The following is a 72,089-nucleotide window of genomic DNA, read 5'->3' as shown; positions in this document are numbered from 1 at the left end:
AAGTATAATTTAAATAAAAAATGAGAGGACTGAGGATTAAACCCTGTGGTACACCACAAAAACTTATTTTATAATGATTACAACAGTATCTACATCAACCACATGAGCCCCTTATTGAAATTGTAATTGGTAAATATCTCATTTAAATATAATATATTGACAAACTATAAGACATGATATGATTACCATACATTTTAGGTATACTAGTTATTTAAGATAAGATATTTAAGAGCTGAAGCTCTATTACATGTTTTAGATTTTGTTCTTCCACTCCATCATGACAAAACATTTTACATATATTATCCCACAACTCCTCATCATGATCAGAACTGTTGCTGTATGGAAAAACACTTCAATTCTGTATTTAGTATTTAGAGCTTCATTTTCTCTTGTTTTACCTCCTCTAGAAAGACTCTACTCTGTATCATTGCAAACTATTTTAACAGTTAAACAGTGTGTGACTCCCTCTAGTTGATGATGTGGAGTATTGTGTTGTCTTTTCTCCAAAGGTTTTTGTACAGAGTTTTGGTGTTTCCTGTCACTGTGGGCTGCAGAGCACAGTAGTACACAGCAGAGTCAGACAGCTGAAGCTTCTGGATCTTTAGAGGAACTGATGTCTTGTTGATTGTAGCATCAAATCTGTCTTTCTGGAACTCTGGAGCTTTATATATTTTGTTGAATGCAAACTTCAGCATGTACTTCTTGTTTGTACCAAAACGAATAGGGACTTGTGTCAGTTGTATGAAAAGTACAGTCAAGTGTAACTGTCTCTCCTTCAGTAGCGATGACATCTTCTGCTGGCTTGATCACCTTGTCTTCTCCTTTACACTCTGGGGAAGAAGAGAACATGCAGAGGAAGAGATGAATCAATAAAGACGATTGATTAAAGGAGAACAATCAGTAAATATTTAGAAATTGTAACTTGATGCTGTTTGTATCTTACCAAAGAAAAGAGCAACAAGAATAATCCACAGCCAATGTTCCATCTCTACAACAAGGTTTAAATCAACAGGAGAAACTAGCTGATGTTCAACATTCAGTCTGAGAATTGTTCTCTTCACAGCAGCACTTATTATTGACTGAATGGTTGAACACAGTGCAGAAGTAGTGCACCGCCTACTTGATAATGTGGCCCTCTAGTGGAGGTAAAACCTTCAGTATGTAGCAGGATGATGCCTGCTGCAGTGGCCTTCTTCTTTAACTACCTGGCTCTCAGCAGCCAATCATTGCCAGGAGTCTTCTATCACTTCCGGTTGTCTTGTTCCTACCGGCTGCAGGTATGGTGGCGGTCGCCACATTGTGTCTGTCTAAATGTGTTTCTCGCTGTTTTTACAAAGACGGTTGCGTCATAGGCTTGCTCCGGTGCTGGTCCCGCAGCGGCACTTTCCGGCCGCAACAGTCGTCCCGGTGGCTCCGGTCGCACTGGCTCGCTCGCTCGGTCTCTCTCTCTTTGTGATCTCCTCCCGTGCGGCGCACGCACTGATTCGGCCTGATCGGTAGGTGGACGCTCACATCGCTTTCTCTTCCTGTCATGAGGTTTGATCAGTCAGTAAAGTGTGTGTATTTATTGCAGGGCCTCGGTGTAATACTATGGGGAGCGGTGGCTACTAACATTAGCCCTTGCAGAAAACACTGCTGCTTTGCTTCTACCAGTTTTGCTTCCACCGGCTTTGCCTCTACTGCTTGCTCTACTGTTTGCCTCTGCGGTTTTGGCCGCCGATTGTTTTGCCTCCTTCTGCTGTCCACGCTTTGCCCAACTCCTACTTGCCACCAGTTGCTGCATTGTGGACTTATAAAAAATACTAACTCTCCTACCTTTTTAAAGTGGGCAGTCTTAATATTGTTGTGTGGCGCAAGGGGTTATTTTCCTTTTTGTTGTTTGTTTGATTAATCTTTGTTCCCCTATTTTTCAGTACTGTTGTTTGATTAGTTTGTTTATTTGTTTGTTTAATTACCTTACTTCTCATATTGTGTTTGACCACTTAATTTATTTAAGTTGTCATTTGGTTTGATTTGTTAACGACTATACTTCTTATTTCAGTTTTGTCTGTCGTTAACTACCTCAGTGATATTTGATTTAATTACCTTATCCTTTTTTTGTATTTGGTTGATGAATCATTTCTTCTAATTGATTGATTTATTTTCATTGAAGTTATTTTTGGTTGATTAGCTTATTACTGTATTTCTTTTCTAACAGTTAAGTTATTTTGTGTAGTTTAGGTTATTTTGATTTTAAGTATATTGTGTACCCAATATGGTGTTTTGTCAATTAAGTTCCTTTGTGATTTTGTAGTTTATTTGAATTTCCTTTAGTAATTCAAATATTGTTTTTGTTTTGAGAGTTCTCCCCCTAATTTTCGTTTCTTGTCTCAGCAGCTGAAGGCCGAAGGTGGTGGGATGGGTGACGTCGGTGGTGGGGACCCCCTTCTTGTGTGCTGTGCTGTTCACCCCCTCTGGTTTGATTTTTGCACTGACGTGAGTGTGTGCGTGTTTGTGTGTGCTTTGCGTCACGTGTGAGTGGGGTGACTCTTCCCGGGCTCCCTGGCTTTCCGTGCGGCCCATTCCCCCCTGGTAAGCCTCAGCTCTGAGTTGGCCCCTTTTTCCCTTATGCCAGTATTACGTATTTTTAAAAGTGATTTTGAATCTTAAACTTGTGAAATAAAAATAATATTTTTGTACCTGGAACACTGTCTGTTGGTTTGTGTATTGAACTCTGTTGAATATAGAAGTTCCTCTCTCTTCTATAGTTCCATCTCCTCTTAGATCTGTATTTTTTCTTCTCTCAGTTACACTTCCTCCTGGTAAACAGACTGGTAGCAGCATTTTGGACCAGCTGGATATGATCATTGGTCACTCAGCTGATGAAAAGGTCTGGTGAGTTTCTCATAATACGATTTACATACAGGGTTTAATTGGTGCTCTTTTAATATATCAGATAATATTCTGACAATCCCTCACAACACTCTCTGTTGAGTAAAACACTGTCCTTCAGTCTGTTTTATAAAAGTTCTTCATTTTCTGTTATTATCTCCTCCACAACAAAATTTACAATGTATCATCAGCTATTGTTGAAGTGTGTCACTCCCTCTAGTGGATGTTGTGGAGTATTGTGTTGTCTTTGCTCCATAGGTTTTTGTACAGAGTTGTGGTGTTTCCTGTCACTGTGGGCTGCAGAGCACAGTAGTACACAGCAGAGTCTGTCACTGCAGCAGAGGAGATCTGCAGATGAAACTCCTTTCTCATTCTGTCATGTGTAAAAGACAACCCTGCTGTTTTCTCTGAATATTCCGTGATGAGAAGCTGTGGAGATGATCTGGGCTTCTGTTGATACCAGTAGAGGTTGTTGACAGAGCCTGAATAGTTGCAGGAGAGAGTCACTCTCTCTCCTTCCAAAGCCAGCATTGCATCTTTAAGTGGTTTCAATAAATCCTCAGAGGATCCTGAAAAGATCGCCGATATATTTCACCATGAGATCTGTATTCATTTAAATCGACTTTAATGGTCAGAAAGCATTCATGAATTCTCCAAACCGGAAACATTTCTTAAATCATATCTGACATCTTTTGTTAAAGTTGACTTACCAACATGAAACATGAACATCATCATCCAAACTGCAATAGATTGCATTATTTTTACTTGTTGTGAATGAACAATAGCAGGAACACAGCAGCTCTTCATCTCCAGCATGAAGTCTTTCATATTCAGTTGTGTAGCTCCTCCTCTTGCTGTGGTCTCTTTATATTCAGGTGATGGAAGCTTTAGAAATGAGGCTGATGCTGCAGTCATCAAGATCATCCAAGAAGCTCAGACTGAAGGAGGAATCTGCAGAAAACTCAGCAGAGTTAATCTGTAGAGAAGCAGCTTTAGAAAGAGTTCAAACATCATCATCATGAGGATCATCTCCGGTTCGTCACCTGTGGTTCATGTGGAAGGAAAGAATATAAAGATGAGGAAACCTGAGTGAACACACTGAAAACCTGCACCTGATGCATTATGTTTGTGATTTGAACTGAATCAGTAAGTTTATAAAGGGGTTTTGTGTTTGAACCATCATACAGTTGGTTTGTCCTTGATGTGGAAAAAACTTAACTTAAAAAACTTCAGTGACTTTGCAGAAGAGTGCTCAAGGAACATTTAAAGTTTAGATCCCCTATTGAACTGCAGGTCAAGGGGGCACATCCTTCCCTCATCCTGAGCAAGGCTCACTTCTTCTATTTGGCTATGGGTTAAGAGACCACATCGTGCCCTCTCATTGAACCTTTTACTCTTGATGGTCCCCCGGACCCTTTTAAAACGCGAGGTGACTGCTCTTCCAGGCCAGTGCCCCTCTGGAATGCACTTCCACTGACCTTACGCAGCATAGAGTCCACTGCCAGTTTTAAGAGAGAACTTACAACATATCCCTTTAGGCAGGCTTTCCCCTGATGTTGATGTTTCCTGGGCATCTGTGAAGTTACCTGTTGTTGTACTATTGTGTGTTTTTCTGTTAACTCTATATTTTACTGCATATTATCCCTGATGTAAAGCACTTTGTGATTGTATCTATGAAAAGTGCTCTACAAATACATTTTACTTATTTTACTTACTTACTTACTTACTTTCCTGAAATCCGGTTAGAACTAGGTCAGGTTGCAGCTATTTCAGTAAGAAACATTTACAAACATACATGCATGACACCATAGTTTGAAAAGACATAAACCACAAGGTGACCCGTATGGGTTGGCTACTGCCAACACCATCCTAAATTGACAATCACAAAAAAGTCAATCTATTGTCGGGGTCCCACACCCAGAAGAAAACTGTGAATTGAGGAACTTGTTGGTTCTGACTGGTGATCCCAGCATGGACACAGCAGAGTCCAGCGCTGCTCATTGCATTTAGCTATTATTGTTCCAATTAATGGTAAACTGTATTCAGTTGTTTTGGTCTTTTGTAAAAACCAAGTCTAGAACAAAAGAACCGGGGCAGAGTGCGGGAGAAATTAAGAGCCCCAGCTCTAACACTACTCATGTGAATCCTCCCACAGTGTTTCATTAGCAGCTGTAACCACAGTGACTCTGATAAAACAGGAATAATCCGAAACCATCTGATATGAAGCTGTGGTTTGGATACCACTTCCCTCCTCTTTGAAGAGGAGTCTCATATCTGTGCTCAGGTTTTTGTACAGCCTCTTCTACACTTTGTATCACTGTGTCTCTAGAGCACAGTAGTAGAGACCTGTGTCTGCCAGGGTTAGCTTTTTAATGGTCAGTTCAGTTGACTTGTCAGATGTTTGAGATTTATATAGCTGATTATGAGGATTATATTCAGTTGTTGAACCTTTTGATCTTTTCCAGAGTATAAACTGAGGTGCCTGAAGGTCAGAATGATGTCTGTACCAGTGAAGATCAGGATTACCAGATGCTTCATAATCACATGTGAGTGTAACAGACTCTCCTTCTCTTTTACTGACTTCATCTTGTCGAGGAGAGATTTTGTCTCCAGCTATTAGTCCTGGAAAAAGTGTAGAAAATGAATCCATTAGACGAACATTGTTCATGAGGCTTAGAGGAGAAGACAGTGAAAAAAGTCAACTGTACAGTGTTACTCTGTGGACAACAGTTTAACTGTTCAGAGAATTTCTGCTCTGAACTCCAGTTTCATATAAATCTTTAGAAAAAAATAAAAACATGTTGCTGTTTGTAGCTTACCAAAGAAAAGAGCAGCAAGAATAATCCACAGCCAATGTTCCATCTCTACAACAAGGTTTAAATCAACAGGAGAAACTAGCTGATGTTCAACATTCAGTCTGAGAATTGTTCTCTTCACAGCAGCACTTATTATTGACTGAATTGTTGAACACAGTGCAGAAGTAGTGCACCGCCTACTTGATAATGTGGCCCTCTAGTGGAGGTAAAACCTTCAGTAGAACAGTGTGGAGAAAAGGCTTCCAGCAGCTTGTCAGTGTGTCAGCTTGTGTTTTTGTACAGAGTTTTGGTGTTTCCTGTCACTGTGGGCTTCACAGCACAGTAGTACACAGCAGAGTCTGTCACTGCAGCAGAGGAGATCTGCAGATCCAGATGGGTTTTATCCTTCCTCACGCTAACAGACAGTCCAGACTTGATTTCATTCTTTGTCCCAAAGTGAAAGATAAGGAACTCTGGTGGGTTTCCTGGATATTGTCGATACCAGAAGAAATAATCGCTCCCAGTTGCTTCTTTGGAGTATCTGTAGGACAGAGTAACAGTGCTGCCTTCTAAACTGGACTCTTCTGTGTTCAGTGGAGTGAGTTCTTCACAGCTGACACCTAAAGGGAAAGTTGAATTTGTTATACTATTTTGTAAAAGTCTGAAAAGATTCAGACACGAGAAACATTGCATTCAGTAATTATTTTCTCTTTAATTTAACATACCTGTTAGAATGGATAGAACCAGCAGAGAAAACACACAGTGCTGCAGTGACAGCATGTTGAATAAAGATAATGTTGATGGTTTGTGTAGTGAACTCTGTTGAATATAGAAGTTCCTCTCTCTTCTATAGTTCAGTCATAGTTTAGCTCCTCCCTGAATCTGTCCATCTCCTCTTAGATCTGTATTTTCTCTTGTTGTTCACTCAGCTGCAGAAAGGTCTGGAACACCAGTAATAAACCAGCTGCAATAAGAATTGGGTTTTAATGAAACAGGTATTTATTCACTGTCAGAAAAACAAATGAAACCTGATGTGTTTACAGATCCATTAGTCCACTGAAAACATCTAAACAGAAAGTAAGAGGAACTATGATTGAACCATGTGGCACACCACAAGAAATCAGACTGACATAACAACAAAGCTGTTTTATAAAAACAAAGATTAAAAAACCCCCAACATTTACAAATCTTCAGTCTGTGACATCAAATAATTTATATATATATATATATATATATGTGTGTGTATATATATATATATATATGATGCACTGTCTTTTTTCATACATTATTTTGGTTGCAGTCGTGATGACAGTTTGTCACAACAAAACAGTTATTCTACAGATTAGATGTTACCTTTCATGGGGCTTCCAATATGCAAATAAAAGGGCGTTATCATGAATGCTATCCCTCCCATAAAGCTATAAAATATGTAATGATGAACCTGAGCAACACTTTTGTGGCTCTCACATTTCAAAACTGTGGTTAGATGGCTATCAGAATCATTCAAAATTATCATAAATAATATAAATGATCTGACTTGATTTACTCTAATCACCTCGAATAGGGGCACCGCTCTTTAAAACAGAGAAAAATATAGCCTATAATTTGGAACACTGATTAATAATTAATGATAATCAAATCACCATATTTATATTTAGTAATGGTTGAAGGAATTTGGAATTATTTTTCATAGAAGAGGTTGACATATTGTTCACAGTGTACAACATTAAATAGACAACATGTGTGTTCAAAAAGGTATTTATACTAAATAAACAAGTAAAAGCAAAGAAAAGCACACATCTATAGAGTATAGAGCTACAAGGTCTAATCTAAGGTTATCTACAGTGTAGGCTTACAAAAGAGAGAAAGGTGTGTTTGTGTTTGTGTGTGTGTGTCTCAAGACAAAGCGCCGTAAATCCCATGCTGTGATTGGAGGGAGAAATGGCCTTTCCTGTCTTGGAGGACACTGGCCATGTGCTGCTGGGTGAGTTGCTACCAACTGTGTTTGTTTAAAGCCAAGGGAAAGTATATTTTATTTAAATCAGTGTGTCAAATTAAAGAAGTTAGTTGAGTTAGTTTGCATGTACGTCTGTGTAAAGCAAGGTTAACATACAACTTCAAATGATTTAGCTATACCAATATCACAACAATTATACTTAAAACCCATATATAAACCAAATCATTGATTGCAGGTCAAATCCTTTGTACTTAAAGTCCTTGCTGATTTTCTTATCGAAGGCAAGTTACATTTGTCACAGTTCAGTTGAGAAAAGGGGAGAAATCCTTTTCGGTAGAGGGCATTGAGGAAAGTTTGATCCAGGTTTCTTTTTCTTTTTTTAATTGTTTTTTTTTAATGTTTTGCTTGGGTCCGGCCTTTATTTGTTCATATAAACACTCCAATCACAATCACTCCAATCACTCCAAACACAATCCTATTTATTGGGGAAATACGGTAACTAACCATCACAATTAATGATGCAACGTTAAATAAAACCAACATAGCAGAAACCTGGACAAGGATATGATCAGAAAGTCTTTCAATGTTTGTGGAAGTCTGTCTAAGAAGACTAACGTAAATTAAGGCGACTGCTTCAGAGAGACAGCCTGCACCGCCGGACTGCAATTCTCTGCTCCGTGTCACAGCAAACCCATGGATCTAACACTTTTAACTACTGTATGATCATTTGTATGATGTCCATTGTAAAAGGCATATAAAACAGTGTCTGTTTTAATTTAAAATTTATTATATATTCTAATCCATACTAGGCTATTAGTAGTAGGAGTAGTATTTACACAACAATTTAACTGAATAGAAACAAGAAACAGCACTTTTTAACCTTTTTATTACCAGTGATGAAGCGGAGAGTTGTTGTTGTTGTTGTCGTTGTTTACATGATGCCGCTGCTAGAAAACTGAAAAGGCACCCACGTGGAGGGCTGGAAAATGACTATTCATAAGAGGGCCAGGGTCAGCCTTGGTCCCCGACCCCAATGTGTCAAAAGTCCTTGCTTCAAGCGAGCAGAGCTCCACCGAGACTGAGCACAGAGGAGAGAGAGACCGAGAGCTGGAGCGCGAGAGCAAAAGCTGGATCGAGCCAGCATGCGTTCAAGGTAGCTCCACAGTGTTTTTTGTGTGTGTTGCTGTCGTTTTTTACTTGCTTGCGCCTGCCTCTGCTTCACTCAGTTGCTGAATATGTGCATGAAGATCAAACAAGTGCGTGCGGCAGTTGAAATCTGCGAGCGTGATACGGAATAATTTAAACGTGCAGATGTGTTATCGCTCGCGTGACTTGTGACTCAAATATGAAGCCATAAAGGGGGGGGGGGGGGGGGGGGGGGGGTGTTCTGGTCTCTGGGGACGCAGACCTCTGTTCCCTCCTGTGGCCAGTGGAGAAAGACAGAGCTCAGAGGTGGAGATCTGGTCTTTACAGTGGACCACCTGCGGTGTCAACGGTCACTTGACCAATGAGGTGGTCTGTAGGTGTCATGAACACAAGGCATCCTGGGAGAGAGGCATCTCTCTGTTCCATGTCAGATGCCCAAAATGGAGGGGAGATCTCTGGCTGTTTCTTATCAGAGAACCAAAATGGAGGTGGATGGAAATGCTGCTGCATTTAATCCACATTAGTTCAAATTCACAAATGAACCCAAGATTCACCTGTGACACGATCACAACAGTTTCATTAAATTATGATAAGCTATTGTTCATATGAATCATATGTGTATGTATGTAGATTGTACCATTACACACTATACAAGTTTATCAGTGTGTGACTCCCTCTAGTGGATGTTGTTGAGTATTGTGTTGTCTTTGTTCCAAAGGTTTTTGTACAGCGTTTTGGTGTTTCCTGTCACTGTGGGCTTCAGTGCACAGTAGTACACAGCAGAGTCTGTCTCTTTAGCTGAGATGATCTCCAGATCAACACGTTTATCTGCTTTGTTAATGTGAGCTGAGAAATCAGAAACAGTTGGATGAATCGATCCTCCCTCTGTGATGTAGAGCAGGAACTCTGGTCTGGATCTCTGGTATTTTCGGTACCACTGGATATTGTAAATAGTACCATCATATTTACAGGTCAGTTTGATGTTTCTGCCCTCTGCAACATGTTCTTCAGTACGTTCTGGATTTATGCTGTCCATGGAACCCAGAGCTGCAAAATGATGATTATTCATGTCAGTTAGTGTGCGAGAAATTCTAACATCAAGAGATTTAAGAGATAAAATACAACAAAATGCCTTTTTCATATAAATTGTTACCTTTCACAGATAAACATCTAAATATGAAATATCTGGTTCATACAGCTGGTTAATGAGACGTTTATCTCTGTTCTAACACTCACCTATGAAGACAGAGAAAAGTAAAAAGAGGTAAATCAACATGTCTTTGAAGTTGTAAAAGCCAAACATGTTCTTCCACTTGAGTAGAATGAAAAAACTAAACTCTGAGCTGCACAGCCCTTCTCCTCGACATCTAGCTGACTGTGCTTTTACTTCCTCAAACATTTCTGCTCTGGAGATAGAAATGATATCATTGCTTCAGGTAAATGTCAGTGGGCAGGGCCAGATAATCACCTTTTGGTGTTTTTAAACTTTCACTGTTCAGGTCACTAAAATTATTTGTTCGTCCAGAAAATGTGTGCTTCTGTGTTATTGATCAAATTAAAGTGTAATGCACTGTTATCATTTTAGTCCACACTTTAACATGTAAGTCTACCTTAGAAACCCTTTAACTAGCCCACCAAGGAAAGAGCAATTGAAAAATCATTTGTTTGCATTTCTTATTCCCTTTGGTCAATAATAAAAACAATGGTAAATGAACCTGCACTTATATAGTGCTTTTCTAGTCGATTCACGACCACTCAAAGTGCTTTACACTACAGACTGCGCTCATTCACCCTTTCACACACACATTCATACTGGTGGCAGAGGCTACCCTAAACGGTCCCACCTGCCACCATTGGGAACTCACTCTTTTTTTTCTTTTCTGGCACAGACAAGCCACTATATAACACAGGAAAAAAAACAACACACAGCCCAAAACCGGGCGCTATGTTAGAACCGGACTCACGGTACCAATGCAATGATAAAGCACAGACGATGCAGTTGCGTGAAGAGTCACCAGTCCCACGCTAAGCTCGCGACGTCACCACGGAGACGAACAGACCCCGGCGATCGGCACCACAGCAGTCAGGAACGGGTCACGGCACCATTGTAGCGGCTTAGTACTCTTTCTGCGTTGTGTTAGTTATTGAGACCAGGACATCTAGTTGGCATCCAGCCATTTATTCTGAAAACTGATGACATAAAACAAGTGCATCCCTCGTTACACCACAAGGTCCGAATGCCCGACAATAAACACAAAATACAAAAATCATACACAAAATACAAAAATCATACCTGATGACATAAAACAAGTGCATCCCTCTGAAAAATATAAAATTAAAAGACACGTTAAGTTTCTACTAAAATAAAGTGAAATTAAATTAATATATTAAAGAAAAAAGACGGAGCTCATAGCCCGTAACCTTACCGTTACACCACAAGGTCCGAATGCAGCTGCCCCCGGGGTGCACGACACTAACCCCCAGGGGTGCTGCGTTCAATACCTGTGGTTATTTAAAGATGGCAAGTGGAATCACTTATTACCTGATTAACTATGTTACACTCACTGGGCCTCATTCATGAAACGTTAGTAGATTTGTGCGTAGATTTGCACATAAAAGCCTACGCTACTAAAAACCTACTCCGGATTCATGAACGCCGCGGGAAACTCAGATCTGATCGTAAACACGTGTGTATGATCATGAATGCCAATCCATCGTAAGGTGGCAGCGCGCTCCCGATAATCAGCAATTAGCATGAACCCCGCCCATGAATTGCTAATGACCACCATATAAGGAGGTGTGTAGAGGCATCCTGTCGACCTGTCAGTCATGGCACAAAGAAAAAAAGAACGAGAAAGAAAAAAGAATTTTTCCGATGCGGAGATTGAAGTTATTTTGGGAGAAGTGGAGTCCAAAAAAAAAAATTTATTTTCATCTGTTAGTAGTGGTGTGACAGGGACAGGCAAAGCGAAAGCGTGGAGGGAGGTGACAGACGCAGTAAATGTGGTTTCTGTAGTGCAAAGAACTACGTCCGAGGTTAAACGTAAATGGTTTGACATTAAACTTGACGAAAAGAAACGCATTAGCGCACACAAAAAAAGTACATCTGCCACAGGAGGAGGACGCTCAGAGTCCAAATACCCCGTTGGTGCGCTCTACAACGGCCCGAGTAGCCGCGTGCGCCTCATTGTATGCTCCTGTGGTGTCTGCGGGCTGGCCAGTGGGGTCATAAGCCACGGCGTCAGTGGGTAACCCCTATCCCCTATGGATATAGAAAGGTAAGTCCATATATAACACACACATGTGATTATGCAGGCTATATTCTTACCAATGAGCCAGCCGTCTCTCACAGCTCCATCCTCCAAACGCGTGCCAACTGCGCAATTACGCAGGATGAATGCGTCATGCGTCCCACCGGGCCACCGTGCCACAACGTTTAACAACACAGTGCTAAGTGTCTGCTCGCACTGAGTTAACACTCAGTGCGAGTAGAAATCATTAGTGGCGCATTGATATTAATGATCATGTGAAATTTCACAGCGGCGCACGTAATTCATTCAGCAGAAATTTCACATGTAGGTGTAGGTGTTAAATGTAGGGGAAACACTGGGGTTTTTTTAAACAGAGAAGGTGAAATGTCCGTTTTTGGAAATACCCGGCAACGTGTAAAGATCAATGGGACGCAATGCGGGTCTTATTTATTTTTGCTAACCTGCTCTATTTTTTTCTCTTAGGCGGGAGGAAAAAATGCTTGGGCGCCTGGAGTATTGTGTTGTCTTTGCTGCAAAGGTTTTTGTACAGAGTTTTGGTGTTTCTGTCACTGTGGGCTTCACAGCACAGTAGTACACAGCACAGTCTGTCAGTACAGCAGAGGAGATCTGCAGATCCAGATGGGTTTAATCCTTCCTCATGTTAACAGACAGTCCAGACTTTGTTTCATTTTGCGTTCCAAAGTGAAAGATGAGGAACTCTCCAAGAATTGATCAGTTACTGCTGCTTGTTTGGAGTATCTGTAGGACAGAGTAACAGTGCTTCCTTCTAAACTGGACTCTTCTGTCTTCAGTGGAGTGAGTTCTTGACAAGCGGCAAGCTCCGGTCCGGAGCTGTGAAGCCTATGCGGAAGTACCAAAAACTGCAATTCCTCGACACGCCGCTTGAGGCAGGCTGCAGAAGGGAGCAAGTTAGATTGACTCTCATGTTAAAATGTCCGATTTCACACTAGAAATAAACATGTTTACAGCCTGGTTCAAACGATGCCTCTACTCTCGAAAGCTGATTTCCGCTTCCATGACAACTCTGAGGGGGGTGAATTATTTTATATCTCACTCGTTTAAGTTTAGAAAATTCTGCATAATGAAGCAGTCCCCACTCTGACTGACAGGTGACGTAGCTGACGGCGCTAGCCGCTAGCTGTGTGTAGAGTACAGGCAAACATCGGACTAATAACACCACCTGCTGTGTGGTGAGCTGTACCACTGCTCCACAAGAAGCCCAGGCTCCAGTTGTTGGTGAGTATTATACTCGTTTTATTTTATTTATAAATGATCATTTATTAGCATTTACAGTAGTATGTTAGCCAGCTAATGCTGCCTTCGATGCTAACGGGAGTGGAGTATAAGATATTATTAAACCGGTATGGTGATTGAAGTCATAACAAGTAATACAGAAGTGTTATAATTTATTTTTATAATACTTGGAATCAAACACAGCGTCTGTGTGTTTGAAAAATAAAGCTTCACCATGTTAGTATGGCAACATTTTGCAATGTTATGAAATGATGACTAAATTTACCATTACATCAAGGTAACGCTACACTCGGCCCAATTTAACATGTTCATCTGTGTGTAATTACAATAATGTCTGTGTAATTAAAAAGCATCATATTTAAGCATGGTTCAGAAATAACGTAGTTTGTTATTAAGACTCAGACTGTGAAATATTCGGTAACGTAAAATTTGACGGCGCAGGACCCCAGACTTTATCTTTTTTATTTAATATCATTATCAAAGCAGGCATTTCAATATTGAAACACTCCAGAAACCGACTGATTGTGATTGACTTTAGTTGACACGTAATGTTAAGTCTGAATTTCAGGAGGAACTGTGCAAAGTATGATAACGTTTACTAACAGGCTATATTGAGAGTAGTCAATAGTTCAAACAACAATCAGTATATTAAAACTGAAATGAAAATGAAGGCTGTCCGTTGTAACACATATTTTACTTACATCTCTATTTGTCTGTGTAAAGTTTTCCTCTGCAGGTGATGCAGACAAGGTGGACCCCATCTACGCCGTCTGAGCAAGACGCCCCGGCGTGCCTACGCGCCCCGTTTTCGCCTCTGTTTGGCACACTTGTGTAATAAATTTGGCTGTTTTGGTACAGAACCTCGTCTCTCCTCCCGTTCTTTGTTGCAGTCTTCAAGTCGGGCTGTAACAACAACTTCTAGCTAAAGTAAAATTAAATTAAAATTGAGGTTAACATGTTTGCCTCATGTAGGTATCCGTAAACGTTATGTTTATTCAAGGTAACACTGGCGACATTACTGCAAGTCTCGACAAAACCGGTATTTCAAATGACCCTAATTATATATCTAAAACAAGTTGAAGTTGCTGTGGTAAAGTTTTAGAGTAATTTACCGTGAGTTAAGCAGTGTAAGCTGTGACACCAACAGACAGGAACGGCAGAGTTAGTCATCGAGCCGGCCGGCTGCTGTCCGTCCCGGTGTAGCATGTAGCCTAGCTTGTTAGCTCCGATAGCCTCCGCTAGCTTGGAAGCGTCAAGCTAAGTGGGCGTGTTTCGGCCGCCTCAGCTGCAGCTCTCTGCCCATTTTTGGATTATCCGGGGGAGTTGGGCGGAGTCAGCTTTGCCAAAATGGCGACTGTGGGAACGCCCACAAAGCTTCATTTCAGCTCTTCAGAACCCTGTGGGTGATGTCACGGAGACTACGTCCATATTTTATACAGTCTATGGTTCTTGACAGCTGACTGCTGAAGGAAGAGATGAATCTAATGTACCATTTTTTACAAGTGTAACCCAGGTCCCATGTAGTTAATAATAAAGCTAGAGTGGTTAATACTATGAGACTGGGGCTGCGGTCGAATAGTCAAAAAAATCAGCTCCTAAGTCCTTTCCTAACCACTTTTCCTTAACCTCAATGGAAAACGTCACGAGGTCAAGGAAAGATGAGAAGGAGAATTCATGAGGAGTTAGGAGAAGACGATCGCGGTGTTTAGAGAATCCGACTGCACTTACACTTAGTCTACGTCATCACGCGACGGCGAATGTTGACGGTCGGCCTTATATGCTGCTACCGCAAGGAATTGTGGGACGGCATTACCTCCTTTCCTTTCGTAAAGGATGGTCCGGTGTATCCTATGCTAAAGGAGATACTAAAGGAAGCATTGAAGCTCCTTTCCTTAACAGTTAGAGAATTCGAACAGCTCTTATCATGGCGGCTACGATAATACTTCCGGGTCATTTCACTCAGTTAGGAAGGTTCCTAAGCAAATTTGACTATTCGACCGCAGCCAAAGCCTGGGCTCGTTGTAGGAAAATACAACTTTTGTTTATATGTTACTTTAAGAATGATGACCACCACAACTGTACATTAAATGCAAAAATATTCCTTTCACAGGTATTTATTCACAGGGATAGATGAAATAAAAGTTAAAGGTTCTTTAGAATAAAATAAAATAAATAAAATGCACAGGATTATTCACAGTATGAATAAAGAGATTTTCAAATTAAAGTTCAGTTTCTTTCTTTTGGTTTCACACTTTTCCTTTAACTTAAAAGAAAACCCTTTTAGTTAGATAGTCTTAAAATAAAATACCTTCAAGTACCTTTAAATACTTTTGTTACCAGCAAAAACACTTTACTTTTCAAAATAAAACCCTTTGTGTTTTATACTTGAAAATAAATAATGTTAATCCCTTTTAGAACCTTAAAGTTACCTTCAAACAGGATTCTTTAATTCACAAAAACTCAAATCTCAATATTTTACCTGTGGGCCCACACACATTCATATGAAATACACTTAAATGAGATTTTAACCCGTTGCAGGCCTGTTTATTGAAGCTTGGGTGCGGTGGGGCCTAAAAACTGTAATGGCCGCTTCACTCAAAGCCGAGCACAAAATAAAAGCATGTGTATGTGAGTACTCACGAATCCAGGGTTTTGTTAGTAGGGGTAGAAGGGCAATGGGGGATGAAAGTCTCACAATGATAATGGCAATGGCAGTGGCAGTGATGATCCAAACACACATGCGGGCAATGGCATAGCAAAGTCACAAGGAAGAAAACACTCAGCAGCAGGAATCGGCACGACACAGCCAAACGCAGAACAGCAGGGCCATCGGTTGGAAACCCGTCTCTCTCTCTCCAACGTCCAACTCCTTAAAGCGTATTATCCGAATTGAGCCACAATATCAAATGCTATCTCATGTCGAATTAGCCTTAGCTTTAGCTTCAGAAATATCAATGCAAAGCTACGATATGCAGGCACATTAGCACCGAATGCTACCGCTAGCTAGCATGTTGCTAACTGTGTTACACATTCAGTCTCGGTTCACTATAACAGTTAGATATAGCACAAAATACAGGCATACACATTATATTCACCTCTTGCAGGTCACACAGAAGTTTATATCAGGACCACGGGTAGTCGACCTCCACGATAAAACTTAAATGCTTCCCACACAACGATGCCTCCTCTCTTTAGCTCTCTGGTCGATAGCTTCTGGCTCTTTCCTCTCGCGTGCTCACTACTCCCAAAACTAACCTGCGCCACTAGTCCCGCCCCTTACACAGCAACTTTACTCTGATTGGCTCGTGAGATCTTACACAACCAAAGGTAAAACAGGAATGAAATGATTGACAGGTGACAGGTAACAGGTTAGGTTACACATAAATACGGCTTCTTCCTCTCTCTTTTTATCTCGGATCACAGATGTTTTACAGACTCAATGAACTAAACGACCTTATATGAATTTATCTTTTAACTGTCCATAGTTGTATTTATTACACTGTACCTATTATATTTATGCTTTTAACCAGCACACATTTTAAACCATTTTAACTATTATGAACTCTATTTATTTATGAACTTTTTTAATACAGAATGTTATTATACTGTTAATTATTTTTTAGGCTCTGTAACTTATATGATTTTTATACAGGGCCACACAAGTCTGAAAAAAGATTCAGTCAAAAGTTTCTGCACTTCCTCCTGGTTGACAGTCTGTTAGCAGCATTCAGACTGGTAGCACGTGTTTACTGGTCACCCAGCTGTGGAAAGGTCTGGAACACCAGCACTCTAAGTGTACACCAGCTTCCATAAATTACTGGATTTGATTAGCACCTATAATGTAATATTGTAAGCAAAGAAATGAAAATTGATGTTGTATTTATCATTCATATGGTCTGAAGGCAATATGAAAATATAAAATTAGAGGACTGATGATTGAACCTTGTGGTACACCACAATGAACAGCATAACTGTTATATGTCAATATCTGCTAGGGACTGGGTGTGGTTAGCTTGACAGGGTCAGACAGGGTCAGACTGACTGCACACATGGAGGATGTGGTGTTTCTCTCAATCAAGCCACAGTCAATCAACAGTCTGCACCTGCAAATGAAACCAATTAAGCACAGCAAGCTGCAGCCACACTTTTCGTGGGGAAAAAAGACACTTGAGTGAGACACTGGAAGAAGACAGAAGATTGGAACCTGTTCTTGTTTTCCCACACCACAACTTTGTATGCACACCTTTTAAAAACAGCAGGCCGTCTCGGGCGTGGACGAGGAGGCTGGGTGAGTCTGAAACACAGCACGACCCCTCTCAGATGTAGGGCAGAATTCCACTCACCCAGGCAAGTATAGGTCCTACGTAATTGCATCACGCAGGGACAGGAGACCAGCTTTGTGTGTTATTTGCTAGGCTAGCCTTTTAATAGCTGTGTCTTTGGGAATACGAGCATAGGTTGGCTTAGCAATTATAACAATAACAAACAAAATATAAACTTATTTTATAAAGAACAGAACAAAATCCAAATCTGAATCTGTGATGTCAACCAGTTTATAGATTTACTTTGCTTGCGTACATGTAAAAAATCAGGCTGTCCTCAGGAACAATTCGTATGATTTGCTACGAAAAGTGATGCTCTGTAAGTAGTTATTGTCACATGGTTTTGTGAACAATGGTTAAGCAACATAATGTTAAAGGACCATGTTCAAAACAGTGATTGTGACGTTGGGTACAACAGCGTGGTCACGTGGTGAAAACTTGTCAAAAGATTGGAAGTGAGCGGAGGTTGTATATTTGAACAACTCAGGACATTTCATGATCTTTTCAGAATATTTCTTGAATGTAAATTGACAGTTTTGTATTGTTTGGTCCACTGCAACCTGAGAGGTCTCATTCAAAGATGGTGGAGTTATTGTGGAAGCTTCTGTTTCTATGAATGATTCAATCTATAACTTGGTAAAAAAAAACTTCAGATGTTAAGATGTAATTCTTCTGTGGGGTTTTAAGTTGTATTAGTTAATGCTGTAGTGTGTATTTTGGATGCAGATCACCATGTGAACAGTGTCCATTTCTTTGTCGTCATCGTGTCTTGTGTTTGAACCATCATACAGTTAGTTTGTCCTTGATGTGGATTTGCTGCTCATGTGAATCCTCCCACAGTGTTTCATTAGCAGCTGTAACCACAGTGACTCTGATAAAACAGGAATAATCAGAATCCGTCTGATATGAAGCTGTGGTTTGAATACCACTTCCCTCTTCCTTGAAGAGGAGTCACATATCTGTGCTCAGGTTTTTGTACAGCCTCTTCTACACTTTGTATCACTGTGCCTCTAGAGCACAGTAGTAGAGACCTGTGTCTGCCAGGGTTAGCTTTTTAATGGTCAGTTCAGTTGACTTGTCAGGTGTTTTAGATTCATATAGCTGATTATCAGGATTATATTCAGTATCGTCACTTCTCGCTTCTTTCCAGAGTATAAACTGAGGTGCCTGAAGGTCAGAATGATGTCTGTACCAGTGAAGATAAGGATCACTATAAGATGTTTCATAATCACATGTGAGTGTGACAGACTCTCCTTCTCTTTTACTGACTTCATCTTGTCGAGGAGAGATTTTGTCTCCAGCTATTAGTCCTGGAAAAAGTTTAGAAAATGAATCCATTAGACGAACGTTGTTCATGAGGCTGAGAGGAGAAGACAGTGGAAAAAGTGAACTGTTCAGTGTTACTCTGTGGACAGAAACAACTCAACTGTTCAGAGATTTCTGCTCTGAACTCCAGTTTATATAAATCTTTAGAACACAATGAAAACATGTTGCTGTTTGTATCTTACCAAAGAAAAGAGCAGCAAGAATAATCCACAGCCAATGTTCCATCTCTACAACAAGGTTTAAATCAACAGGAGGAACTAGCTGATGTTCAACATTCAGTCTGAGAATTGTTCTCTTCACAGCAGCACTTATTATTGACTGAATGGTTGAACACAGTGCAGAAGTAGTGCACCGCCTACTTGATAATGTGGCCCTCTAGTGGAGGTAAAACCTTCAGTACAACAGTGTGGAGAAAAGGCTTCCAGCAGCTTGTCAGTGTGTCAGCTTGTGTTTTTGTACACAAGTTTTGGTGTTTCCTGTCACTGTGGGCTGCAGAGCACAGTAGTACACAGCAGAGTCTGTCACTGCAGCAGAGGAGATCTGCAGATCGACTTGATTTCTCTCCTCATTCAGTTTAACAGTCAGTCGAGGGTGTGGAGGTTTTGCTTCCACCACTGAAGGTGATTTTGTATCAGTGACCAGAAGAAGGAACTGAGGAGCTGATCCAGGATCCTGTTGATACCACTGAAGATTATCAGCTTTAACTGAATATTTACAGGACAGAGTGACACTACGACCCTCTGATGAAAACACTTCAGCACTGTTGGCAGTAATATCATCTTCCAAGGTGTTACCTAGTGAGGAAAACAACATGTTATATTTACAGTTCAGTTGTAAAGTGTCATATTCACCCTTTAAAACACAATAACATGACTTTTTAATGGAAAACAAATGATGCTGTTAACAGTTTAGAACATAGTACTTAGTGGTAAAGTGAAAAGAGTGAAGTGTATTTTTGTTGTCAAAAACATACATACCTATGAGAGTTGAAAAGAATAAAATCACAGCGAGTTTTTCCATGTTCAGAGGTGAATTGCTGTTATTAAATGTTCAGTCTGAGAAAGTTTGTGAGTTGTGTTTGGTCTGATGTTCACATCTGGAATCAAACAATTTTCTGCCATGAAGACAGCTCTGCAGTCAGTAGGAGGAGACTCATGTCAGATTAGTTTCTGAAGTTCTTCAGCAAAACTTTGACTCATGAATGAAACAAGTCTAGACTTTACCATCACATACTATAGAAGTTAACCAGTGTGTGACTCCCTCTAGTGGATGTTGTGGAGTATTGTGTTGTCTTTGCTCCAAAGGTTTTTGTATAGAGTTTTGGTGTTTCCTGTCACTGTGGGCTGCACAGCACAGTAGTACACAGCAGAGTCTGTCACTGCAGCAGAGGAGATGTTCATGTTGATTTGTTTGTTCTCCACTTTAATCGTCAGTCCAGGGATTGGCTGATTTCCAACATTTCCTGATGCAGAGTGTGAGATGATGAACTCTGGTGGTTTTCTTGGATATTGTCGATACCAGAAGAAATAATTACTCCCTGTCAGTTTGGAGTATCTGTAGGACAGAGTAACAGTGCTGCCTTCTAAACTGAACTCTTCTGTCTTCACTGGAGTGAGTTCTTCACAGCTGACACCTAAAGGAAAAGAAAACAGTTTTACAGTTTATTATGTTATAAAACTCTCATGAAATGAATCACATTCATTAAACATTAAAATTAAACAGATTTTTAAAAATCCTGAATGCAACGTACCTTTTAAAATGGATAGAACCAGTAGAGAAAACACACAGTGCTGCAGTGACAGCATGTTGAATAAAGGTAATGTTGATGGTTTGTGTATTGAACTCTATATGTTGAATATAGAAGTTCCTCTCTCTTCTATAGTTCAGTCACAGTTTAGCTCCTCCCTGAATCTCTCCGTCTCCTCTTAGATCTTCATTTTCTCTTCTCTCAGTTGAACTTTCTCTACCTTAAACTCTGGAAATGACGTTGATGCTGCAGTAACCACCATATAAACCATCTTTAACATTGTGAGTCAGTGCTCCAGAAGAATAATTGGTAACACTTTATTTTTAAGGGTTATGCATCAGACTGAGGTAGTCTGTATGAATGTTTATTGATGTTGTCATTAAGTGTCATTCTGTCAATTATGTCACCTTTTAATGAAAAGTTGGCATTGTTTGGAATCTCTTTGTTATTTCATCAGTGGCCGCAATCCATTCTTTGTGAATTCACCCGATTCTCTGAATGCTGACTTTAAATCATGTCTAGTTTCTGCTCAAACTGTAGTCACAGACAAAATGTCTCTTAGTTCAACAGACATATTTCTTCCATCATTGTACCAGCTGTAAGTTATTAAATCATTGAAAAATGTATTTTCCTGAAAAATCACAGTCAACACACAGATAAATTGTCATTTAAAGCAATGACTGAGCATTGTCTTAATCATCCAGATTTATATTATTATACTCTGGTCAGAACTTCCATGCTGTGTGAACCATTTTCTTCTCAGTCTGAAACCTCTCAGTCCAGTTGTTGATTTCTAAGGGATGTTCTCAACAAGCAGACCTACAACCAATCAGAGCAGTGAAATGTTTGATGCAGCTCTAACTGACGTATACATGTTGGTTTGCTGCTTGGTCCATTTTCCTGCACCAATAAACATGGCATCCGGGTCACAAACGTTCTCAAATTAAAGCGAAAAAATCATTCAAATGTGTTTCTTGAAATATCTGAATCAAGAAATGGGCAATGCATATCTGATCAGTGGTTCAGTTTGAGAGTTTGATCTGAGCTTCTGAGTTGTGCTGGACATCCATCATCATCAAACCCATCTTATATGAGATAAACAGTTGTGATTGGCTCGGCGGGGACCACTTCAGGTGGAAATCCGTCTGGATGGAAGAGTCACCAGACTCATCTACCAGAGCAAATAAATCATGAGCTCGGCTTATTCGGCTGGTTTACAGGCTAACATTTTCAGCTTTAAGGATCATACAGCAAAAAGATGAAGGAGCCAATGATGAAGCCTTTCTGCTGTCTCATTAATTAACACCTCAGTATCATCAGAGATACACAGACATATGATACAGTTTAATCTGTCATTTGTCTGAATTGTTGCTCTTTTGACTTGAAACCTTATTATAACATGCTGTTGAGCATTAATGCTACGTGACTCCCTCTAGTGGATGTTGTGGAGTATTGTGTTGTCTTTGCTCCAAAGGTTTTTGTACAGAGTTTTGGTGTTTCCTGTCACTGTGGGCTTCACAGCACAGTAGTACACAGCAGAGTCTGTCACTGCAGCAGAGGAGATGTTCATGTTGATTTGTTTGTCCTCCACTTTAATCGTCAGTCCAGGGATTGGCTGATTTCGAACAATTCCTGATGCAGAGTGTGAGATGATGAACTCTGGTGGTTTTCCTGGATATTGTCGATACCAGAAGAAATCATCACTCCCAGTCAGTTTGGAGTATCTGTAGGACAGAGTAACAGTGCTGCCTTCTAAACTGGACTCTTCTGTCTTCACTGGAGTTAGTTCTTCACAACTGACACCTAAAGGAAGAGATGAATATGTTATACCATTTTTGTAAAACACTGAAAAAAGATTTAGACAAAAGTAACATTTGCATTTAATAATTCCCTTCTGTTTAATTTAACATACCTGGTAGAATGGATAGAACCAGTAGAGAAAACACACAGTGCTGCAGTGACAGCATGTTGGATAAAGGTAATGTTGATGGTTTGTGTATTGAACTCTGTTGAATATAGAAGTTCCTCTCTCTTCTATAGTTCAGTCACAGTTTAGCTCCTCCCTGAATCTCTCCGTCTCCTCTTAGATCTGTATCTTCTCTTCTCTCCGTTACACTTCCTCCTGGTTAAAAGACTGGTAGCAGCATTTTGGACCAGCTGGAGATGATCATTGGTCACTCAGCTGCAGAAAGGTCTGGAACACCAGTAATAAACCAGCTGCAATAAGAATTGGGTTTAAGAAAATGTGTATTTACATACCGTCAGCAAAACGAGTGAAAGTTTTTTTTTACTTTATAGGTCCATTGATCCACAGACAACATGTAGATACAAAATTAGAGGACCTATGATTGAACCCTGTGGGACACCACAAGAAATCACAGCCTGACAAAACAACAGAGAAACTTATTTTATAAAAAATAAAAAAGATCAAACCTGAGATTGAGATACCAACCACTTCATGGAAATACCTGATTCCAATCTTTGTAGTAATAAAATGGTTTCATATTTTGGCAGTTATTAAAATGATTTCCTCATAATATGATTTACCTTCAGGGTTTCATTGGTGCTCTTTCAAGATGTCAGATTTTGCCATCAAAACACCTCACAACACGTCATTATTATGAGTCTCTGTTGAGTAAAACACTGTCCTTCAGTCTGTTTTATCTTAGTTCTTCATTTTCTGTTATTATCTCATCCACAACAATCTACATATACATCTACAATGTATCATCAGCTTTTGTTGAAGTGTGTGACTCCCTCTAGTGGATGTTGTGGAGTATTGTGTTGTCTTTGCTCCAAAGGTTTTTGTACAGAGTTTTGGTGTTTCCTGTCACTGTGGGCTGCAGAGCACAGTAGTACACAGCAGAGTCAGACAGCTGAAGCTTCTGGATCTTTAGAGGAACTGATGTCTTGTTGATTGTAGCATCAAATCTGTCTTTCTGGAACTCTGGAACTTTAAATATTTTGTTTGATACAAATTTCAGCATGTACTTTGGGAAATCATTTACTTCTTGTTTGTACCAAAACAAATAGGGACTTGTGTCAGTTGTATGAAAAGTACAGTCAAGTGTAACTGTCTCTCCTTCAGTAGCGATGAGATCTCTTGTTGTCTGGATCACCTTGTCTTCTCCTTTACAGTCTGGGGAAGAAGAGAACATGCAGTGGAAGAGATGAATCAATAAAGACGACTGATTAAAGGAGAACAATCAGTAAATATTTAGAAATTGTAACTTGATGCTGTTTGTATCTTACCAAAGAAAAGAGCAGCAAGAATAATCCACAGCCAATGTTCCATCTCTACAACAAGGTTTAAATCAACAGGAGAAACTAGCTGATGTTCAACATTCAGTCTGAGAATTGTTCTCTTCACAGCAGCACTTAGACAGCACACATGAAGACAGCTCTGCAGTCAGTAGGAGGAGACTCATGTCAAATTAGTTTCTGAAATTCTTCAGCAAAATTTTGACTCTTGAATGAAAAGAGTCTAAACTTTACCATCATGTACTAAACAGCGTGTGACTCCCTCTAGTGGATGTTGTGGAGTATTGTGTTGTCTTTGCTCCAAAGGTTTTTGTACAGAGTTTTGGTGTTTCTTGTCACTGTGGGCCTCACAGCACAGTAGTTCACAGCAGAGTCTGTCACTGCAGCAGAGGAGATCTGCAGATGAAACTCCTTTCTCATTCTGTCATGTGTAAAAGACAACCCTGCTGTTTTCTCTGAATATTCCGTGATGAGAAGCTGTGGAGATGATCTGGGCTTCTGTTGATACCAGTAGAGGTTGCTGACAGAGCCTGAATAGTTGCAGGACAGAGTCACTCTCTCTCCTTCCAAAGCCAGCATTGCATCTTTAAATGGTTTAATAAATCCTCAGAGGATCCTGAAAAGATAGACAATATATTTCACTATGAGATCTGTATTCATTTAAATCAGAAAGCATTCATGAATTCTCCAAACCGGAAACATTTGTTAAATCATATCTGACATCTTTTGTTAAAGCTGACTTACCAACTTGAAACATGAACATCATAATCCAAACTGCAATAGATTGCATTATTTTCACTTGTTCTGAATGAACAATAGCAGGAACACAGCAGCTCTTCACCTCCAGCATGAAGCCTTTCATATTCAGTTGTGTAGCTCCTCCTCTTGCTGTGGTCTCTTTATATTCAGGTGATGGAAGCTTTAGAAATGAAGGTCAGACTGAAGGAGGAATCTGCAGAAAACTCAGCAAAGTTAATCTGTAGAGAATAGGGGTGGAACGGTTCACAAAATCCACGGTTCGGTTCAGTTCACGGTTTTAGGGTAACGGTTTTCGGTTCGGTTCGGTATACGTTGATTGTTAGGAAAATCAATTGTGTCTTGTATAGTCGGGTTAAAACTGAAAGAATGGAGCTGTCTAACATTTGATACATCATTGTGAGAGAGGAGACATTGCTAGTTCCAACATGTGCTTCATTTACTTGGCAAACACAGTTATCTTTAACAAAGAAGCATAGGCTCTATCAACACTTGACTGAGGTCCCTTTGTTTGAAATTAACTCAAAAATAATGTTGACATGTATCAATTCCCTGATTATCAGTACTTCATGGAAAACAAAATAAATCATCCAGTAAATAATCATCAATATAAAATGTAGCTTAAACCAAACGAACACCTACTGCACTGCAACTTCCATTCTGTCAGTGCTTCAGAGAGATGCTCACTAGTATGGCTCTAATAAAGGGGGCGTGTCTGTAAAACGGAGCTTTTCATCTGCCATTCTGAGGTAATGTAATGGGCAGTCACAGTCAGGAAACTTTCAGTAGCCCTAGAGGTCCATCCATCAGTAGTTAGCGCTACAGAGGCTGTGTCAGACAACTCTTAAACAATTCCTTGTCGGGTCTCTTCATAAAGTGCGGTAATTACTGTGTTGCTAAAGTGTTTGCGGGAGGGGATTTTATATCGTGGCTCCAGTGCTTTAATCATAGAACGGAATAGTGTTGCCGTTAGCGTAAACAACACGTGTTGCACAATGCTTGCACAGTGTCGCACTTTTGTCAACTTTCTTACCGCCACCATCGTAGGTCACTCTAAATGCAAAGTGGTCCCATACAGCAGAGCTATAGAGTGCTGCTGGCGCATATTCTAACTCTGGCTCTTTCCCACTCACCATACCCACACATTTCTCCACAATAACTGACCCACTACTCTTTCTATCTGCTACACCCGGCTCACTGCTTCGCTTCTTCTTCTTCTTCTTATTTACTACTACTGGTGGTTGGCTTTAGGCGCAGTAACGCCACCTTTTGCTCTGGAGTGTACACGCTTCGCCCCTCATGAGAAAAATGAGCAGCGCATGAACCGAACACAACACACGCAAATTGAACCGAGACAGTCGAACCGAACAATTCTGACGGTTTTCATGAACCGTTCCATCCCTAGTAGAGAAGCAGCTTTAGAAAGAGTTCAAACATCATTATCATCATGAGGATCATCTCCGGTTCGTCACCTGTGGTTCATGTGGAAGGAAAGAATATAAAGATGAGGAAACCTGAGTGAACACACTGAAAACCTGCACTTGATGCACTATGTTTGTGATTTTAACTGAATCAGTAAGTGTACAAAGGGGTTTTGTGTTTGAACCATCATACAGTTGGTTTGTCCTTGATGTGGATTTGCTGCTGAAGGATAGGGATATTTAGCTTAGCTGTAACTGAAGTGTTTGTTAAAAAACTTCAGTGACTTTGCAGAAGAGTGCTCAAGGAACATTTAAAGTTTAGATCCCCTATTGAACTGCAGGTCAAGGGGGCACATCCTTCCCTCATCCTGAGCAAGGCTCACTTCTTCTATTTGGCTATGGGTTAAGAGACCACATCGTGCCCTCTTATTGAACCTTTTATACTTGATGGTCCCCTGGACCCATTTTAAAACGCGAGGTGACTGCTCTTCCAGGCCAGTGCCCCTCTGGAATGCACTTCCACTGACCTTACGCAGCATAGAGTCCACTGACAGTTTTAAGAGAGAACTTACAACATATCTCTTTAGGCAGGCTTTCCCCTGATGTTGGTGTTTCCTGGGCATCTGTGAAGTTACCTGTTGTTGTACTATTGTGTGTTTTTCTGTGAACTCTATATTTTACTGCATTTCATCCCTGACGTGAAGCACTTTGTGATTGTATCTATGAAAAGTGCTCTATAAATACATTTTACTTACTTTACTTACTTACTTACTTTTCTGAAATCCGGTTAGAACTAGGTCAGGTTATAGCTATTTCACTAAGAAACATTTACAAACATACATGCATGACACCATAGTTTGAAAAGACATAAACCACAAGGTGACCCGTATGGGTTGGCTACTGCCGTCACCATCCTAAATTGACCAATCACAAAAAGTCCAACCTATTGTCAGGGTCCCACACCCAGAAGAAAACTGTGAATAGAGGAACTTGTTGGTCCTGACTGGTGGTCCCAGCATGGACACAGCAGAGTCCAGCGCTGCTCATTGCATTTGGCTATTATTGTTCCAATTAATGGTAAACTGTATTCAGTTGTTTTGGTCTTTTGTAAAAACCAAGTCTAGAACAAAAGAACCGGGGCAGAGTGCGGGAGAAATTAAGAGCCCCAGCTCTAACACTGCTCATGTGAATCCTCCCACAGTGTTTCATTAGCAGCTGTAACCACAGTGACTCTGATAAAACAGGAATAATCAGAATCCATCTGATATGAAGCTGTGGTTTGAATACCACTTCCCTCTTCTTTGAAGAGGAGTCACATATCTGTGCTCAGGTTTTTGTACAGCCTCTTCTACACTTTGTATCACTGTGTCTCTAGAGCACAGTAGTAGAGACCTGTGTCTGCCAGGGTTAGCTTTTTAATGGTCAGTTCAGTTGACTTGCCAGGTGTTTGAGATTTATATCGCTGGTTATCAGAATTATATTCAGTCGTTGAATCTTTTGATCTTTTCCAGAGTATAAACTGAGGTGCTTGAAGGTCAGAATGATGTCTGTACCAGTAAAGATTAACAACACTAGAAGTTGTTTCATAATCACATGTGAGTGTGACAGACTCTCCTTCTCTTTTACTGACTTCATCTTGTCGAGGAGAGATTTTGTCTCCAGTTGTTAGTCCTGGAAAAAGTGTAGAAAATGAATCCGTTAGACGAACATTGTTCATGAGGCTGAGAGGAGAAGACAGTGGAAAAAGTCAACTGTACAGTGTTACTCTGTGGACAACAGCTTAACTGTTCAGAGATTTTCTGCTCTGAAGTCCAGTTTATATAAATCTTTAGAAAAAAATAAAAACATGTTGCTGTTTGTATCTTACCGAAGAAAAGAGCAGCAAGAATAATCCACAGCCAATGTTCCATCTCTACAACAAGGTTTAAATCAACAGGAGAAACTAGCTGATGTTCAACATTCAGTCTGAGAATTGTTCTCTTCACAGCAGCACTTATTATTGACTGAATGGTTGAACACAGTGCAGAAGTAGTGCACCGCCTACTTGATAATGTGGCCCTCTAGTGGAGGTAAAACCTTCAGTAGAACAGTGTGGAGAAAAGGCTTCCAGCAGCTTGTCAGTGTGTCAGCTTGTGTTTTTGTACAGAGTTTTGGTGTTTCCTGTCACTGTGGGCTTCACAGCACAGTAGTACACAGCAGAGTCTGTCACTGCAGCAGAGGAGATCTGCAGATCCAGATGGGTTTTATCCTTCCTCACGCTAACAGACAGTCCAGACTTTTTTTCGTTCTTTGTCCCCAAGTGAAAGATGAGGAACTCTGGTGGGTTTCCTGGATATTGTCGATACCAGAAGAAATAATCACTAACAGCTGCTCCTTTTGAGTATCTGTAGGACAGAGTAACAGTGCTGCCTTCTAAACTGGACTCTTCTGTCTTCAGTGGAGTGAGTTCTTGACAGCTGACACCTGAAGGAAGAGATGAATCTGTTATTCCATTTTGTAATAGTCTGAAAAGAATCAGATACAAGAAACATTTGCATTAAGTAATTCCTCCCTTATTTAATTTAACGTACCTGTTAAAATGGATAGAACCAGTAGAGAAAACACACAGTGCTGCAGTGACAGCATGTTGAATAAAGGTAATGTTGATGGTTTGTTTATTGAACTCTGTTGAATATAGAAATTCCTCTCTCTTCTATAGTTCAGTCACAGTTTAGCTCCTCCCTGAATCTCTCCGTCTCCTCTTAGATCTGTATTTTCTCTTCTCTCAGTTACACTTCCTCCTGGTTAACACACTGGTAGCAGCATTTTGGACCAGCTGGAGATGATCATCAGCTGCAGCTGCGGTCACTCAGCTGCAGACAGGTCTGGAACACCCGTAATAAACCATTTGCAATAAGAATCGGATTTTAATGAAATATGGATTTACATACTGACAGCAAACAAGTGAAAGTTTTCATTACCTTTATAGATCTATTGATCCACAGACAACATGTAAGTAGAACATTAGAATTATGTAATGAACATTAAAAAAAATCAAACCTGAGTTTTTAATAACAACCAATTCATGGAGATACTTCAAAAGTGTGTGTTCCTCACAGTATTTTTAACCTCCAGGATTTCATTTGTGCTCTATTACAGTTTTTTTCAGTCGCTAACAAGCGCTTACCCATACTTCAGATACTTTTTCTAAACTCTTAACACAGACTCACACCTACAAAACACAATTGACCAAATGGATAATTTTCTTCTCAAAAACACATTTTGTTAAATATATACTAACTCTTCATTTCAAAATAGAACACATCTTTCTCTGTGTGGCGGGAGCGGGTGTGAGTGTGTTTGTGTATGCGTGTATATGTGTAATGTGAGTTGCCAACAACCTGGGATTCTAACCAGGAAATTGCCCTACAAAGGCCAACACAGGTCCGAAATCACACACGGGCCAGAGGTCGTGGTTTCAAAGTAAATCAATTTTATTTAACAAAATTATTAAAATAACTAAAATAAGTGTGTTGCAAGGTGGAACAAGTGCACCCAGATGGGGCCACCACACTGGCGGGGGAAAACAAAAGATACCAATCAGGGCTGGGCTTACCACGGCGGCAGGGAACTCAAAAGGGGATAAATGCAAACTAAACCACCAGTGCACTGCAACCAAACTGTGTCAAACACCACCACCAGGGGAAGGCTGCCGCTCGCTTGGACCCAGCACCTATAGTAAAATAAGGAAACACAAATTAATATCAGGCACAGTGTGGGGACATCTGGGGCATCTCAGTTAAAAGAGCCAAAGGGGTGGGGTGGTCGGTAGCGTAGTGGGTTACGCAGGCACCCCATGTGTAGAGGCTACAGTCCTCGCTGCAGCTGGCCCCGGTTCAAGTCCCGCATCGGACGGCCCTTTACTGCATGTCATTCCCCTCTCTCTGCCCCCTGTTTCCTGTCTCTCTTCATCTATCCTATCCATTAAAGGCATGAAAAAGCCCAAAAAAATACATTAAAAAAAAAAAAAAAAAAAAAGAGCCAAAGGGGTAACACAATTAACAGAATAGAAATATAAAAGGCTCTAAACAAATTAACAAAAGAACACAATCCTAATATGACCCAACTTAGGCTAAATAGAAACAAATCAAAAATTAAACAAAAGAATATACTTATCAACGTAATATAATGAGAAAAATAACCCAAACTATTATTAATCAAACCCGAAACAGAAACAAGCTTAATTAAACAATGAAATATTTACTCTTTAAAATTAATATTAACTTATGAAAACTAATTAAAAAGACAGGCGACAGGTGAGCCAAACTTGGCTTTAATTTGTCTGAATCTCGTCCACAAAGGACCGAAACTGTGGACACGTGGAGTGACCCGAGACAGTGGAGCTTCTCAGTCCACACTTAGCAGAGCCAGGACAGCAGCAGACCTCGTCGTGGTGGCCGATGACCGGATACACACCAGGACGCCAAACGGATAAGTGCAGAACTAGGAGAGTGGGAGTCGCTGGCTACAGCGCCCCGCTGTACAGCGACAAAGAGAGAGAGTGTCACAACTAGCGCACTGAGAGGCAAACTGCAACAGCAGACAGTTAAGAGCAGCCTACCTCTGAGCTCTACTGCACCCAAGCACGCACTCCGACCGAACTGCTCGCCCCCTCCGGCTCACCGTCGCTCCATGCCACTGCAATGGAGCGGAGGATGAAGCCCCAGGGCCAAATAAAAGTAACACAAGACGGCAGTTAGGACGGGATGCCTACCTTAATGTTGCGCCGAGGAGACACGGACCTGCACGGCGACCAACACACCAGAAGCGCCGCAGTGTAGATGCAGAAAGGGGAGAGTGGTGACCAACACACCTGTTTTAATCACACACACACACCGCGCCCCGCCCCAATTAACCTGCACACAGCTGGCACAGCGTCATGCAGTGACCAGGAGGGAAATGGCTCACCCGGTCACATCTGCACACACTAACTTTACCAAAACACTGGAAATCTGACTCAAAATGAAATTATTCTGTCAAAGAATAACACTTGTTTTCACTTCACAAGGTACATGCAGTCAATCAAAGTACACCAGGTTTCAAAATACTGGCTGTTGTTGACATTACAAAAAGTGCATAGACTTTTATGTTTCAGTTTTACAGGTATTTGCATGCAAAACATGCAATCCACCATTTTTACACTAAATTTCTTGTTTGGGAACTGTATGTCCACATGTAATATTCACATTCAAAAGCATTCCAGTAAAAAGCAAATCAGTTTGTTTTTTCCATTACTGTTTAAGAGGTACATTATGTGACCGGGTGAGCCATTTCCCTCCTGGTCACTGCATGACGCTGTGCCAGCTGTGTGCAGGTTAATTGGGGCGGGGCGCGGTGTGTGTGTGATTAAAACAGGTGTGTTGGTCACCACCCTCCCCTTTCTGCATCTACACTGCGGCGCTTCTGGTGTGTTGGTCGCCGTGCAGGTCCGTGTCTCCTCGTCGCAACATTAAGGTAGGCATCCCGTCCTAACTGCCGTCTTGTTACTTTTATTTGGCCCTGGGGCTTCATCCTCCGCTCCGTTGCAGTGGCATGGAGCGACGGTGAGCCGGAGGGGGCGAGCAGTTCGGTCGGAGTGCGTGCTTGGGTGCAGTAGTAGAGCTCAGAGGTAGGCTGCTCTTAACTGTCTGCTGTTGCAATTTGCCTCTCAGTGCGCTAGTTGTGACACTCTCTCTCTTTGTCGCTGTACAGCGGGGCGCTGTAGCCAGCGACTCCCACTCTCCTAGTTCTGCACTTATCCGTTTGGCGTCCTGGTGTGTATCCGGTCATCGGCCACCACGACGAGGTCTGCTGCTGTCCTGGCTCTGCTAAGTGTGGACTGAGAAGCTCCACTGTCTCGGGTCACTCCACGTGTCCACAGTTTCGTTCCTTTGTGGACGAGATTCAGACAAATTAAAGCCAAGTTTGGCTCGCCTGTCGCCTGTCTTTTTAATTGTTTTTCATATGTCAATATTAATTTCAGAGTAAATATTTCGTTTGTTTAATTAAGCTTGTTTCTGTTTAGCGTTTGATCAATAATAGTTTGGGTTATTTTTCTCATTATATTAGGTTGATAAGTATATTCTTTTGTTTAATTTTTGATTTGTTTCTATTTAGCCTAAGTTGGGTTATATTAGGATTGTGTTTCTTTTGTTGATTTGTTTAGAGTTGTTGATATTTCTATTCTGTTAATTGTGTTTCTGTTTAGGGTTTGATTAATAATAGTTTGGGTTATTTTTCTCATTATTTTAGGTTGATAAGTATATTCTTTTGTTTAATTTTTGATTTGTTTCTATCTAGTCTAAGTTGGGTTATATTAGGATTGTGTTTCTTTTGTTAATTTGTTTAAATAAAATTGATTTACTTTGAAACCACAACCTCTGGCCCGTGTGTGATTCCGGACCTGGGTTGGCCTTTGTAGGGCAATTTCCTGGGTTAGAATCCCAGGTGGCGTTGTTGGCAACTCACATTACACATATACACGCATACACAAACACACTCACACCCGCTCCCGCCACAATTAGAAATACAGTTTACAATATGATAGAGCAGAAAAAGTTTTACAGTATTGCTTACAGTGAAACTGAACAAAAAAACAACAGCAAAAAGCCCAGATAAAAAGGGGGGAACTAAAATTACTGTATCTAATCTCTGCGATCTTCAGGGTTAGGCCACATGTCATCAACATCGCATCTGATATTATCCAAGGCGATGCACCTGGGATAAAACCGCTTGGTATGTCGGATCCACCCTTGGCAATCATCAACTGAGATGTCCCTGCAGCCAGCATCCATGGCTTCAAGGAGGGACATCTGGTCATAAACCTTCCACCTCCATGCAGAAAAGAACTCCTCTATGGGGTTGAGGAAAGGTGAATAGGGTGGAAGGAAGAGACGTACCAGTCTTGGGTGGACTTCAAACCATGTTGTTATTGCTTGCGAATGATGGAAAGCCACATTGTCCCAGGTGATTACAAAGGTCCTCATGTTTCCACCCTCCTGATCCTGCTCTGGAACCAGGCGCTGGTGGAGATCATTGAGAAAGGCAAGGAGGCACTCGGTATTGTAGGGTCCAACCTGACATCTGTGAAGGACTAATCCTGAATTTGCAATTGCTGCACACATGGTAATGTTTGCCCCTCTCTGTCCTGGCACATCAACTGTGGCCCTTTTTCCAATTACATTTTGTCCATGTCGACAACTTTTGGCCAGATTGAATCCTGCCTCATCTATGTATATGAATTCATGAGGGGCCTGGTTGGCCTCCAATTCCATAACTCTCTGAAACAAAGTTTATGTAAATGTCATTACTGTATACCATACTGTACTGAAACCTATTACTGTGTAGGTTACCTACTTGCAAAGTGCAAAGCTTATAGAACTGGACATTGAATTGAATATTCATACTATACCTGGATATATTGTCGTCGTAGCTCCTTGACTCTCTCACTGTTCCTCTCAAAGGGAACAGTGTTTTTAATTGTAATTGTTTGTTTATTATCAGCTGAGATATATTGTTTTTGAACTGATATCATTGCAGAAGCAGAGGTTTTTATACTCTAAGGTTTGGAATATTGTTTTTGCTATTGTGGGATGTTGTGTGTTAACATTCTTAAATAATACAAAGACAATCCATAATTTTGTTGCGAGGTATAGCTTGTCTGTTAAGGTAATGTGTCTGACTGCATATTGTGTGGAAACGACATGAAATGTGTGAATGGTATGGCCACAATACACCATGCTGTGCTAATTGTGTGAAGAGTTTAGAAAAAGTATCTGAAGTATGGGTAAGCACTTCTTAGCGACTGAAAAAAGATTTCAGAGATGATTATGATGAGATATGTTTGTTTAATTAATAACTCTCAACACGTCATTATTATGAGTCTCTCTTGAGTAAAACACTGTCCTTCAGTCTGTTTTATCTTAGTTCTTCATTTTCTGTTATTATCTCCTCTACAACAAAATCTACAATGTATCATCACTTATTGTTGAAGTGTGTGACTCCCTCTAGTGGATGTTGTGGAGTATTGTGTTGTCTTTGCTCCAAAGGTTTTTGTACAGAGTTTTGGTGTTTCCTGTCACTGTGGGCTGCAGAGCACAGTAGTACAAAGCAGAGTCAGACAGCTGAAGCTTCTGGATCTTCAGAGTAACTGATGTCTTGTTGATTGTAGCATCAAATCTGTCTTTCTGGAACTCTGGAGCTTTCTCTACTGTTTTTGAGAAACATTTCAGCATGTACTTTGGGAAATCATTTACTTCTTGTTTGTACCAAAACAAAGTAGGACTTGTTCTACTGGTTTCAAAAGTACAGTCAAGTGTAACTGTCTCTCCTTCAGTAGCGATGACATCTGTTGTTGGCTGGATCACCTTGTCTTCTCCTTTACACTCTGGGGAAGAAGAGAACATGCAGAGGAAGAGATGAATCAGTAAAGATGATTGATTAAACAAAAACAATCAGTAAATGTTTAGAAATTGTAACATGTTGCTGTTTGTATCTTACCAAAGAAAAGAGCAGCAAGAATAATCCACAGCATATGTTCCATCTCTACAACAAGGTTTAAATCAACAGGAGAAACTAGCTGATGTTCAACATTCAGTCTGAGAATTGTTCTCTTCACAGCAGCACTTATTATTGACTGAATGGTTGAACACAGTGCAGAAGTAGTGCACCGCCTACTTGATAATGTGGCCCTCTAGTGGAGGTAAAACCTTCAGTACAACAGTGTGGAGAAAAGGCTTCCAGCAGCTTGTCAGTGTGTCAGCTTGTGTTTTTGTACAGAGTTTTGGTGTTTCCTGTCACTGTGGGCCTCACAGCACAGTAGTACACAGCAGAGTCTGTCACTGCAGCAGAGGAGATCTGCAGATCCAGATGGGTTTTATCCTTCCTCACGTTAACAGACAGTCCAGACTTTGTTTCATTCTTTGTCCCAAAGTGAAAGATGAGGAACTCTGGTGGGTTTCCTGGATATTGTCGATACCAGAAGAAATTATCATTGGTATCAGCTTGTTTGGAGTATCTGTAGGACAGAGTAACAGTGCTGCCATCTAAACTGAACTCTTCTGTCTTCTCTGGAGTGAGTTCTTGACAGCTGACACCTGGAGGGAGAGTTTAATCTGTTATGCCATTTTGAAAAAGTATGGAAATTCTCAGACACAAATAAACATTTGCATTAACTAATTTCTTTCTGTTTAATTTAACATACCTGTTATAATGGATAGAACCAGCAGAGAAAACACACAAAGAGCCAGTGACAGCATGTTGAATAAAGGTAATGTTGACAGTTTGTGTATTGAACTCTGTTGAATACAGAATTGTGTCCCTCTTCTGTCTTCAATAACAGCTTAGCTCCTCCCTGTCTCTGTCTATGGTGTTTTCTCTTCTGTCACTTCCTCCTGGTTAACGTATCAACAGAACTAGATGTATTTTTTATACGTAAAGTCTTGGTTTTAAAGGCCTTTCTACTGTGAGAAAAAATACATTGCCATAATTGCTGGGTTAATGAAATCTACAATCATATACTTTCAGCAATAAAACCATTAAAAATGAATGTTGTTTCCCATATAAATTTATCCAAATGAAAATGTAAATAGAAATTGAGAGAACCTATTATTAAACCCTGTGGAACACCACAAGAAATCACAACCTGACAGAACAAAATCAAACCTTAGTCTATGATTCCAACCAGTTAATGCAGAAACTTTATTGCGCTTAATTAAAACAGTAAGTACAATGAAACACTTCTGCATAAGATTATAATACTGCTATTTTAATTTATTGTTTTATTTTCATGCAGTTTTATAAGAGAATGCTCCAAAAAAACTAAAAACCTACAGAAATGAATATGAAGTGTATTAGATGTAAAAGGTTGCCCTGTTTTTGTCTTATGATGAGGTATTGTTCTGTTGTGTTGTATGAAACAGCACAACAGTGTGTGACTCCCTCTAGTGGATGTTGTGGAGTATTGTGTTGTCTTTGCTCCAAAGGTTTTTGTACAGAGTTTTGGTGTTTCCTGTCACTGTGGGCTGCAGAGCACAGTAGTACACAGCAGAGTCTGTCTCTTTAGCTGAGATGATCTCCAGATCAACACGTTTATCTGCTTTGTTAATGTGAGCTGAGAAATCAGAAACAGTTGGATGAATCGATCCTCCCTCTGTGATGTAGAGCAGGAACTCTGGTCTGGATCTCTGGTATTGTCGGTACCACTGGACATTGTAGATAGTACCATCATATTTACAGGTCAGTTTGATGTTTCTGCTCTCTGCAACATGTTCTTCAGTACGTTCTGGATTTATGCTGTTCATGGAACCCAGAGCTGCAAAATGAGGATTATTCATGTCAGTTATATTGCAAGAAATGAAACACAATGACATGCCGTTTTTCTGTCATATACATTGTGATCATACACAGATAAACATGTAAATATGAAATATCTGGTTCATAGAGCTGGTTAATGAGACTTTGATCTCTGTTCGAACACTCACCTATAAAGAGAGAGAAAAGTAAAAAGAGGTAAAGCAACATGTCTTTGGAGTTGTGAAAACTGAGGTGAATGAAAAAAACTAAACTCTGAGCTGCACAGCCCTTCTCCTCAACATCTAGCTGACTGTGCTTTTACTTCCTCAAACATTTCTGCCCTCGAGACAGAAATGATATCATTGGTTGAGGTAAATGTCAGTGGGCGGGGCCAGATAATCACCTTTTGGTGATTTTAAACTGTCAGTGTTCAGGTCGCCGAAATGATTTTTTCATCCAGAAAATGTGTGCTTCTTGATCAAATTAAAGTGTAATGCACTGTTATTCATTTTGTCCACACTTTAAAATGTAAGTCTACCTTAGGTTAAGTGATAAAATATCAGAAAGAAATATTCATTGCATCGGAATGAAAACTGGGAAACTCAGTGAACTAACACAATGGTTAATGGAATATATGATCACATTGTGCCAACAACACAATTCACATGAATGTTCTTTTCAGAAATAAATTGATCCAAAAGCAAAAAGTAAAAATAAAATGAAGGACCTATGATAGAACCCTGTGGTACACCACAAGAAATCACAACCAGAGAGAACAACAAAGAAAGTTATTTTAAAAAGATAAGAACAAAGTCAACCAGAGTGCTGCCAACCAGTTTATGTATAGTACAGAGGAGTTTAATAAACAGTTAATATAATGACAAACTATTATAAGATTGCAATATTTTTCTTTTATCAAATATAAACTTCAAATATATTGTTCACATCTTTTGTTTTAGATGTTGGCAGTTATGAATGTTTGTCAGTGCTTCAGAAAAATAATCAAACTACAGAGTTGACTTTACACTCTATTTGATATCAGAGGATTTAGTATTAAACTCAATTTCAGGTACATCTAAAAAAAAAAATAGAATATCGTGAAAAAGTTCAATATTTTTTGTCAATTATTTCAGAAAGTGAAGCTCATATTTTATAGAGATTCATTACACATAGAGTGAAATATTTCAATTTTCAATTATTTTTAATTGACAACAGCCCATAGACTCCTATGGGGTTCAGGTCAGCAGAGTGTGCTGGCCAGTCCAGCCCAGTAACAACATGGTCACTGAACCAGCTTTTGGTACCTTTGCCAGTGTGGGCAGGTGCCAAGTCCTGCTGGAAAATGAAAGCAGCATCTCCAAAGAGCTTGTGGAAGCATGAAGAGCTCTAAAATGTCCTGGTAGATGGCTGCTATGTTGACTGTGGACTTCAGAACACACAGTGGACCAACACCAGCAGACGACATGGTCCCAAATCACCACTGACTGTGGACTCACACATTGAACTTTTTCACAATATTCTAATTTTCTGAGACACTGAGTTTTGTGTTTTCATTATCTTTAAGCCAGAAGCATCAAAATTACAAGAAAAACAGCCTTGAAATATTTCACTCGACTCGCAATGAATCTATGTAATGTACGAGTTTCACTTTCTGAAATGATTGACAAAAATACTGAACTTTTTCATGATATTCTAATTTTTTGAGATGTATTATCGGGTATTGTTTCCTGAAATAATATCCCACAACACCTCATCATCATTTAGTGAAACTTTACTAATCATTCAGTTTGTTTTGTTTGAAAGCAGACAACAGTGTGTGAGTTCCTCCAGTGGATGATGTGGAGTGTTGTGTTGTCTTTGCTCCCAAGGTTTTTGTACAGAGTTTTGGTGTTTCCTGTCACTGTGGGCTGCAGAGCACAGTAGTACACAGCAGAGTCAGACAGCTGAAGATTCTGGATCTTTAGAGGAACTGATGTCTTGTTGATTGTAGCATCAAATCTGTCTTTCTGGAACTCTGGAGCTTTCTCTACTGTTTTTGAGATAAATTTCAGCATGTACTTTGGGAAATCATTTACTTCTTGTTTGTACCAAAACAAAGTGGGACTTGTTCTACTGGTTTCAAAAGTACAGTCAAGTGTAACTGTCTCTCCTTCAGTAGCATCTCTTGTTGGCTGGATCACCTTGTCTTCTCCTTTACACTCTGGGGAAGAAGAGAACATGCAGTGGAAGAGATGAATCAATAAAGATGATTGATTAAACAAAAACAATCAGTAAATATTTAGAAATTTTAACATGTTGTTGTTTGTATCTTACCAAAGAAAAGAGCAGCAAGAATTATCCACAGCATATGTTCCATCTCTACAACAAGGTTTAAATCAACAGGAGAAACTAGCTGATGTTCAACATTCAGTCTGAGAATTGTTCTCTTCACAGCAGCACTTATTATTGACTGAATGGTTGAACACAGTGCAGAAGTAGTGCACCGCCTACTTGATAATGTGGCCCTCTAGTGGAGGTAAAACCTTCAGTACAACAGTGTGGAGAAAAGGCTTCCAGCAGCTTGTCAGTGTGTCAGCTTGTGTTTTTGTACAGAGTTTTGGTGTTTCCTGTCACTGTGGGCTTCACAGCACAGTAGTACACAGCAGAGTCTGTCACTGCAGCAGAGGAGATCTGCAGATCCAGATGGGTTTTATCCTTCCTCACGCTAACAGACTTTGTTTCATTCTTTGTCCCAAAGTGAAAGATGAGGAATTCTGGTGGGTTTCCTGGATATTGTCGATACCAGAAGAAATAATCATTACCAGCTGCTTGTTTGGAGTATGTGTAGGACAGAGTAACAGTGCTGCCTTCTAAACTGGACTCTTCTGTCTTCAGTGGAGTGAGTTCTTGACAGCTGACACCTAAAGGAAGAGATGAATATGTTATACCATTTTGTAAAAGTCTGAAAAGACTCAGACACAAGAAACATTTGCATTCGATAATTTATTTCTGTTTAATGTAACATACATGTTAGAATGGTTAGAACCAGCATAGAAAACACACAGTGCTGTAGTGACAGCATGTTGAATAAAGGAAATGTTGACAGTTTGTGTATTGAACTCTGTTGAATACAGAATTGTGTCTCTCTTCTGTGTTCAACAACAGTTTAGCTCCTCCCTGTCTCTTTCTTCAGTATTTTCTCTTCTGTCTCTTCCTCCTGCACTGTAAACCCGAATAAGTTCAGAAAACTCAAAATTTTTGCTGTAACTGATTACGTAAGAACTTTTAAGTTATCATAATAAATGTTTTGAGTTACAATATACTTAAAAAATGTGTGTTCAGTTGACTTCATTTATATTCTAAGTTCAATATAACTTTTTAAATTTTCATTAACTTAATATTTATGTCTTCTTCATACTTAAATGATCTGATTGAATATACTTATAAAAACTAAATTACATGGACTTGAAAAAAATAACTTAACACAATGTATTAATATCAATAGTATCTACTCAAAATATTACACCTTTATGAACTCAAAATATTTACTTCTTGCCGACTTAAAATGTGTAAGATGCCCTGTTTTTAGAGAGGTGTTTTCTGAGAGGTTCTGTCCCCCAAAGACATGCCAAAAAAAAAATTCAGTTGTGCAGATTGTTGTGTACATGTGACTGGAGAACTGTAGCCATGTATGTATGATTGTGCAAGAGAAACATCATCCATGCAATAAAAGGTTCTTGACTAAAGTGTTACTGTCAAAATTCCAAAAATGTATTAGGGTATAAAACAGCACCTTAAAACCTACCTTTTAAAAAGGTAATAACAACTGTTACATTTTAAGTTTTTTTAATTTTCTTTTCAGAACAGGCTTAGTAAAACTGTGAAATGTCGAATAACATTAAAGTGCAACACCTGGAGTCAAACTTTTTTCTTTTTTTTTTTTTTTTACAAATATACTTTAGCAGCCTATTTTGAATCATTGGAGATGAACAAACTTCCCTTTCTCTGCACTGTATTTTCTCAAGGGAGAAAAAAAAAACTTATGAAAGCAGCAGCACAGACATCTAAATTTGTGCAAATGAGGAAAATAAAAAAACATACCAAATAAAACAGAATAAAATACAATAAATAAAAGAAAATATAATATAAATCAATAACTGAATCATCATTACAACTGAGGGCTGAATCAGATCAGTGAGGTCAAGGAGGCGGTACAATAAAATTAACAAAACATTTACCTCTCATTCTAAACTTATAAAAAGCCCACTGGGCATACGCAAAAGTGCTTTCAACATTTTAACAGACATGTCTATCAAAATCAGACATGTTAACAGTAGAACAACATGGCTGTAATAATGTTGCTGATCTGAACCACATTTATGCATGGTTAATGAGTGCAGGCATGCATTTCTCAGCTTCTTTACTCCTTTAACAACTCATTTTTCAGGGAGAGTAGGCATGGGTTCAGTGCTTTGTTATCATCCAGACACAGCAGGACTTTCTGGATGAATGAGAATGTGTGAGTGAGTTTCTTTGGATAATCTAAGTGTAATGCATAGCTTAAACCAAGCAGCACCACAAATGCATCAGCCAACCTGGGAAGCTCGCTCATAACAACTTCATCCTCTATCACGATGGATATGTTCTCCGGGCTGAAGCTGCTGGAACCAGTGGAGTCAGGGGCCACAGAGAGAAACGCCAGTGGTGTGTCAGTGGTCTCCATCTCATCTTCACCCTGCAAAACACAAGAAAATCAATTATAACCAATCCAGAAGGATGTCACACAATTCTTGTTTGTAGAGCCAAAATATACAGTATGCATAGTCCCCCTCTCCTCCTCCTCATCTCCTCTCCTCCTTCTTCCTCCTCCTCATCCTCCTCCTCTCCTCAAATCTCCTGTCCAAGCACAGAGAGATCAGTCACTGTGTGTGTGTGTGTGTGTGTGTGTGTGTGTGTGTGTGTGTGTGTGAGTGTGAGAGAGAGAGAGTGAAGCATAGCTCTGGCTGCAGAGACATACTTACATTACAGGTTTTGTAGAATTCAGTGTCATCCTCCCGGAGATACACTGGAAGTCCATGAAGAGCCAAAGTGCGTCGCATGTTGATGTCATGTTCTTCCTAGATTGAGAAACAAGAAAAAATACCAGCATGCCCAGTCCGTGTCACTGGTATAACAATGTAATGCTTCAGTTACGTTAAAAACAGTAATCTATCTATGATTCAGCAGGATGACTGACTACTATCAAGGCATCTGTAATCTGTAATGACAACACATATGATCAGCATTGTCCCCATGAAAAAGTCAAACATAAACTTACCTCCAAGTCATAAATTCTCAGCATCTCTCGCAGTGCCTCTGCTCCCTTTCCAGTCCTTGAGGACTTCTGTCGATACAGTGCAACTAGTTTTGGTGTGTAGCGGTCAAGTTCACAGTAGAACTGGTTGCTGGATTCACATTTGTAATGTGATGAAACTCTGCAAACACCTGTACACATATAAATATTTAGGTGTAAAAACAATGTGGAGTTGTCAGATATTTTCTACATGAAATGTTAAATATCAATTACTTTTATTAACTATTACTAATCAAAACATACTATATATTTACCTGTGACTGCATTCGCAAGGCCGGCCAGTTCTCCAGGAATTCCCGCACCCCTGGACTTCCTTGAACAATGTGTTGCCGGCGAAGGGCAAAGGTTGTGTGCATGAGTTTTTCTATCAGTATCTGGTATCTCTATTTCATTCTTCACCAGCAGCAGAGAAAATTTCCACAACACCACCTTCCATCCATACCATCCATTCTTACTCCCATGTTCTTTGAGGCATGGATGAGCTGCTACTAGAGCTTCAGCAGCCATAGCCACTTCCTTGTCATGTGGATATGGCTTGAAGTTGTACATCGTTTCAGCCATGTTTTCCAGGATATTGTGTTTTTGAGCTCTTGTTAATTTCAGTGTCTTCCCAGAACTTTCAAAGACAGCATTTCCCTGTGCACATACATGCTCAACTTCATAACAAAAAGTTGGCACAGGGAAACAATCTGGCCAATTTTTCTGACGCTGTCTTAAAGGGACATGCGGTAGTATGTCTGTGTCTGAGCTTCCAGTGGAGGATACATCACTTTCCGAACTCACCACTTTCAGTGTTCCTTTTTCAGGGAGCTCCTGAATATCCATAAGAACACTGAGCTGTCCATCGAAGTCAGGGTCACAGTCCAGCCTTGGCTTAAACTTCTCTTGCATTATATTCTTGAGCTCTTCTACTGACTGTGGTCGCTCGGTTAGAATGAGCTTCATGGCAAGATCTGTTGCAACACAAACACGGAGCACAAATTTCTGCGGAGCAGCCATATCTTGATGTGTTGATGTGCTGTAACAACAACAAAAAAAAACAGTTAGTAAATAGAGTTAGTTTCATTGTGATAAAGAACCATCTTTGAACAAAGTTATTAGCCATTTACCTTAAATGAGCTGATTCAGTGTAGTAAGATGAACCGTCTTGGTGTTAAGAGCAGTCTTCCATCCGTTCTGTATGCAGAGAGAGGCAATGGGTCATTGAGCTCTTGTAGAAGGTGGACAGTCAGGTTCCCTGATGAAAGCTCATATGATCTGAGATGCTCAATGTAATATGATGTGTGTGTCTTGCAAACAAAGACAATCTGGTTATCGACAAGGAGAATCTGTTCAATTTTGCTCAACTGAGGCAAGCCTCCCTCCTGTCCCACAGACACAAACATATCCACGCCATAATCAGTTCCATCAACATTGACAACTGATGTGCTGTAAATCATGCTGCTTTCTGTCATGTGTTCAACATATGCCTTTGCATCATCAGGAAGCCCTGATACCATCACAGATGAGACGCTTGATGTCTGCTGGTGGGGTTTGAAGAAGGATGGGGCACTGACAGAGTATGCCATCATGTGCTGATGTCTGTTTGCTAGTGTTTTTAAAACATTCTTGAAGTTTTGTGTGTCATGTACTACACGCTTGAAAAAGCGGTGTTTTCCCTCAAACCTCATTGTCCACAAGTGGACAAGAGGTCCATAACAACGTATGAGGTCAGCATAATGTTCAGTGTAATGATGCTTTGGTCTGAGTGTGAAATCAGGAAAAACTTCCAGCATGTGTCGATGATCCTGTATCTTCATTTGCAAATACTGGATGGATTTGTCTGTAAACACTGGGCAAACCATCAACTCAACTATCTCCTTCAAATCCATGAGTACACACCATGCGCCATCCTCTTCTGGAACTTTACTACCAATCATCAATGGAAGTCTGAGCAAAATAGCATTCTCATGGCCATTTCCACCAACTGTTTTCTTCACAGTGAAGGTCTTTGGGATAGGCTGAGGTCTGTCAACCTTGTCTGTGTGTTTGTATGGGAATGAGACAATTTTTCTGTTTAAATACTCCAGGGTGAAGTATTTATTATGTATCATTTTCCCAATGCACAGGGACAGCTCTATAGGCACAATGCCCTCAAGAAGGTCATGCAGGATATCTGGTGGGAAGCCTGTGACTGTATGAAAATACTGTAGACCCTGCGTCAGAACACAGCCTTCCTGAACACCACTCTGACTAACCCCATGCAGTGCAGCATCAACATCAACATTATGACTGGCTTTTGTCCGCACACTGAATTCTCCACTGCCAACATCATGAGCCTGAATTTGGTCTTTGGTAGCTGTGCAGAATCTACACACATACTGAGCTCTGAAACACTTTGTAAATCCAGCCAATCCATGAGCTGCAAGATTGTCAGCCACGACACACAAGACTGTTCCCTTTACAGCTTTACCAATGGACTCAATAAAAACACCATCTTGCTCAAGAGTTTGGATGTCTCGTAACAGAGGACCAAACATTCTTTCATATCCAACCCGCTGAACGTCAGACACCTTACATAATGCTGCTAACTGAAGCACGTGCGATGATGATCTATATTTACTAGGCAGGTCAGCAAATACCCAGTAGACTGAACATAGTTTATGGATCTTCCGAGATTTTCCAAGTGGGTTCGCTATTTCAAGATCATCGATGTACAAAATGAGTGGTAGCTTTAGATCATCTGAGGAAGAGAATAATTAATTCTCCTTATAGTATGAGCCATCTTGGTGGCTCATGAAATGACCTTCCTGTGACATCTTTGTTTCTAGAATTTTGTCCAGAATGTCTGTATGTTTGAACATTTTCTGAATCATGTCAACAATAGGAATGTAGACTGCTGTGTGTCCAGGCTCCAGCACATACTCTACAGGCTTCACCACAGGGTAGTTTTTTTCAACAAAGGTTTTCCTTCTTTTAGTTGAAGATAACTCTTTACCTTTAGCTGTGGCATTTACAAGGATGTTGCTTTCCAGAACTGCAGTAACTATGTCATCTAGAGCATTTTCACTGACAGAGATGCCATGATGTTCTAAGACTTCTCTAAGAGATTGTTTGACTAGAGGCTGGGACAGGGAAAATATTTGTGTCAGATGCTCCACTATGTCCTGAGTCGCCAGGTCAGACACATGAAGAATTGTTTTCATCTTTAAGAATAGTGACGCTAAACTTTGGTGCAGCTGCGCTCTTAAAGTGTCTGTGTCACACTGACTCTCTACCTCAACAGGGTCAAAGGTGTCTGTGCCGTCACACTGAGCAGGTCCCTCCTCAACATTTGCACCAGCAGGTGTGTCTGGTGTACCATTCTTTTCTGAAGATACAATGTTCGTATCAAAATCTGAACTGCCTGCATGGTTTCAGCTTTTGTGTGCATTGAAGGACGAGTATGCATTTGTACTGTAACTGCAGTTACTGTATGGACATACTACCATCTCATGATTTCTTAAATGACTCCTTAAATGAGAAAATAGTGATGCCTCAGAAAATGTCTGCTTGGTGCCACACAAGGGACATGTAAAAAATGCACTTCCTGACTGTGAACCATCAGTCACATTTACTCGCTTGCTTGTATCACTATGACACCGAGACAAATGAGCTTTAACTGCATTAAATGACCGGAAAGTACAGATGCAGTTACTGTACAAACATGGTAGAGGGCTGACTCTTGAGAAGTGGTTATGGTGCAACTGATAATGCCTAAATAACTTTGGACGTGTGTCCAAGGACACAGAGCACAGCTTGCACTTCCAATCCATTTACCTTGGAATGGGGCAGGCAGAGATGTCACACAAGATCTGCAGGGAGACAATAAACAAATGTAATTTATTTCCAAATCATGGTGAATGTCATAACCAAATGGTGTTTTAAAATGAACAAATACTCACCAATATAATCACCAATGTTGCGCAAAATGACAAACTTCATTTCCAACCGCTCTATGGTGCTATAACATAACAGAGAGCACAAACAGTTTAATGTCACTGAAGATGCAAAATGCATATGATTATGTATAGTGTACTGTATTACGTCGTCAATCCCTTATTGGCGAGGGCGACTCCATTAGACAACCCTTCTGAACATATTGTTTTTGTTTTTTTCTCCAATGTCTAATAAAAAAAAAAAAAAAAAAAAAACTTTCACATATGCAGTAACTGCTTTTATTAAAACATTTCACCGATATTTGAAACACGTCGCCCTCTGCATATTTATCAAGGCAAAGAACGGCTGTTTCCACTACGTTACCCTTAACGTTAATGTTGCGTTGTTGACAGTAACGAAGTAACGTTAGCGACCTGGGCCTAGAAACAACACTGACAATAAAGTAATACGCTTTCGTTTCAACCAGTTGGAAATATGTCGAATATCGTAGCATGTAACCTACACACATTCACAGCGTCTAACAAAAGATAGCCTAAGTTAACTGTATTGAACTTTTGAAACGTTAAGTTACTACGTTGCTCACCAGCTTCACGCGTGAAACTTTCAAATTCTGGAGTCGGGGTCCCCCGGAACACAAAACACAGATAAAAGACAATTTTGCAACAGCACGGCGAAAAAATGACCGTCGTTGTGTGGGTTTTTTGATGAATATGACTCTTTTTCCACTTTTCTTCGCTCCCGTCTCATCTCCCGCTAGCGTCCAGCCATCTTGAATTTTCTGGATACGTGCTCTGAACCGTTGGGTGTAGTGACGTCAGACGTCACGTCCCCTCACGCACGCCTGTTAACTTAGACGTTTCAAGTTGAGTGACAGTGTTCACTTACACATACTAAGCGCTGTGAACTCAAAACGCTATTATTCGTTAGGAATACTTAATGTTTCAGTGTCGGGTGAACTAATTAACTCACTTTGGTTTAGTTGACGGCAATAGTTATGAGTTTGTAGTACTGTTCGGGTTTACGGTGTGTTTTATTTAGTTCTTCATTGTCTGTTATCTCCTCCAAAACAAAATCTACAATGTATCATCAGCTATTGTTGAAGTGTGTGACTCCCTCTAGTGGATGTTGTCTAGTGTTGTCTTTGCTCCAAAGGTTTTTGTACAGCGTTTTGGGGTTTCCTGTCACTGTGGGCTTCAGAGCACAGTAGTACACAGCAGAGTCTGTCTCTTTAGCTGAGATGATCTCCAGATCAACACGTTTATCTGCTTTGTTAATGTGAGCTGAGAAATCAGAAACAGTTGGATGAATCAATCCTCCCTCTGTGATGTAGAGCAGGAACTCTGGTCTGGATCTCTGGTATTGTCGGTACCACTGGATATTGTTGATAAGACCATCATATTTACAGGTCAGGTTAATGTTTCTGCCCTCTGCAACATGTTCTTCAGTACGTTCTGGATTTATGGTGTTCATGGAACCCAGAGCTGCAAAATGAGGATTATTCATGTCAGTTATTCTGCAAGAAATTCTAACATTAAAAGATTTAAGAGATAAAGTACAACGACATGCCTTTTCTGTCATATACATTGTTACCATACACAGATAAACATGTAAATATGAAATATCTGGTTCATACAGCTGGTTAATAAGACTTTTATTCCTGTTCTAACACTCACCTATAAAGAGAGAGAAAAGTAAAAAGAGGTAAAGCAACATGTCTTTGGGGTTGTTAAAGCCAAACATGTTCTTCCACTTGAGTAGAATGAAAAAACTAAACTCTGAGCTCCACAGCCCTTCTCCTCAACATCTAGCTGACTGTGCTTTTATTTCCTCAAACATTTCTGCTCTGGAGACAGAAATGATATCATTGGTTGAGGTAAATGTCAGTGGGCGGGGCCAGATAATCACCTTTTGGTGATTTTAAACTGTCAGTGTTCAGGTCGCCGAAATGATTTGTTCGTCCAGAAAATGTGTGCTTCTGTTATTGATCAAATTAAAGTGTAATGCACTGTTATTCATTTTGTCCATACTTTAAAATGTAAGTCCTTAGGTTAAGTGATAAAATATAAGAAAGAAATATTCATTGCATCGGAATGAAAACTGGGGAACTCAGTCAACTTGCACAATGGTTAATGGAATATATAATCACATTGTGCCAACAACACAATTAACATGAATGTTCTTTTCAGAAATAAATTGATCCAAAAGCAAAAAGTATACATAAAATGAGAGGACCTGTGATTGAACCCTGTTGTACACCACAAGAAATAACAACCAGAAAGAACAACAAAGAAACTTCTTTTTAAAAGAGAAGAACAAAGTCAACCAGAGTGCTGCCAACCAGTTTATGTATAGTACAGAGGAGTTTAAAAAAAAAAGAAAAGATTACAATATTTTTCTGATATGAAATATAAACTTCAAATATATTGTTCACATCTTTTGTTATAGATGTTGGCAGTTATGAATGTTTGTCAGTGCTTCAGAAAAATAATCAAACTACAGAGTTGACTTTACACTCTATTTGATATCAGAGGATTTACTATTAAACTCAATTTCAGGTACATCTAAAAAAAAATAGAATATCGTGAAAAAGTTCAATATTTTTTGTCAATTATTTCAGAAAGTGAAGCTCATATTTTATAGAGATTCATTACACATAGAGTGAAATATTTCAATTTTCAATTATTTTCAATTGACAACAGCCCATAGACTCCTATGGGGTTCAGGTCAGCAGAGTGTGCTGGCCAGTCCAGCCCAGTAACAACATGGTCACTGAACCAGCTTTTGGTACCTTTGCCAGTGTGGGCAGGTGCCAAGTCCTGCTGGAAAATGAAAGCAGCATCTCCAAAGAGCTTGTGGAAGCATGAGGAGCTCTTAAATGTCCTGGTAGATGGCTGCTATGTTGACTGTGGACTTCAGAACACACAGTGGACCAACACCAGCAGAGGACATGGTCCCAAATCACCACCGACTGTGGACTCACACATTGAACTTTTTCACAATATTCTAATTTTCTGAGACACTGAGTTTTGTGTTTTCATTATCTTTAAGCCAGAAGCATCAACATTACAAGAAAAACAGCCTTGAAATATTTAATGTATCAATGTTTCAATTTCTGAAATGATTGACAAAAAATATTGAACTTTTTCATGATATTCTAATTTTTTGAGATGTATTATCGGGTATTCTTTACTGAAATAATATCCCACAACACCTCATCATCATTTAGTGAAACTTTACTAATCATTCAGTTTGTGTTGTTTGAAAGAAGACAACAGTATGTGACTCCCTCTAGTGGATGTTGTGGAGTATTGTGTTGTCTTTGCTCCAAAGGTTTTTGTACAGAGTTTTGGTGTTTCCTGTCACTGTGGGCTGCAGAGCACAGTAGTACACAGCAGAGTCAGACAGCTGAAGATTCTGGATCTTCAGAGGAGCTGATGTCTTGTTGACTACAGCATCGATTCTCTCCTTCTGTCCTTCTTCAGGATTAACTTTTTGTTTTGAAAAGCGTTGCAGTACAAACTTTGGGAAATCATTTACTTCTTGTTTGTACCAGAACAAAATGGGACTTGGGTTAGTTGTATCAAAAGTACAGTCAAGTGTAACTGTCTCTCCTTCAGTAGCAATAACATCTCTTATTGTCTGGATCACCTTGTCTTCTCCTTTACACTCTGGGGAAGAAGATAACATGCAGAGAAAGAGATGAATCAATGAAGTAGAACAATCAGTAGTTTTAGAGAGTTACCCAGCCAGAGGGTCAGAAACAGACATGTAGAATAATCTGAATATTCGCTGACTTCTGTCTGATGTCAGATTAAACTATATAAAAGTGATATAGAAGTTATTAGATGCAATCATAAATGATCTGTTTCATTTTTCTGTGAAAGGCATTAAAAGCACTCAGAACTAAGATAATTGTTAAAAGTGCTGAAAAACTAAAGATGTTGCTGTTTGTATCTTACCAAAGAAAAGAGCAGCAATAATAATCCACAGCCAATGTTCCATCTCTACAACAAGGTTTAAATCAACAGGAGAAACTAGCTGATGTTCAACATTCAGTATGAGAATTGTTCTCTTCACAGCAGCACTTATTATTGACTGAATGGTTGAACACAGTGCAGAAGTAGTGCACCGCCTACTTGATAATGTGGCCCTCTAGTGGAGGTAAAACCTTCAGTACAACAGTGTGGAGAAAAGGCTTCCAGCAGCTTGTCAGTGTGCCAGCTTGTGTTTTTGTACAGAGTTTTGGTGTTTCCTGTCACTGTGGGCCTCACAGCACAGTAGTACACAGCAGAGTCTGTCACTGCAGCAGAGGAGATCTGCAGATGAAACTCCTTTCTCATTCTGTCATGTGTAAAAGACAACCCTGCTGTTTTTTCTGAATATTCTGTGATGAGAAGCTGTGGAGATGATCTGGGCTTGTGTTGATACCAGTAGAGGTTGCTGACAGAGCCTGAACAGACAGAGTCACTCTCTCTCCTTCCAAAGTCAGCATTGCATCTTTAAATGGTTTCAATAAATCCTCAGAGGATCCTGTAAAGATCAACGATATATTTTACCATTACATCTGTATTCATTTAAATCGACTTTAATGGTCAGAAAGCATTCATGAATTCCCCAAACCGAAAACATTTCTTAAATCATATCTGTTACGGGCCTGTGTGTAAGGCTTGTTGCTTTGTTTCTCTTTTCTCTGTTCTTGCAGGTACCGCCCATTACCTCCCGGCATCAATCAGCTGATTAGCTGATTGACAGCAGCCGGCTTTATCAGCAAGGAGTGTGCTCCTGCAGCGAGTGGGTCGTGGTGTGCTGTGTGGACGTTGGTGGCCGGCGTCGTGTCATTCTAGTACTTAGAAAGCCTTTTGTTTGTGATACCTGTGCTTTTTGGTTAATAAAACCCTGCGATTGCAGACGGTCCTTAGTTCTTTTGTCTTTGCTTTAATTGTTGCCTCCCTACATTCCCCTAGATTAAGTTCTGCTGTGTCTGGGTCGTAACAATTTTGGGGGCTCGTCCAGGATAGTTATCCCAGTTGTACCGGGGAGTTTGTGTTGTTTAGTATCAGTTGTGTTCTGCTGCGCGTGTTGGTGTGTTTGTGCCCGCAGCAGCGTCGACGTCAGTGGCAGCTTCTCCAGACTATACAGGTGAGTGTCCAGCTGGGTTGAGTTGTACTCTTCCTTTCCATCGGGTGCTCTTTTGTTTTTTTGCCTTTTTTATTTTCGGGGTTAATTCCGGGTGGGGACTGTGATCTCCGACGGGGGCTGGCGTTTCAGGGCTTCGGCCGCTGATGTGTTGCCTGTAAGACGCCTCGAGCCCGGCACGCTCCAGAAGATAGGTAGGTGAAGTTAATGTTAGGTAGGATCTGGGGAAGTTTGTTCTCGTGACGGCTGTCTGTGTGTGCGGCCTCGGACATCATACGCGCCACGTGTGTCCCTGGTAGTTCTGTTTGTTGTGTGTGTGAGGCAGGCAATTAGATTTGCGAGCTGCTGATATTTCTACGGTTTGTTTGATGATGGCAGCATTTGACGTTGAAGCATTTGTGGCTGATCAATCATTAATTGTGTTTGATAAATGTAAGAAAAGTGATCTACGTGAGATCGCGGAGTATTATGGTGTTTGAGTTTCCTACTCTCTTGTCAAGGCTGAGCTTAAAGCGGTGCTTTTGGATGAGTTGGTCAGCAAAGGGGTTTTTAGTTTACCGGTGTCTGGGGGTGCTCAGACGGAGGCAGCAGGCTCTCCAGGTGAGGGTAGCTCGGCGGGAGTGGCCGGGCAGCCGATTACTCCCGTTGTGAAAGAGGTGGGGACGGCAGGGAAGCCGGTCACAATGCCTCATTTCGTCCCATTCTCTGTGGAGTCATCTCCTGGCTCGAAAGCGGAAACCAGGCTGAAAGTCCGTTTGGCTCGTCTTCAGTAAGAGAGAGAGGAGCACGAGCGTGAGTTTCAGTTTTGCAGGGAGTTAGAATTAAAAAAGTTGGAGGCTGACACAGCTGTTAGGCTGTGTCAGGTGGAGCTGCAGGCACGTACAACTCAGGCAGGTGAGGCTCAACTCGTGTCATGTCCATCTGTCACTTTTGATGTAAGTAAACACATTTCTTTGGTCCCTGTGTTTCGCGAGGCAGAAGTAGAGACTTATTTCGGCGCATTTGAGCGTATTGCAGCTGCCTTGCGCTGGCCACAGGATGTGTGGGCTATTTTATTACAATGTAAGTTGACAGGCAGAGCTCAGGAGGCCTGCTCTTCTTTGTCCGTGGAGGATGGTCTTAATTATGAAAAAGTTAAGAGTGCTATTCTGCGGGCATATGAGCTGGTACCTGAGGCATATAGGCAGCATTTTCGCAATCTACGCAAAGTGCCCAATCAGACTCAAACAGATTTTGCCAGAGAGAAGGGCACTCTCTTTGACCGGTGGTGTGCGGCCTGTAAGGCTGACGATTTTGCCTCAGTGCGTGAGTTGATGTTACTGGAGGAGTTTAAAAACTGCGTCTCTGAGCGTACTGCTGTGTATTTAAATGAACAGAATGTGTCCACCTTGCAGCAGGCTGCCGCCTTGGCAGATGAGTTTGCGCTCACACACAAAAGTGTGTTTGCAAAACGTGAGTCCCCTCGGGAGGTTTTCCAGAGGCCTGGTTCGCAGGTGGCAAGTACTGCTATTTCTTCTGCTTCCAAAAGTGATCGGCAGTGCTTCTATTGTCATAAGTCGGGTCATTTGATTGCTGATTGTGTTGCCTGGAAGCGTAAGCAGGGGCCTGTTGTGAGGCCACCAAAAGGCGTGGGGCTTATTAAATCCTCCATCGGTGAGGAGGTCATAGTGTCAGGGGTGCCTGATGACTGTTTTAGGCCTTTCATATTTAACTGTTTTGTGTCTCTTACTGGACAGGCCGAGGACCAGTGCAGTGTGACCGTGCTGCGTGACACTGCCTGATCGCAGTCCCTCATTCTGTCCAGTGTGCTGCCATCTGGTGCCGAGTCTGACTCCAGTGCTGTGGTTAGGGGAATTGAGATGGGTTCCATTCCCGCACCCCTGCACCGGATCCATGTGCAGTCGGGCCTGGCAACTGGTTACTTTCTTGTGGGTGTACGTTCTTGTTTTCCCATTGGTGGCGTTGATTTCATCATGGGTAATGATATAGCTGGCGGTAAGGTTTATCCTGTCCCCAAGGTCATTGCTGAACCCATTCCCGAATCTGAGCATGATGATTTAGCTAAAAAACTTCCTGATGTTACAGTTAGTGTGTTGACAAGAGCTGAGGCCCGTGAGCAGGTCCAGGACCAGGAGGTTAATTTGGCAGATTCTCTGTTTGTATCTGTTCTCTCTCAGGATGAGCTGCCCCCTGCTGGTGGTTCAGCAGGCTGTGGTTTTAGAAATCCTGAACAGGGTGAGGAGCCTGTTGCTCCTGTTGCTCTGGCGGCTCCCTTGCCACTGCATCGTGAGGCCCTAATTGCTGCCCAGTTAACAGATCAGTCTTTAGTTAGATGTATGGCCGCTGCTGTGAAGGAACCCAGTGAGTGTACATCCAAGCAGCCGTATTTTCTTGATAATGGTGTTCTGATGCGCAGGTGGGTTTCACGGTCAGGCAGTGCAGCAGTGGAGATCGGTGAGGATTGGGGTGTGGTCCATCAGATAGTCCTTCCTGTTAGTTGTCGCCAGAATGTGTTGAAGCTGGCTCATGAACATTTGTGGTCAGGTCATTGGGTGTGTGTAAAACAAATCATCGTGTTCTCAGGCATTTTTTCTGGCCTGGTATGAAGAATGATGTGGGGAGGTTTTGTAGGTGTTGTGTCACTTGCCAGGTGGTAGGGACACCGAACCAGCCTGTGCCCCCCGCTCCTCTTCGTCCTGTACCAGCTGTGTGTAAGCCTTTCGAACAGGTGATGGTTGGCTGTGTGGGGCCGCTGCCTAGAACCAAGGCTGGTAACCGGTTCTTATTAACGATAATGTGTGTATCCACTTGTGTTTCTGAGGCTGTCCCGTTGCGAAGAATTACAGCACCAGCGGTGACGAAGGCGCTCACAACGTATGGTTTGCCGAGGGTGGTGCAAACTGACCAGGGGACTAATTTCTTTTCCAAGGTCTTTAAAGAGACCTTGCGGTCTCTTGGTATTTCGCACTCTGTGTCAAGTGCTTATGATCATCCCGAGTCTCAAGGTGCGCATGAACGGTGGCATCAGACTTTGAAACCTATGTTGGGATGAGGGTGTATCATTTGTGTTGTTTGCCAGTAGATATGGTAAGCAGGTTGGTCATGGGCAGGTTCTGCCTGTGACCACAAAGAATGAGACGACCCGGCGTGAACTCCGGCGTTTCCTGAGGATTAGCTACTATCTGTGTTTCTGAGGATAGGCTACTATCTGTGTTTCTGTCGAAACTTCTGTGTGGTGGTCGCGCCGTTGACGGAACTGTGTAGCCCAGCCATTCCTTTTGTCTGGGATGATGACTGTAATAATGTGTTTACTGCTAAGTCCCTTCTCTGTAGTGCCCCAGTACTGGCTGCTCCTGATTTCTCCAGGCCCTTCAAGCTGGCAGTGGATGCTAGTGCCCAAGGTGCTGTTGCAAGATGGGGTTGATGATGTGTGCCACCCTGTCTGCTACTTCTCTGTGAGGTTTGTGTGGGCTCTGCTTCTGTACCAGTTACTGTGTCTACTTGTTTTCCCCGTGCAGATGTACAGCAGTAACCCGCGCTACAACATTGATGTTAAGCACAAGAGAGGTGCCGATAATCTGGTGGCTGACATGCTGTCCCTTGGGTAAGGTCATTCCTTAGCGGGACGCATGAGTCTGTTTTCAACATTTAGAATGTAATAATGTATGTCAGTAATTTTTTTGGGGCTACATAGTGCAATTGACCAGAATTGCCACGACACACACTATACACTAAGTTAGTGGGTGAGCTGGCCAAGAACAAAGCACTCAATACTCTGTTCAGCACAATTTATCAGTACATTCGTATTCCATACACCGCAAAATCCCGAATGACTTTTTAACAATACAACAAATTCCCGTACACCGCTTGACTTATGTCTGTTGTAGTTCCCAGCATTGATTCTTTAGTAAGCCTCAATGCGGCCCTATCTTCCTGCCCTATGCATCACATCAGGACAGAGCCCACTGGTCAACACGTTCCCCTCTCTCATGGTGTTATCATTGTTAAGTTCACAGAGTCAGTTCCCACAATGCCTTGTGTCTTGAATACCAAGTAGGTCGCCGCCTACTTCATGTCCCACCATGCAGGAAAACCCAAATTTCCTTCACACTTCCCCCCTTTTGACTAACATATGTGTAGTCAACTACAAACTAGAAATTTGGTTGCAGGCCAAGGGGGAACTGTATCACTGATTGTTAACTTACGTAGTTACACCATGATTGAGTGGGAAGAGGACAACAATGCAACAGTAATTTTAATAGGTGCATGTGAGATTCAGAAACAGTGAGAAAAAGCATGGTGATGTTTCAAAATAAACAATGTAAACAATGAAAGTTGAAAATGGTGTACAGGTAAACATTATAAAAAGTCAATAAAACATTCTAAAAAGTCAATAAAAAAAAGTCAATAAAACATTATTTAAAAAGTCAATAAAACATTCTTTAAAAAGTCAATAAAACATTCTTTAAAAAGTCAATGAAACATTCTAAAAATGACAATGTAAGCTTAAAACTCAAAACGGCGATATATACAGCATGGCCATCCAGTACAATGTTTTGCTTTGCTTGTTTTACTGAGTGGTATAAGGTGTCTAGGGGTGTTACCATATCATCGTTTTTGGTATCTTGTTGTGACCCCTGGACTCCCCCTCTCTGAAACTTGGGAGTGGGTCAGTAGGTGGCCATTAGTCCATTCCTTGGCCTGTGGGTCAGCTTGCCAATGTCCATGTTGTTGTGCATTTGGCCAGTCTCTTGCTAAGTAGACAGGCCGTTGTGCTTCGTGAATCCATGTCACCTTGTGACATCTCCTGCTACCTCTGAACAGTCCACATACCAGGTGTAGTTTTCCCTGAACAGTCCTGAAGTCTCTGGTGTTAGACCTGTAGTGTCCAACCAGCTGCAGCAAGGCCTTTGAGAACTCCTTGGATAGTTCTGGAAGGTCAGGCATTGTTTGTCTCTCCTCTTGGCTCCATGGCGTGAAAGCAGACGCTGGCTGGCCTCCATGGTCCTGCCCCTGAATCAAATAGTCCTTCTGATGTGTTGATTGGCCACCCTGCAGTGTCGATGGAGTCTCAATCCTTGGCGTTGATGGCTGGTGGCAGGGGCAGTGGCCACACATGGGGGAAGTCACAGGCAGATCCCTCCTTGCATCACTGCAAGTATCCAGTGCTGGCGCAGAAGGTGGAGATGTGTTGAGTCCATCTCCTTGTTTGAGGAGGGTAGCTGGTTCTGGCAGACCCATCACCTTTGGGTTCTCGTCAAGCTGGCTGTGATGTGGTGGTGGTGGTTCTCGGCCAGGAGTCATCACTGCTTGGCTGCTGGGGAGACCGTCCAGGGCTGGCTCCAGGCTTGTCTCTCTCTCTGGAACAGCTGCAACAGCTCGGACAACATAGAAGCTCTTTGTCTGGCCCTCGCCTCTGCCTCTATCACCCACAGCTCAAGTGCTTCCCAGTCAACTTCAACCTTCCTTAATTTCTTGGAGTTCTCATACTGCTCTAATCGAAATTTTAAGATTGCAAGTTGGTTAGTGCTGAAGCTACCCCCAGTTGGAAATCCCCATTTATCCCACAGATCAAGCTGTTCACATGTCCATTCACCATATTTTTCAGACATAACTCTTGCTGGCCCAGCTAATGGAATTAGTTTTGTCTTTTTCCCCAGTGAACAACCCATTTTCTTTTTACTTAATTTAATCAATGCTAGGGTTTTCACTTAAAATGCAAGACAAAAGGGAAGCCTTCAAGGCTTCACCCAAGGTGAGAAAAAGCAATGGACAGTCAACACCTCCCTCCCCCTCTTTGTTAACGTAGTTAACATAACCAAGACCTAATTTAAATTAAAAGAGGCATTGATCTAAAAACTAACAATAATCACACGGTGACTAGGAATGCATTTTGTAAATGTAACTAGTAGCTAAAATAATTACATTTAATTTAGTAGAACTGAGTATTGGCTCACCCGTGTCCGGTAAAATCACGCATTGAGTAGTTCCAGATCATTCAGCAGGCGCTCAAACCTCTCACCCCCTCCGGCGTCCAACAGCCTGTTCCCAGGGGAAGGTACTGAGTTCCAGGATCCGATCCTCACCTGCAGAATAATCCTGGTTCAACTCAAGTGGTGATCCCGGACGAGCCCCCAAACTGTCGTGGCAATTCTGGTCAATTGCACTAAGTTAGTGGGTGAGCTGGCCAAGAACAAAGCACTCAATACTCTGTTCAGCACAATTTATTAGTACATTCATATTCCATACACCGCAAAATTCCGAATGACTTTTTAACAATACAACAAAGTCCCGTACACTGCTTGACTTATGTCTGTTGTAGTTCCCAGCATTGATTCTTTAGTAAGCCTCAATGCAGCCCTATCTTCCTGCCCTATGCATCACATCAGGACAGAGCCCACTGGTCAACACGTTCTCCTCTCTCATGGTGTTATCATTGTTAAGTTCACAGAGTCAGTTCCCACAATGCCTTGTGTCTTGAATACCAAGTAGGTCGCCGCCTACTTCATGTCCCACCATGCAGGAAAACCCAAATTTCCTTCACATGTGATAGTGTTAGTCTGTTGTTGGGCTTCTTTCTTATTGGTGGGGGTGTTACGGGCCTGTGTGTATGGCTTGTTGCTTTGTTTCTCTTTTCTCTGTTCTTGCAGGTACCGCCCATTACCTCCCGGCATCAATCAGCTGATTAGCTGATTGACAGCGGCCGGCTTTATCAGCAAGGAGTGTGCTCCTGCAGCGAGTGGGTCGTGGTGTGCACTGTGTGTGCTGTGTGGACGTTGGTGGCCGGCGTCGTGTCATTCTAGTACTTAGAAAGCCTTTTGTTTGTGATACCTGTGCTTTTTGGTTAATAAAACCCTGCGATTGCAGACGGCCCTTAGTTCTTTTGTCTTTGCTTTAATTGTTGCCTCCCTTCATTCCCCTAGATTAAGTTCTGCCGTGTCTGGGTCGTAATAATATCTGACATCTTTTGTTAACATCATCATCCAAACTGCAATACATTGCATTATTTTCACTTGTTCTGAATGAACAATAGCAGGAACACAGCATCTCTTCACCTCCAGCATGAAGCCTTTCATATTCAGTTGTGTAGCTCCTCCTCTTGCTGTGGTCTCTTTATATTCAGGTGATGGAAGCTTTAGAAATTAGGCTGATGCTGCAGTCATCAAGATCATCCAAGAAGCTCAGACTGAAGGAGGAATCTGCAGAAAACTCAGCAGAGTTAATCTGTAGAGAAGCAGCTTTAGAAAGAGTTCAAACATCATCATCATCATGAGGATCATCTCCGGTTTGTCACCTGTGGTTCATGTGGAAGGAAAGAATACAAAGATGAGGAAACCTGAGTGAACACACTGAAAACCTGCACTTGATGCATTATGTTTGTGATTTTAACTGAATCAGTAAGTTTATAAAGGGGTTTTGTGTTTAAACCATCATACAGTTGGTTTGTCCTTGATGTGGATTTGCTGCTGAAGGATAGGGATATTTAGCTTAGCTGTAACTGAAGTGTTTGTTAAAAAACTTCAGTGACTTTGCAGAAGAGTGCTCAAGGAACATTTAAGGTTTAGATGCCCTATTGAACTGCAGGTCAAGGGGGCACATCCTTCCCTCATCCTGAGCAAGGCTCACTTCTTCTATTTGGCTATGGGTTAAGAGACCACATCGTGCCCTCTCATTGAACCTGTTACTCTTGATGGTCCCCCAGACCCATTTTAAAACGCGAGGTGACTGCTCTTCCAGGCCAGTGCCCCTCTGGAATGCACTTCCACTGACCTTAAGCAGCATAGAGTCCACTGACAGTTTTAAGAGAGAACTTACAACATATCTCTTTAGGCAGGCTTTCCCCTGATGTTGGTGTTTCCCGGGCATCTGTGAAGTTACCTGTTGTTGTACTATTGTGTGTTTTTCTGTTAACTCTATATTTTACTGCATTTTATCCCTGATGTAAAGCACTTTGTGATTGTATCTATGAAAAGTGCTCTATAAATACATTTTACTTATTTTACTTACTTACTTTCCTGAAATCCGGTTAGAACTAGGTCAGGTTGCAGCTATTTCAGTAAGAAACATATACAAACGTACATGCATGACACCATAGTTTGAAAAGACATAAACCACAAGGTGACCCGTATGGGTTGGCTACTGCCGTCACCATCCTAAATTGACCAATCACAAAAAAGTCCAACCTATTGTCGGGGTCCCACACACAGAAGAAAACTGTGAATTGAGGAACTTGTTGGTTCTGACTGGTGGTCCCAGCATGGACACAGCAGAGTCCAGCGCTGTTCATTGCATTTGGCTATTATTGATCCAATTAATGGTAAACTGTATTCAGTTGTTTTGGTCTTTTGTAAAAACCAAGTCTAGAACAAAAGAACCGGGGCAGAGTGCGGGAGAATTTAAGAGCCCCAGCTCTAACACTGCTCATGTGAATCCTCCCACAGTGTTTCATTAGCAGCTGTAACCACAGTGACTCTGATAAAACAGGAATAATCAGAATCCATCTGATATGAAGCTGTGGTTTGGATACCACTTCCCTCCTCTTTGAAGAGGAGTCTCATATCTGTGCTCAGGTTTTTGTACAGCCTCTTCTACACTTTGTATCACTGTGTCTCTAGAGCACAGTAGTAGAGACCTGTGTCTGCCAGGGTTAGCTTTTTAATGGTCAGTTCAGTTGACTTGCCAGGTGTTTGAGATTTATATCGCTGACTTTCAAGATTATATTCCCTCGTTGAACCTTTTGCTCCTTTCCAGAGTATAAACTGAGGTGCCTGAAGGTCAGAATGATGTCTGTACCAGTGAAGATCAGGATCACTAGATGATTCATAATCACATAATCACTTGAATGAGCTTTGTACACGTGAAAAGCTGGATATTATGTGCCTTTCAGAGACATGGCAGAGACAGGAAGAGTTTATTCATCTCAATGAACTCTGCCCAGTTGGCTGCTCTGCTGTTGGGAAGCCCCGCCCCTCTCGTCATGGTGGAGGGCTTGCCTTTGTCTATAAAGAAAATTCCACCTGCCAAGTGATTCGAGCCCAAGAATTCACCTCATTTGAATCACTGATGATTAAAGTGGGCTCCTCAAACCCTTTCTACTGTGTTTTAATCTACCGTCCTCCTGGCCCGCTGCTGTCTTTCTAAAGGATTTTAGTGACTTTTTATCTTCTATATTAAAGTTGGAATCTGTTTTAATCCTTGGGGATTTTAACCTTCATATTAATGACAGCTCATCCCGCTCTGCAATGGAACTTTTATCGCTGACTGAAGCTTTTAATTTTGAACAACATGTCTCTAATCCCACTCACAATAAAGGCCACATTTTGGACTTAGCTTTTACACTTGGCCTGGACATCTCTAATATGTCTGTGAATGATGTCCATGTGAGTGATCATAGTATTGTTTTGTTTGATCTGCTCTTCCGCCCTGAGCCCAGGTCTCCAAAAGTGAGGTCCCAGAGACGTGTTATCTCTGCTAATACTGCAGACAGGTTTTCCTCCCTGTTTGACCCTCTCTTGTTCACGGACTGCCTTGATGTGGACAATCTCATGCTTTGTTTTGACGATCACTGTGTAAAAATCCTGGATCAGGTGGCTCCTGTCAAATCCAGTGTGTCAACTCAGAAGAAAAGGTGCCCTTGGATCAATGAACGTATCTCAAATCTCAGGAGACTTTGTCGAAAGACTGAGCGTCTGTGGAAATCCACAAACCTTGAGGTGCACAGGCTTTATCTCAGGGATCTCATGTCCTCATACAGTGAGATGGTGGAGAATGCCAGATCTGACTATATCCGTCAGTTGGTCATGGCAAACAAGAGAAACCCTAACGTGTTGTTCGACACTATAAATTGTCTTGTCTATCCTACTGCTCCAGTTCTCCCTGTTTCCTGTGATGCTGATAGCAATGATTTTTTACGATTTTTCATAAACAAAATTAAGACAATTAAGATTAAGATCCCGCCCCTGTTGTGTGATTCCCCTGCTGGCACAGAGCCTGTCTCCAGCGTGTGGTCCTCGTTTGAGTCTGTGACCCTTGATGATATTTCTGCGCTAGTGACTAAAATGAAGCCCTCCTCTTGTTCATCCGATGTCCTTCCTTGCAGGCTTTTTGGTTCTGTGTTCAATGTAATTGGCCCCTGGGTTACCAAAATGGTGAATCTCTCTCTCCACTGGTGTGTTTCCCAGTGCTTTTAAACATGCTATAGTGGAGCCTCTACTCAAAAAAGTAGACTTAGACCCGACAGACCTAAAAAATTTCAGGCCTATTTCCAAGCTCCCGTTCTTGTCCAAAGTCTTAGAGAAGGTGGTCTCTGAACAGTTGTCATCTTTTCTGGATCAAAATAACATCCATGAGACATTCCAGTCTGGGTTCCGCAAACTCCACTCTACGGAAACAGCTTTACTGAAAGTGTCCAGCGACATTATGATGTCTGCTGACTCTGGTAAATGCACTGTTTTAGTTCTCCTGGATCTGTCCTCAGCTTTTGACATTGTTGATCACCGCATCCTGCTGAGAAGATTGAGGGACCTAGTAGGACTGTCAGGGCTAGTTCTAAATTGGTTCTCCTCCTATTTAACTGGTCGTAGTTTTAGTGTCTCAGCCAACCAAATAAGGTCTGATTCAGCGGACCTGTTATGTGGTGTCCCCCAAGGTTCCGTTTTGGGCCCTATATTATTTCTGCTGTATTTGATCCCCTTGGGTAAGGTCATCCAAAGGTTTAGCAATGTTTATTTCCACCTGTTTGCCGATGATATACAGCTCTACTGCTCCTTTAAGCCTACGGAGGTCCAGAAGCTTGACTCCTTAGTCCAGTGTTTAGCGGAAGTGAAACAATGGCTGTGTAAAAATTCTTTACAGCTAAATCCTGATAAAACTGAAACCCTGGTTGTTGCCCTGGAGGACTTAATTCCAGATATTAACAAATACTTGGGTGATTTAAGCCAGTCAACTAAACCCACCCTGAGAAATCTGGGTGTCATATTTGACAAAGACATGTCCCTAGTAGAGCATTGCAAACAGCTCACAAGAAATTGCTTTTTTCAACTGAGAAAAATCTCTAAACTCAGAAAAATGGTGTCGCATAATGACCTAGAAATCATTATCCATGCATTTGTGTCTTCTCGGCTAGACTACTGCAATAGTTTGTTTTCATGTCTGAACAAAAATGAGCTGTCGCATCTGCAATTAGTTCAGAACTCTGCAGCGAGAATTCTGACCCGCACGCATAGGTGGTCTCACATTTCCCCTGTTCTTAAAGCCGTACATTGGCTCCCTGTCTCCTATAGAATACATTTTAAAATTCTGGTTTTAACATTCAGAGCCTTACATGGCCAGGCTCCATCCTACATATGTGACCTGATGCAGCCTTACATCCCCACTCGGGCTCTGAGGTCTACAGATCAGAATCTGCTCATGGTTCCACGCACCCGTTTTCGAACCAGGCTGTCGCTCCCAAGCTTTGGAACAGTCTCCCTCCCTCACTGCGCTCAGTAGATTCTGTTGTCACTTTTAGAAGCCAACTGAAGACATTTTTATTTGTTCAGGCTTTTGATTAATTGTTTTGGGACTGTTATGGTTGTTTAAATTGCTGTTGTTTTGGTCTTTTAAAACTTGTATGTATGTTATGTGTATGATTTCTATGTGAAGCACTTTGTGACTTCTGTCTGTGAAAGGTGCTATATAAATAAAGTTTACTTACTTACTTACATGTGAGTGTGACAGACTCTCCTTCTCTTTTACTGACTTCATCTTGTCGAGGAGAGATTTTGTCTCCAGCTATTAGTCCTGGAAAAAGTGTAGAAAATGAATCCATTAGACAAACATTGTTCATGAGGCTGAGAGGACAAGACAGTGGAAAAAGTCAACTGTACAGTGTTACTCTGTGGACAGAAACAACTAAACTGTTCAGAGATTTCTGCTCTGAACTCCAGTTTATATAAATCTTTAGAAAGTAATAACATGTTGCAGTTTGTATCTTACCAAAGAAAAGAGCAGCAAGAATAATCCACAGCCACACTGCAAAAACAGACCTACTAGAAAGAAGCAAAATATTCTTAAATTCAATCAAATTATCTTGTATCTAGCAAAAAAATCTGCCAATGGGGTAAGCTTTTTTTACTTGACAAGAATTCTTAAAATAAGCACAAAGTTCTTGCCTCTGACAGACTAAAATGGGCCTTAAAACTAGACAGAAAATCTTAAATTTAAGTAAATTCTTCTATAAAAAGCAATGAAAACCCACTTATTTAAGATTAAGTTACTTAAAATTAGAATTTTGGTCTCTTGACTGAGTAAACTTTAAGAAATGACACCTTAATCTGGGATTAATAATAAGTATAAAAGTAGTTAAAATAAGACACAATTTCTTCAAATAGCATTATAAAAATAAGTGACTTTGTCTTAAATCAAGACACCAAAACATTCTCATCTTTAATTTTTTTTTATTTTTTATTTGCAATACAATTGCTTGATTAAACATCCATCATAAAACAGAATGTTATATCTGCTATTGTTACAGCATATTATAACAATCAACATAATTTGCAGCTGCTGTTATTGCATAATATTCTACAGGAAAAGTTAGCATTTTCACCAACAAATGTGGCTAACAGTGATAAAACAGAACTTTGACTTTCTTAGAAAGTCTTACATGAGATAGAGAGTGAGGCGGTGTCAAGGAACAAACACAAGAAACAAAGAGACTCACTCAGTGAAGGACTCCCACTTGCTCATGCATATTATAACAATTAACATAATTTGCAGATGCTGTTATTGCATAATATTCTACAGGAAAAGTTAACATTTTCACCAACAAATGTGGCTAACCGTGATAAACCTTTTATGAAACAGAACTGACTTTCTTTGAAAGTCTTACATGAGATAGAGAGTGAGACGGTGTCAAGGAACAAACACACAAGAATAAAAGACTCACTCACTCAATGAAGGACTTCCACTCGCCAATGGCTTTTTTGTAGGAAGGGGTCAAATCTTGCTCATGAATGGAATCTTGGAGAATTTCTGTTTGCAGTACTGACAGAAGTGTGGAAATACACTTTGGGTAGGTGAGGTGCAGGGCATAGTAATATGCCATGAGGTAGAGCAGTCCCTCATCCAACCTCTCAATGTTGAAGGTGGTCACTGGCATGTTTCCAATGGCGATCATGCAGTTGTCCTCAGAAACAAGCAAAACTGGACAAGACAGTGGTCGCTGGCGCAGGAAACCATCAGGATCCTCTGAAGTCTAGATGACACAAATCAATGTAGAGGATTAGAAAAACATCACAAGTAACACACACTTTGACCTGGACTAGGACATTGGTGAAATCATAATTGTACTCAAAACATATAGTCACAATAATCCCTGAGAGGGAGAAGATGTTGTACTGTCATTGTTGAGTACTGCAAATACTGAATGCACCACAGCTACTGTCGTTCAAATGAAGTTAGTATTACAACAACTACACTATGGAGAACACTTTCCCTTTAGACCTTTTGAAATGATAAAGTTTATCTCAAAGTAACTAAACCTGAGATAAAATGTATGCGTGAATAACTGAAACATATGGTATGATATATTGCAGTAAGTCCATAAATCTCACCGTAAGGACATGGAAAAGAGCCTCGCTGCTTAAGCCCAGCTTCTTAGGTGGCATGGTGCTGGACGGGAAGAGCAGTGGCAGGGCTCGGAACAAAGCTGTGACGTGCTCCACTGGTTTAATGGAAAAGGCACAAGACAAGATGCTACCATAAATAACTTATGACACATTATTATATAAAATAAACAAGTCAATGTATTGTGACTTTACCTCCATTCAAAGTTTTAGGAGGCTTCATGGCTTTTTTCATCACCCCATAAAACTGGACATTTGCATAGAAGGTTTCCCATCTGCTCTTTATCTCAGAGATGTATTGGGAGTTGGTTGGTTGGATGACTCGCTGCAGCTCATCCAGCACCTGAAAAATATATTCAGATACAGAAAGAAAATCAACTGAAAAAAATGTTCACTGCTAGTCCTTGTCAAACATTCGGATGACTAACATTCTTCAAAAAAGATCTATAATGTCTAAGCTACTGTATATTGTACATTACTGTATATATAACATTATGCCAATTATGTCGTGCTAAATAAGTCCCTGGAAGAGCTGAAAATGTGAACTGAATAGGACCAACAATACGTACGTGATCCAGTTCTCGGAAACATGGGTAAGCCTCTAGAATCTTTGTTGGTCTGTCTTGCTCCTTTAACAGATCAGAGGTGATGAAGCGTCTTCGAGACTCAAATTCCAGGTTCAGCAAATGAGTTATCGCAGCTTTATTTGGCTTTTTGGACTTGAACATTTCTTGGAGGGTCTTGTAATGTCTTGCTTGGGTTTTCGGGCTGTCCTTGAAGTCAACTGAACCAGCTGAAGACATTAGGAAGTGGAAGGAATTAATTAATGTTCATGTTACTTGATATAAAAGCAAAACATTGGCCAATAGAATACATATGCCTTTGGACAGACACTGAAAGATTCGAAAGCTGCTGAATGTCCAGGGTATGTCATGTGAATTAACTCAAACTCAAAATGATATAATACATACATGTTTCATCACTGCTGTCCCGGCTCTGCAGTGGGGTGCTCGCTCTAGGTGACAGATCTTGCACTGGGATGCCCATGGGACGAACAGGTGACCGTTCCAGAATAATGGTGGATGCACTGGAATCTCCATCATAGTCAGTGGTTGGAATGTCTGAACTGACTTCCACATCTTGTCGTGTTTTCTTCGAAGGAGGAGCTTTGACCTTCCTTGGACTTCTGACGTTTGAGAGTCTCTTCATGAGCTTTTTAGCAACATGCTCCTGCTAGGCATACATAGTAAACATTAAAAAATGACATGACAACTTGAGACTCAAGTTTTCTTAGACTTTAATTATAGCTTTCAGCAAAGTCTAGCTCCATTTGAACCTTCTGTTATGGTTTAGTATTGTATGAATAGAATTTATCGAAATCTTACAGTTAACATCATACCATCAACAAGCAATAGTGACAAAAATCTACTCACCCACTCACTGTTTGATGATCGGTCTTTTATCATTGGATAGTAATCCACCAATCGTTTTGCCATGGCATTCACCTCAGGTTTGGTGGGGTATCTGCAGTCCTCTGTGGCTCTTGCGATAGCAATCATATTAGTCATTGTATTTCTTATGAGTCGACAGAAGAGCTCCTTGGATAAGGCCACGCTGTGCTCAGTCCCCAGCCGTTTCTGCTCAAAGTAGGAGCGTCGCACCTGTTCAAGCTCACTGTCTGTGAAGACTATGTATTCTGGGTTGGACATGGTCACAAATTTAGAAGTACTGGCCTCCTCTTTTGAAAGGTCGCTGCCTCCAGTAGGGGGTGACTGCAGAATTTCAGAAGCAGCATCCACCTACAATACATTTACACAAACATTTTATTAAATAACATTATCTTTTAGTGGATTAAAAAAAATTGAAAAAAAGCACTTGTTGGACTGTTGAAAGGGACTCAAAGCAGAAATGTCTAAAATAATGAAATATTATGTATATGGACCGGAATTGAAGTTAATTAACATTTCTGTGCTATTGGAATATCTGTTGTACTATTAAACAGTTCTGTCATACTGTGAAAGACAGACCTTACCTTTTCATCTTTATTTACAACAAGCCACATAGCCCGGCGCCTCAAGAAATTTTCAGGACCAGGAAACAGATCTTTGATGTCATCACGGGAAAGCGAAGGTAATAAGTCTTCTCCAATATTAGCAGCTGCAATATAGACAAGTTACAGTCAGTACTAAGAAACTGATGTTATCATTGAATTCCTTTAGATTTGAACATAGCAGATGAAGATATTCTACCAACTCAACACCCTGACACCTCTTGTACAGTTTAAATTAGATAAATCTATATTCAAGCCATGCAAACTACAGTAAGAGTAAGTATAGAGCCTTGCTAGATAAAATGCATTCACATTTCACATCAGTTAATTTCAGTGGCGGGCGGTGCATTTCACACTTAAGCCTTCAGTGATGTCCAACTTAGTCAATAAACACCTTTCATTATGCCAGCATTTATAACACCAGGACTGGAGAGTAGTTAGAAACACACTGAAGCACTACTAGGCATTGCATCACCTCAGTTGTGTACAAAATGGGCTATTATCCGGCGCATTTTAAAAGTCAACAATAGCCTACCGCATCAGCAATTAAAACATATCTGATATGCTACTGTCAAAACTTAAAAATAAATGGGGGTCTTTAAAATTATCTTTCGAAAAAGTTTTATTAAATGAGTCCACAAAGAATATGCAAGCTTTAACAAGATTGTACAATACATTGCAAAATCGCAGTTTAATATCAGAAAGACACTAACAAGACAGCCATACTTTGGCGACAGCGACACAATAAACAAGTCTCTTTGTAAAAAAACTTTTTCATGTCAAAACGTGACATACGTGACAAACGCGACTTTCTCTGACCTGTTGCTTTGAGTACAACACAGCAACACAGCTGCGCCAATGCACCAGATTATTTACATACTGTTAACAGTCCCGGCCGGGTGTGACTCTGTTGATCTGCATCGCACTGCCGCGTAAATGTCACGTTCAACGTGAGGTCAGCTAGAGGGCCTTACTGACACAACTCGTGATCTGATTGGCTATCGCAACTATCTATCAACTGTATTTGCCCGTTCACTTACAGTGCACAGACGGCCGCATTGTTGATTCTGAAGGCCCGGGCAGATTTCATACAGCCTGGCAACATAAGATAGCTAAATTCTGACTGGATAAAAACTCTAACCTAAAAACAACAGCACTGGAAAGAGCATAATATGACACGAGGAGAATATGAATACTTTTAGATATATAGGGAAAGTAAATGAAAAATTAAATTAACCTTTATCATAATCATGATCATGATTTCTGGTTATGTTAGGCCAGCAGAGAAGGCCTTGCTGGCCCTGACGGCCCACCACTGGTTAATTTTAACTTTCGGGTTGGAGAAAAAAAAGTCCCAAAGCCCAATTAGACTTCACATATTTTTAAATTAAGCTAGGTTAGCTACGTAAAATATAACACCAGCACAACATAAAAGAAAGACTTGTAACATACCTTTGAGTGTGGCAATTGAAATATCATCCAGTTTATCCATAATTCGACTCCGATATCCACATATGACACGTTACAATGATGGGTTCACAGCAGCGGCACACCATCAAAGCGGCTATTTTCAAAATGCAACGGACTAACTTCAGTAGGGAAAAAAAGAGCGCAACACGGTGGATTGTACCATCTGCACAAAGGGAGCGGGGGTGGGCGCTCAGCCTGAATACGTTTATTTTGCATTTATACAAAGTATATCTATCTAAATAAGTTCATATTACTTTATAACTATTAAAATCGAGCCACATCTACGTGATCATTAATAAATAGAAGGTCGTTTCTGTCCTTATAAGGCACGGATTTATATTACGTACCCTTGGTATCGCATGATGTATCACCTGGTCATCTTGGGGTCAGAGGCAAAAGCGGTACACGGCTGCTAGCTAATGTAGGCTAAAAACAGGTGGGAAAATGATTTGGCGCTGTGTTATTTGCTTTGTGTTTGTGGCCCTCACTCTCAAATCTTTATTGAGTCATATAAATTCTGCTCATAGTCGTAGTCCAGATTTTCGCGTTGTTTGTGGAATCGATGGATGTTCCAAAGAGTATCGAGTCTACAACTCACTATGGTATCACATTCGAAGAAACCACCGTGAACATCTGGAAAGTGGCAGCAGCAAGTCAGGGAGAGAGAGGACAGCAACAGCGACCTCAAGCCGGGAAGCCTCATCAGCGGTGAACAGAAACGTGTGGGCATACAGGCCATCGACGACGGAAAACAGAGAGCATCAAACGGGTGAAGCAGAGACGGAAAATGGAGTGCAAGCTGAAGATGTACTGATTGAGGAAAACAGAGTGCAGCCCTGTCCGTACTCTGTGTCTCCACAACATTTTGGAGCATTTGACAGTACTGCGTCCTTGTACTCTGGCTTTGACGATGGCACCTGTACCTCTCCAAGTCATCCTGCTTTGTCCCAGACTGTTGGTAGTACCTTAAATAAAACTTCGAATATTCCGGATGTTCCATGTCCTGCTGCAGTTGACTCTTCTGCATCATGTCAAAAGGTAATGCTATTGTTTCCTTCAGTACACAACTACATTCAACTAAACCAGGGGTGTCCAAACGTTTCCAAACCGGGTGCTTTTATTAATTGATTAACGATCACAAATCGCCATAAATTCAAGCATGCCTAATTATGAATGCTCTTAATATAATAACTTCTGGCTCTGCCGTCTTAATGAGACACATAACACGCTGTCTGCCACTAGCTTTGTGTGGACATACTTACGACAGAAAATAACAGTAAAACAGTACAAGAAACAAACAAATGAATGAACTAAGTCAGGATCAGCATCTTGGACCGCACCGCAGCATCAGTGCCTTGGGAGAACGCAGCGGTACCAAACACCTGTGGCAAAGCATGTTATAAATGTAATCATTAATTGTCGCATACTGGGCACTACTGAAAACACCAGTATACAGTGTTTACTGGTGTCGTACGCAGTAAGCAGTATGTGGTTTCGAATACAGCCCAAGTTTCATGAGTGGGCCATATTTATATTTATAGTTATATTTTTAGACACTTCTGAGCTAAGCCCTATCATCATACTTTTGTTTATGTCTCAGCATACCAACACAAATCTCAACTTGATTGTTATAAAATGCTGTTTTATGACAGCGTATCTGTGTTTGTGACAACATTGTTTTACACACTGAATTTTATTTTTTTTAAAGGATGACACCAGGCGTGACACTTTGACCAGACAAGCTACTGCTATTATGTTGACTGCAAGAGAAAAACACCATCTTTCACAGGTTTGTCTATATACAACATTATTACATTTATTTAATTTTTGTTTGGCTTTGTTGATTATCTGCATGACAAGTCCAGTCTTGGAAATTAGGTCAAAGGTGGTAGCCTTGACTGCTCTTGCTGTGAACTGTATTAGGTATAGGCAGTTTAAAATATTGTGATGTTTACAATCAAACTTCTTTTGAACATGCAGTTATCTTATTAGTCTCCCTTTACTGCAACATAACTTGTATCAATCTGTGAGATGTGATATTTTATAATGCCTTGTATTTGCTCTCTGCTATCTAGTTAAGATAAATCCATATTTTGAATTTACTTTTAATGTCTTATCAATTAGTTGAAAAAGCATTGTTGTGTTGATGTTACTCTCTATAAATGGGTTGTATGGTCATTTTCCCTATAGAAAGCATTACACGATAATTTTAAAACTGGACTGTTTGGATTTGATTTGCTCTCCTTTCTTGCCTGTTTTTCAGCGAGGTGTGAATGACGTTTTGGCAGCAATGCAGCAATACCAAGCTCTGTTGGTGACTAATCTAAGGAGTCAGCTACAAACTGTATTCCAGCAACATCAAGGAAGTGAACTTGAAAATGAAGCGATGGCAGTATTTGACCGGATTGAGGATCCATTTGCCTCTGTTGCGACAACATACAGGCAGGACAATGTGATTAAGGAAAATTTCAATTTTGTGGAGTCAGAGGAGGTTTCTGTTGGGTATACTGCCTGCTTGAAGAAAAAAGGGGCAACAAGGGTCCTCTCTACAATACCCAAATGTTTTCATTACGTACCTCTGATCAAAAGTTTAGAACAGTTATTGTCCCATCCAAAGGTTTTGGAAATGATAGATCAGCCGCAGAAATACAGAAATGGGTATTTGTATGACATCATAGATGGAGAGCTCATGAAATCACACCCTTTATTTTCAGCCCGGCCTTCTGCTTTACAGATAATCATTTATTCTGATGAAATTGAAATTTGCAACCCACTTGGATCTCATGCTTCCAAGAATAAGTTGCAAATGTTTTATTATACACTGGGAAACATTAATCCAAAATATAGATCAAAACTAGCTGCAATCCGTCTACTTGCTATTGCAAAGAAGAGCGAGTTGTCTGAATGTGGAGTTGATGGAATTTTGGGCAGGTTGTATGAGGACTTGATAATGCTATATGGTGGTGTTAATATTCAAACTGGGAATGGTGAACGTGAAATATTTGGAGCATTGGTTTCGATATGTGGAGACACTTTAGCACAACATGAGCTTTGTGGATTTAAAGAGGGTGTTGGCTTTGCCTATAGTAAGTGCCGGCAGTGTGAATGTTCATTTGAGGACATGCAAATGTATTTTGACGAGGACAACTTTGAGCTCAGGACACTAGAAAGACATGTTCGGCAGTGTGGTGACATTGAGAAGGCAAATACTGAGTATCTTAGAAACCGTTTAAAAACTACATTTGGCATCAACAGAAGGAGCAAGCTGGTAGAATTTCCGGCCTTTAACTTGATCCAACAAACACCCCAGGATATGATGCATATAATTCTTGAAGGCATTGCTCCATTAGAAATAAAGTGTGTGATAAAACACTTAGTTCTTTTAGGTCAACTAGACTTGGATGTCCTCAATACTGCATTAACTGGATTTCCCTACTCTCCACTTGATGTCAGAGACAAACCAAGCCCTATAGCTTACAGCACATTAGCTTCAAGTGATAATAAGTTGAAGCAGTCCTCAGGCCAAATGATTGTTCTACTAAAAATATTACCATTTCTTATTGATACAGTTAAAGATAATGAATACTACAAAATAATTCTTGAACTCATAGAAATTGTTAAAATTTTGTTTGCTCCTGTCATTGGTCTACAGACAATTAGCAAGTTGAAAACACTAATTGAACAGCATTTAAAACATATGAAAAATATTTTCCCTGATAACAACATTACCCCAAAAATGCATTATTTGATTCATGCTCCATCGCAAATAAAGTTCCTAGGACCAATGGTCCGTCACATGTGCATGAGATTCGAATCAAAACATTGTTTTTTCAAACAGTGGGCCTCAAAACTAAATTTTAGAAATGTTTGCAAGTCTTTAATAAGGCATAATCAAATGTATGAATGTTGTCAAAATGTAAGTCATTCTGAACACCCAATTTTTTTTAATGAGCATGCATTGGGACCAACATCAGAAATACGCAACATGTCATATTTAAAAGAAAAAATGAGGGCTTTCCTTGGAAATGATGACATAAACAATGCAGTGTCTGTTAAATGGATTAATCTAAACGGTAATAAATATATAAGGGAGAAGACATTACTTGTGACTGCTGTTAATTCCAATGATTTACCTGA

General features: G+C 40.7%; 1 protein-coding gene and 1 pseudogene across 1 annotated transcript; both read right to left on the bottom strand.

Annotated features, from left to right (window-relative positions):
• Nucleotides 1–23,503: 23,503 nt before the first annotated feature.
• On the bottom strand, nt 23,504–24,741 carry LOC131980290 (uncharacterized; annotated as a pseudogene).
• A 16,097-nt stretch (nt 24,742–40,838) lies between these two features.
• On the bottom strand, nt 40,839–42,770 carry LOC131980289 (uncharacterized). Its single transcript, XM_059344501.1, has 4 exons — nt 42,542–42,770; nt 41,736–41,902; nt 41,440–41,535; nt 40,839–41,153 (listed from the first exon to the last, which is right to left on the bottom strand). Exons 1-4 carry the CDS (start codon nt 42,768–42,770, stop codon nt 40,839–40,841), a joined length of 807 nt encoding a protein of 268 aa, XP_059200484.1.
• Nucleotides 42,771–72,089: the final 29,319 nt, after the last annotated feature.

Source organism: Centropristis striata, chromosome 11 (genome assembly GCF_030273125.1).
Source record: "Centropristis striata isolate RG_2023a ecotype Rhode Island chromosome 11, C.striata_1.0, whole genome shotgun sequence".
In the NCBI taxonomy this organism is placed as follows: Eukaryota; Metazoa; Chordata; class Actinopteri; order Perciformes; family Serranidae; genus Centropristis; species Centropristis striata.
The sequence above is the reverse complement of the archived record's forward strand: the minus strand, read 5'-3'. Positions and strand labels throughout refer to the sequence as shown.

Bases quoted from the DNA above. Each gene is read 5' to 3' on its own strand.
- LOC131980289 (XM_059344501.1), bottom strand. From the start codon at position 42,770: ATGGCTGCTCCGCAGAAATTTGTGCTCCGTGTTTGTGTTGCAACAGAT. The intron at 41,536-41,735 runs GTAAGTTTATGT...TTCTCAATCTAG, and splicing joins TGAGAATTTATGACTTGGAG to GAAGAACATGACATCAACAT. The intron at 41,154-41,439 runs GTAAGTATGTCT...TGTGTTTTGCAG, and splicing joins AATTCTACAAAACCTGTAAT to GGTGAAGATGAGATGGAGAC.